The following is a 71502-nucleotide window of genomic DNA, read 5'->3' on the forward strand; positions in this document are numbered from 1 at the left end:
GCTAACAAAAACTAGAGGGGGGGAGGTAATCGGTGGAGGTCAGAGAAGAATTTGGCATTTCAGCCCTTCTTCTATTGCAAACGCTGCTTGTATTGTGCCCCTTGTTAGTTACAGCTTTGGAACTTTTTAGCTTACCTGGTTCTTTTGAAAAGTTGTCTTTCACTATAGAATGGATCTTTAATGACAACACCCGTAGAACGGTGGATAGATGTGAGTAATCACGCTATGAATTAACAGTTGTATATCTTCTTTCATCATGTGTGACTTATCTAACCGCACAAACATAATATGGTTTTGTTTTTTAAGGTAAATCATTATTGTAGGAAGTGAATGGGACCTGACGAGGACAATGTGTATGAAAGGATCCCCACCACAAAGAGATATGGCAGAACTTGTTGGTAGCCCCAGAATTTAGGTGACCAAAGCAGCCAACCTAGGCTATGTAGTGGGTTAAAGGGAAGTCTGGGCTACGTCTCCAGGCTTTGGTGTTCCTGTATGTGTGCTTCCAGTGTTTCCCTTTGATACCTCATCCTCAAAGTTACATTTTGCGAAGAAATAGGCACAGTAGTTATACCAACGTGAATTACAGGGCTTTCACTAAAAGCCAAACGCTAATAAGCAAGCTGTCTTGGTAGCTAAGAGAGTAAGTGTTGGGAGTTCACGACCCAAGGTAGCTGCCTGTTTTTTCTTGTTGATTGGCCAAGAGAGAGAAAATTCTATACTCCACCCCTCATCTTCTTCCCCAGCTAAGATGTCAAGGCCAGCCTGGAATGTCACAATTCTGAAACTCTGAGCCATTTTAACAACTGAATTCCTGGTACAGAGGTGGACTTTGGTGGGTGGGGAAGTCTCTGACTTAATATACGTCTTAAGCAATTTATACCAGGAACTGTAAAATGGTAACAAATGAGTTCTCTGTCTTTATTTATGTATTATTTTGTATGGATAACTAGAAATGGGGGGGGTGATCCCATCTTTTCCCGACACCTGAGAGCTTGGGTCCACGTCTGCCCAAAGCAACCCATCTGGAAGCAGTGGTTTGTGTTTGAGGCTGCAGACCTTGGGTCCACCGAGCTGCCCACGCTGCAGGGTCTCTAGGGCAGAGCTGAGCTGCACCTGTACTGGCCAGCCTCGGCCAAGCCTATATTTGCCTTGTCCCCCTCTCCTGCAGTTTCACAATTTTATTACCCTCTTGCTTGTATTGATAGCCTTGAAAAAAGACAGCTGAGTTCAATTAGCAAACCTGCAGTAAAGTGTGTTCGCCTGGTCAGTATAGGTGCTTATCGGGCCACAAGTGTACTTTATGGAGCTCTGAAGGCCAGAAAGCCTGGGGAAGGCTTTTCTCCTTTTCCTCATTATTACTTTGTTCTTGCTTCAGATTTAACCCTTTCCTTGCCTGCATACTTAGAGCTATCATTCTTCCTAAATGTGAAGTGATACCTTTAAACTTTATAGTCAGCAATTTGAAGGCCACAGAATAAGTAGGGGTGTGTGTGTCTGTAGGGGTGTGTGCGTCTGTGTGTGCGTCTGTGTGTGTGTGTGTGTGTGTGTGTGTGTCTGTGTGTGTGTGTATGTGTGTCTGTCTGTGTGTGTGTCTGTGTGTGTCTATGTGTGTGTCTATGTGTGTGTATCTGTACGTGTGTGTCTGTGTGTGTCTGTATGTGTCTGTATGTATGTGTGTCTGTGTGTGTGTCTATGTGTGTGTTCGTATGTGTGTGTGTGTCTGTGTATGTGTGTGTGTCTGTGTGTGTATGTGTGTGTATCTGTGTGTGTATGTGTGTGTATCTGTGTGTATGTCTGTGTATGTGTGTGTGTCTGTGTGTGTGTGCCTGTGTGTGTGTCTGTGTATGTTTGTGTGTGTGTGTGTGTGTATATCTGTTATGTGTGTGTCTGTGTATGTGTCTGTGTGTGTTTGTGTGTGTCTGTGTATGTGTCTGTATATGTGTGTATGTGTCTGTGTGTCTGTATATGTGTGTATGTGTCTGTGTGTATGTGTCTGTGTGTATATGTCTGTGTGTGTGTGTGTATCTGTGTGTGTATGTGTCTGTGTGTTTCTGTGTGTATGTGTGTGTCTGTGTGTGTGTGGTCTAGAGACACTATTACTGAACTGCAAATTGACGCCCTACCGTAGAAGAAGATGTTAACAACAAATGCTGAGATCTGTGACTTCCTTTTCCCTGCAAGCCTTGGGTGGCTGACCTAATGTCATCTTACTTCCTATGGGCATGTCTTCCATGCATTTCTTAGGAAGTATACATCCCCCATCACATCTGCAGATATGTCTCCTATGCTTCTGTCAGATGTCTCTGAGTTGACCAATGTGGTGGGAAAGACCCCCTGTTAACCTGTGCTAGCCACTACAGTTCAGTTGCTGTCCTGGACTCTGCTTAGATGATACCATCTCTGTCACTCTGCCTAATCTGTTGCTCTTTCCTCTGGGCTCTGCTGAGCACTTTGGGGGCATCCAACATGTCCTGGTTAGGACTGCACACAAGCACACAGGCATGTGTGCACTCATGTGTGGTAACACGCCACACACATACACACACGCACCAGAAACAACAGCATAGTGAGTATCTATGAGACAGAAACAATGCCTGTCTCACATACGGCACACGTGAGTAACAGATGAAGAATAGAACAATGACCACTGGATTTTCCTAAGCTCAGGAGCCTTGTTCTCCCAGGGCTCCACTTCCCTTTATTTCTTGTCCTTTTGACAATGAATGTAGGTGCTCAAGAATTCCGGGACCTGTTAAATGGCTCACCAGGCAAAAAGTCCTTGCTGCTGTGCCAGATCTTCTGTTTCCATCCCAAGGACCAACATGGTGGAAAGAGAGAACCAACTCCCACAGATGTCCCTCTAATCTCCACACTTGTGTGTGTGTGTGTGTGTGTGTGTGTGTGTAAGCAAAGAAGAAACTGATGTTAAACCAACATCTCTGCATCCACTCTGTTGACCACTCTCATCCAGTATGTGGATGACCACTGTAGTCTTCCTCCAAATGCAAAGCAAGCACTTGGATGGATGTTCAGGCCTTCAACACTTGATGGAGAGGTCCATAGATGAAGGAGCCCCAGTGCAGGGGTGAAGTGATATTTGTAAGACATTTTATTTTGAAGACGGATCTCACACAGCCCAGGCTGAGCATCCATCTTACTATATAAGCTGAGGCTGGTCTTGAACTCCTGGTCCTTCTGTGTCTGCTTCCCACATGGGGGAAACTACAAGCATGTGACAGCATGCTGGACTAAAAGGGGTCCTGTAGGGCTTCTGTTTCCACTGTCTCCAATGAGGGGGTTGAATAACCGCTTTTGCCTACCACACTGTTTTAAAGTTACTCTGAGATTTCCAAAAGTTTAAAGGACAAAAGCTAACCAGAGGTGTTCCTACTGAGGTGATGTATTCTGACTGCACTGCACATAGCTGTCTGCTTCACTCCTTACAGATCTCTAAAGCCATGTGATTTGGGCTGGGATGAGCGCTCAGGAGTAAGGTACGCCTTCCATAGGCACACGGGATTCTGTCTCTAGCAATAGCGTCTGTCGCCCCTGCACCCTCCCCTGCCAAAAAACAATTGGATAAAAATGGGTGATTCAAAGAGAATATAAGAAAAATGTTACTAAGATTAGAATAAAAGCCTAAAAGAGAGTGATAGCACATAGGAGACAGGGAGGTGGAAGAGAGAGAGGGAAAAGAGAGAGAGGGGGAGAGAGAGAGAGAGAGAGAGAGAGAGAGAACGAACATATGCTCAGCCAGAATTGTTTATGGTACTTTTTAATATAAAGCATTGGGTATTTTTTTAAAATGTTCCACCCTGTGCTGAGAATCAATCCTAGGCCTCAAACATGCTAAGAAAACACTGTACCCGTGAGCAGCATCCCAATCCTTGTTGTGCGTGTGTGTTAGTGGGTGACTGGGGGAGGAACTGTTTTGAATTTGGAACATTGGTGTCCAGAACTTATGAAGAGAACGTTAAAAAGTCAGAAATGTCTTTAACGATACCTAGTGGTAAAAGTCATGGCAACAGGAACGTGAGATGAAATATGGACTGGTTAATGGGTAACCCTTCACTTCCCTGGCTCCTTGAGCAAACACAGCTTCGGTGGGATGGGTGCTCTTTCGCTCACAGACTTAGTGTTAGGGGTTAAACCTGAGGATGAGGCAGCCCCTTCCCCAGACCCAGAGTGGACTCACAGCAGGTGGCCTTTCACTGTGTCTTCAAACAGAAAGAGAAGGACTCATGTTACTTAAATTGCTATTTTCAAATAAAGAAGGCAAAGAGGGAGACATTTCTGTAAATGTCCTGAAGATCACAGGGTGGCCGACCTTCCTTTCTCAGCTGTTATTTTGCCTGTGTAGCTGACCCATGGTCAGAACAGGTGTGAGAAGCTACAGACTTTTCAGGACAGTAGGCATAATTTCCTTTTCTGTCTAGATAGAAAGAGAGGAAAAAACAAAACAAAACAAAACAAAACAAAACAAAACGAGACCACAGCTTGGGTTGGCTTGAAGACGCTGCAGTCTCAGCCCTAAAGGGGGACAAATGGTGCTGAAACTACAGTTTCCTTATAGAAGGTAAAATTATTTCCAAAAAGGTGAGTGGTTATTTTGGTTATATTATACCTAGGGAAAGGTAACTACATATATATTTTCTGGGAAATATGTTTATTTTCTTTCATATTCTATGTGCAAGTAGACTGGTTGGGAGTTTCCTTTTAAAATGTCAGCATTATCCTGATAAGCCAGGCACAGAACAAAGACTGTATCATTCCGTTCCATAGGAGGTCTCTGGAATAGTCAAGTCCTTAGAAGTAGGAAGTAAAATGAAGTCAGCAGAGACCAGGGTGGGGAGGAACGAAGTCGAGGTGACCATTAAGCAGTTTGAGGCAATGCAAAGTTCTAGGGATGGATAATGACAGGGGTTGTGCAACGATGTGACTATACTCAGTGTCACTGAACTGAACGTCTGAAAATGGTAAAAGTAGTAAGCTTTGTGTTACGTGTATTTTACCACAATAAGAAACAACATTGTAAATACTGTGCAAACACATACCAATTAGAAGATATACCAAAGCAAACTTGCAAAAACTTGATCCAGTGAAACTGCTTAGCTTGATTAAGAACAGACCCCTCCCCTGCCCTTCCTTCTCCTCCCCTCCCCTCCCCTTACCCCCCTTGCCCTCTCTGCTCTATGGAAGACTTTCCATGTTCTGTGTGGTAAATGCATGAACTTTTAAATTTTTCTAGTTAATTGCATCTTTTATGTCTTTTATATTTCATGTATTTCACATTTAATTAACAACTCTAAAGATAATTATCGCCTTGGTGTTAATGATTTATATCTTGGCTCATGAGACTGCAGTGTAACGAAATAGCCACCATGTTAACTTCACCAGTTATTTTGGTTCCTTTGGGTAAACTCTCAGGATTTAAGGATGCATTTGGCAGAAAGGCAAGTTTATCCTTAAATACTTCTAAGATGTGTTACAATATGTGACTTGAAAATCCGCTGTCACCAGAGAGATGTTCTTAAAACATAAAAATACCTGAACCATTGTTTTTTCACAACTTTACTCCCTAACATTTTAAATAAAACTTTAGTTAAGTTTTAAATCTTAGATTGAGTTTATTCTTTTGTCTTACGCTATGTAGATTAAAATGGACACTTCCTGCTTCACTCGGTGACTTTATTTATACAACTTTACATGATTTTAAGAGCATTGGTGACCCCTCTCCCAAGAAGGGGGAAAAAAATCTCACTGTCAATAATTTAATTTTAATGTCTTATTACAAAGCTATTACGTTTTTATTGTTTGCAAACACACACACACTGGTGTGTGATGCCACAGCACAGGTATGGACAGTAGGGGACAACTGGTCCCTTCTGCCACGCGTGCTCTGGGCCGCCAGGCTTGGCTGCAGGTGCCTTTGCCCACTGAGCCATCCTGTCTGCCCTATATTTTTAAATTTCTAACTCAAACATTCTAAATGAAGGCCTATTGGTTGAAAGCTAAACTGAAGATCACCAAACGAGAGAGTGGAGATACTGAGTGACAGGCTCTTGCTTGGAAGTAGGAATCCTCCGCTTATGTGTTTCTGCCTCTTTCCTTTGCAATTTAAAAAAAAAAAAAAGAAAATGGTGTATACATGTTTGTGTGTACCACATGTGTGTTTAAATTCTTCTAAATTTACCTTTTAGTACCTAAGAATGCTTACAAAACTTTAATTCTCAAACCCAGGGGTTTTTTTGTTTGTTTGTTTGTTTGTTTGTTTGTTTAGGTTTTTTGCATACTTTTTAGTTGAAAATTGATTGTTTTCATCCAATATATTCTGGTTCCAGTTCCCCTCCTCCCAGTTCTTCCCAGATCCCCCCCACCGTGTTCCCACCCATCCAAAGCATATGCTTTCCTTCTCTCTGTCATTGAAATCCAAATAGGCATCTAAAAAAAATAATAGAATAAGATAAAATAAAAACTGTTAACATTTTTTTTCTAAGCTCTGCCCCACAGTTACCTGGCAATGACCAGGTATGCCTGATGCATTATAAAGGGGGCTGCTCAACCCCTCTGCTCTCTCTTGTTCTCTTCTTGCTCCCAGCTCTGTCCTCTCCTCCCTTCTCCCCTCTCTCCCCATTCCCTTCCCCATTCTCTCTTTCCATGCTCATGGCCAGCCTCTTCTGCTCCTCTACCTCCTCTCTCTCTCTCTCTCTTTCTCTCTCTCTCTCTCTCTTTCTCTCTCTCTCTCTTTCTCTCTCTCTCTCCCTTCCTCCCTCCCTACCTTTCTCTGTCTCTACTACCCTTTCAACTCCCCTCCCCAATACCTTGAATAAACTATTCTATACTATACCTAGTCTGTGACTGGTCCCTCAGGGGAAAGGGATACCTCAGCATGGGCCTGCGAAGGCACCCCTTTCCCCACACCTGACTACACATCCACCAAACATACTCCCCTCTCTCCTTGTCCTTTTAGAAAACACAACAAAAACAAACAAGCAAAGAGCCAAAGGGGCGGGGTGGGGGGACGACAAAAACACAGGAACTATATATAGATACAGAGACACACACACAGTCAAACACACAGAAATCCTGTAACCAAAACCCGCAATAGACATGCAAAAGACCTGGGAAGAAGAAGCAAGAAATAATGCCCAGACCAAGCTTTATGAGACAAGCATCTTCCACAAGTGCTGTTGTTGTATGTTTTGTGTTGACCATCTGCAGCTGGGCGTGGACGCCTGTCCTAGGGGGTGTTTTGTATACCTAGTAAAACTGCACTAGAGAAAATGAATGTTTCTTTGTGTACTGGTTGGCTATGCATTGGACATAGCTTCTGAGATCGTGTCCACTTCCCCTCTCGGTGCTGTCAAACACTAAGTTCTTGAAGAAGCCAAAATGGAGTTCACTAACTAGAGAGCCCCCCTGAAGAACACTGCTGTGATTAATGTCCCTTTTTATGGTTTATTTTAGCAGTAGCACCATGCCTTCCCCAGATGTTTACAACACCCTGTTTGGGTAGAAAGTTCATGTCTTACAGCATCCTCAGCCTCTGTTTTACAGAGTAGCGAGATAGTCTGGGGACAAAGGTTATGACCTGCTTGTAAAAGGTTCAGAATAAGAGCCCAGTTAGGGTTTCATTGTGGAGCACAGTCACCAGCTTGGTCTTTTTTTTTTTTTTTTTTTTTTTAATTGGGGGCTATTTTATCTTTGGCTCATAGATCATCTGCCTACAGCAGTGTGATAAGCAACTGAGCAAAGACTGAAGATTTCATACAGTAACTGCAATGACTTCATTGTAGCAGGCAGGCAGATAACAGGAGGGAAGGAAAAAAAAAAAACCATTCACAAATTTTTTACAGCTGTGTGTAAAGAAAAGCAAAGGAAGGTAGAAACTCCTGTTCTACAGAGGGCTTCAAGATGAGTTCTGGCTTTGAAGGAAACTGCTTGACTTTTCCTAAAAGGACTGAAACATCTTTCATGTGTACTTAGTGTATCACTTTAAGCTACTTGTTCCCTTATGTCTGTCTGTCTCTCATTTAAAACTAATTCTAAAGCCAGGGGTGGTGCTGCACACCTGTATTCAGCACTTGGAAGCTAAGGCAGGAAGGAATACTGAAAATTTCAAAGCAGCCCTGTCTGGAGTCCATGTCTCAAAAAACAAGCAAATCAACTATCCTCAATTGCAGGTAGATGGGAAAGCAGGAATTGTCTCTGATATTTGCTTTTCTTTCAGTAATATGTCTACAATCTGAAAGATTCCTGCATGAACTTAAAAACAAAGGCATCAAACAAACAAACAAACAAACAATAAAAGAGAACACACTTTCCCACTAAACAACAGGGTTTTCTCTTGTGCTTTACAAACAAACCCCAGGACATGTCAAGCTAAGAAGATGACTGTCAGATTAATGTGTAAGCCTTGAGAAGATAAGGACCTTGGTAGTCCACTTGTCAGGTAGAACTAAGAACAGCTTTGCTCAGCTTTCCCAAGTTATTTTGCAGTGACTGTAAGGGGCCACAACAGGGCTTTCCAAGAAGGAAAAAGGATATTACTTCATGCACTTCAAACTTTCCTAGGTCAAGAAAAGGCCTGATTCCCTTTGTCTTTATGAGAGTAGGTTATATGTATTCTTTCATGAGTATACCTTCAGGAAGAACATTCTTCAGATCATTAACAGAACGAATGGTCTTTGTTTCTATCCATAGTGAGAAGAGGTTTTGGAGCTTTACGATGTTGTCACAAACGCTGGCAATCTCTCGGCTCACTTGGGACTGGTGCATTTTGAAATGACACATATTGTTTTGGGGACGGGGGTTGGGGGTAAGGGTAGGGAGTGGGGAGGGGGGGGAGACATGGCTTCCAGCATGTGACAACCCCCGCCCATATGCCCGGCCTAGCCTATGTGAGCTGAGGAAGGAAGTCATTCATACAAAGTACACCCCACTTCAGGGGCCTCTATAATTAATGGGTTAGGCTTGGCTTGTCATTTCCAAAGAGCTCACCCTCCCCTAAATATCGTCATCACTGGGGAGACAAACATTATTGTATCCACCACAACCTCCTGCTTCAAAACATACTGCAGAGCTTTGCCCCACGACTGTTTAAGAGTCACCAGTCCCCGACACACTACTACCTGAACTGCTGTCCTAGTGTCAGGTGGAAGACTGAATAGATGGCCATGAATGGATATCTGAATTATCAGAAAGGCTGCCCTACTTGCAGCTTGGTGAAACAAAAGGAAGAATATTTTTTTTTTTTAAGGAATGTTTTCTTTGAGTTATCTTCCTGTGAAGCAAATGCTGTCACTTCTTGGGGGGGCCCATGCATATCCTGTATTATATGCACAGAAGACATGCTATTAATCTCGGGGAAACCTGGTGGATGGTTACAATTATTATCTAAACCCCTCTTATATTTTATTCACTGTTGGAACATTTTAAGGGGAAATGTTTATCCTTTGAGTACCCCCACTTGGGCTGGGGGAAGAAGAATGGACTATGTGTCCTTTTGAAAAGCCTTCGGATTACATTATCAGCACGGTTAATGCTTGAAGGACCTTGTGTCTCCTTAACTTGCCAATTTCTATTTGTTGAGTGTTGCAAGAGTTTGCTAATTAAACAGTTCCCAAGGTGTTTTGAGAAGAACTTGAAGACATTTCACCAACTGAACAATTTATTGCTGCAGTTGGAAAAAAAAAAAAGTTAGCGTTTATTAACTTTCCTGTCAGGTTTGTGGAGACTCTTGGTGACAAGTCCTGGCCCTTAACTGGATTTTTAGAGACTAGAATCATCGTTAAGACTTGCTGTTGTTTCAATGTTTCATCTTCAGTTTCAGGAAACCTGAGTGTTAGTAATAAGACCCTTACTGGAGCGTTCAAATAAAAGCTGTTCATGGGAAGGCATTGGGAGCTCATAGGAACATTTCAGTTCACTTAAAAAAAAAAAAAAAGTTGCTTCAGATAGTAGAAATGGATGTATTTAAGGTTAAAAGAGAACACTTTCAACTTAGAAATTCTCGTCTCATAATTCCTTACAGATGAATCTATGAAAGTAGTTTCACTCCACTATTGAAACACAAGCCTCCGTTACCACACAGACCTGGGACTCCTACTCCAGGCCTCGTGTGGGAGTCCACAGCTGTGAATTGGAAAGGCACAACGTAGATGTGGACACGAGATGAGCAAGACCGTACAAATCCATCTCTAAAAGGAGCGTAGTCTCTGGCCTCCCCGATTCTAGCTCCTCTTGTCACTCCTGGGCAAGGAAACTACGCGGCCATCTTTCTTTTGGGGAAGGGGGTAGGAGAATGGTGGTGGAACTCAGGGCCCCATGAATGCCAAGCAAGCGCCCTACCTCCGAGTCCCATCCCCAGCTCCTAACTGGGTATTCCTATGCAAATAGTAATAATATTAATCTAGACTTTGTAGTACTGTAAACCCCACCCCACTCATGCAGCCCACTGCAGTGGGTCTCCACTCCCTTGGACTTCCCTTTCGATAGACCTTGTATCGTAGCCTGTTGATCAGCCCCATACAAGCCGCCTGGAAACTACAACCAGAGACGCTCCTGTGGAGGAAGTGGGTGTGAGCCTGCCTGCCCTTTGTTGTGGTCAGTAAAGGAACTACTTGTGCTTTTTAATTAGAAGGGTGGGACCAGATTCTTCCTAATTGCAATTTGAGCTGTAATACAAAGCATTTACAGAAGACCGATGTTTTAAAAGAAGTGCACGGTCATTCTCTCCCGCATTCAACCCCGAGCCTTCCTTAAATGACTCCTCATTTTATAATTTAGCGGTTTTTTGTCTTTTGGTTTTTGGTTTTTGGGTTTTTTTTTTTTCTTTTTTTTTCTTTTTTTTTTTTTAACTTACCACAGCCTCCTCCAAAACACGATCAACCTCCTCTGCTCTGTCTTTCCAGTTTTTAAGGCTGCAGCACAGCTTCTGTTTGAGAAGGCTCTGGAGGTATGCAAAGGCCGCCTAGGACAATGGATGTGGATACAAAGTGCCCATTCAGAAGAGGCAGAAAGTGTTCATCCAAAATTGCAGACAGCTGCTCGCGCTAAGTAGAATTTATCCTTAGAACTAGACAAGGAAATTTGTATTTCCTGTTTTAATTAGAAGGGACTTTCACAACATAAGAATAAAAAGGCATGGTTTGCCCCAAAGACACGCATCTGCTTCATATAAAAATAAATGCATTATAAGTGTGAGAAATTGCTTGAAGATGCCCATGATATTGGGAATATGCTGTGTATTTACTTTATAGTCATCTGAGGTTTTCTTTTCCAGTAAGGTTAAGAACCTCAAGAATTTTTATGACTGAGTTTGAGGAAAAAGCATGGCCAAACCCTGTTGTTCATGTTGTGTTGGTACAAAAAGCGGAGGATGTCTTTTGCCTCATACACCTGCCAATTATGTTCACGCAAGGACTTTTCTTGTGTCCCTGACAGGAAGCAGTGGAATTAATTCTTCACCACAACTGTTGATTTGGGATACATAGTAAATGAAGAATAATTCAGTAGGCAGGTGTGTGTGTGTCTATGTGTCTGTCTATGTGTCTGTCTGTCTGTCTGTCTGTCTGTCTGACTCTGTGTCTGTGTGTTCAAGCTCCTGAATTCGAAAGGAAATATACAGGCTTCCTGCATGACATTGATTTTTTTTTTCTTTTTAGTAACGTACTTTTCAGATATCAATGCAGAGAATGCCCAAAGGAAACCATATTGAGTCATTTTAAATTATTTGCAATGTCAGAAAATTTCTGGCAGAGCCGTAACTCATCTTTTGAAGTTAACGTGGGCATAGTAACCACTTAGTCCTCTATATAAAACCATCCGTCTCTTTGGCTGGGGATTTTGGAGCTGGCATTGAACCCAATAAAAATCAGTTTCTATTCTTACATCCTTACTATAAGAAAAGAAGCCTTCAGGCTTAAGGAGTGGGTCTGCTTTTTGTTGTACAGATGTAGGAAAGACAAAATTAGGACAGATATAGTCTGAAAGCTATATTCTCCATGCTATGTTCAAAGTGGTCAGAACTTAATGTAAATTATTTACAGTTGCCCTCTCTCTTGATGGTCCCACCTGGGCAGGAGGAAGCTCTTAGTTGTACAGGGTTAGGTTTGGAGCTCTTTGTGGGTCTTCCTCTCTGTGACAACCTCCTTGGGAGTATATACACCCTCTGTCAAGACTTGCCACAAGCTCTCTTCACGCCTTATGTGATTCTCTGAAGAGGCTTTAAAGCTGTTGGAACCTCTCCAAGAGAGTGCAGCACATGACAGAAATGTCTCAGAGCTGAGATTGAGAAGTCCAAGGTCCATGTCAGCATAGTTCTGGTGAGGATTGTATACTACCATGCACTGGATAGATTCTCATGGCAGAAAGAGAGTAAGGAAACTGTTGTCAGTTGTAGGGGTCAACTAGTACCCTCCGGGGTGGTATTCTCATTCCTTCCTAATAAAGTCACATTAGGAAACAGGATTGCAACATGTGAACTGAGGAGAAAAGCAGTTCATCATTGGGTTGGAAGACCTAGTGTGGTTTCAGGAGTGTTTAGCATCAAGTAAGACGTGTACTTGGGAAGAAAATGCCAGAAGGGAGATGGTGTAGAAGGTGGTGCCTCGTTGTCCTGGCATGATTTCAAACATGACTGAGGAGACCCAGGAAAAGAGGGTCCTCCATCATGTTATAAATAACAAGAAGTGCAGGTAGAAAAGACAAGAGTGAGCTGGTCATAGAGGTCTTTGGTCCACAAGGAAAGTGACAGCAAGCCATGATATAGCAAATCTCTGATATCACATGCTTCAAAAGATCTGAGGTTGGTGCTAAAGTTAAGAAATGTAGTCTAATAGCAGTCACAGAAATGAGGAGATCCCCGAACCCCCAAGCGTATTTGGCTTTCACCAAAATAGCCATAAATTTTATCTAGAACATGGATGTGGCTTTACCACCCACATCAGCTTTGTAAACCTCCTGGTTCAGGAATGACCAGTTTCCCAGCCTCACCAGCTTCTCTCGCTGCCTTTGCTTCCGGTTAAATTTGCCTGTATAATGACCTTACAATTACTTCTAATCATGTATTACTATTTCAAATATGATTCCTAGTATAGATTCTGAGCTCCTCTACTTCATTAAAATTCCCTACACAAACCGTGAACCTGAGTCCCAGAAATGTGTAATACAATATAGAACATGCTATGTCTCGTTTGAGTTGAATGTCTTAATGGGGAAATCTAGGCTCAGAGACATTGAGTGATAGGCTCAAAGCTTTCAGCTAATTAGGGGCAGAGGTCTTCATGCATTTCAGAGACTTTGGGAGTTGTTAATGATATCCACCCGGCAATCTGAGCTCTGACCCAACCGTGATCCGGTTCTGCATTAGAGGATAGACTTGGAAGTTAGACCTGTATGAGATGACTCGGAGTGAAGCAGACAGGCTTCAAAGCAATCAGGAGAGATGCTCAGGATAGCTCTGATCTCAGCAATCCCAACACATCTCAGAGATCTGCATAAGCGAAAGTAGCTGAGAACTGAGGAAAAAGCAAGTCTCCATGAATTCCTTATCATCATCAGTTTAAAAAAAAAAAAAGGGTGTCCATTGTTCATTTTTATCTCTTACCATGATATTTACATATGTTGTTTTTATAATATCTGAAAAGTAGATCCTGGTCACTTCAAAACAGAACAGCTCATAGATTGGAGTGTGCATGCGTGTGTGTGTGTGTGTGTGTGTGTGTGTGTGTGTGTGTGTTACATAATATTTTTTTGTTTCCTTAAGATTTAAGTCCTAAAGGTAGTTTTATATTTCTCTGATCTGTAGAAAACTGATCATCTTCGTTTCGTTTCTTTTGGAAAGGGAAAGTGCATAACTCCTTTCTAAGGGTAATCCTGACATAGAAATTCCTATCTAGAGTGTAGTCTTTCCACTGATCTGTATGCTACAGAACGATGTGAGATTTATTCCCAGGGGACCAGGTGTTGCTGCAAGGGGAGCGGATGCCCACCAAGGTTACAGTAATGGCGTGGATGCAAAGCACAGGAGCCGCTTAGCTCTTTCTAAGCGTAAAGTGTCTTTCATGATGAAGTGTCCCGGTTGGAGTAGTTCCAGTATGAAAGAAGTAGAGAGTAGCTTTCAGAACCTTTAGACCAGCCCTGCTCCACGCACACACATTCCCAGCACACACCCACTTTTTGAGTGAGTGGTAAGTTTTTGCTTGCTGAGGCACAGTGGGAGAGCTAATGTGTTCAGAGAATGTTGATTCCTCCGGGGTTTCGGGTTCCTGGGAGGAGGAGGGGTGGCATCAGGGCTAGAAATGAATAATCATTGCTGGGTTTTTGTCTTTAAGAGCCAAAGGAAATGGCAGTCCTGTCCCCTCCCACCACATCATCCCCCAAAACAGCCTAAATGAAGATGGATGGGATCCCTTTCCACAAAGGCCGAAGGGGATGCCCTTCGTCTGCAACAGGAATGGTGGGGTGACTTTGGGTCCCCACAAATGAAGCCCTTTCCGAGTGCCATTTTCCTGGGGTTTCCTGGCTGTGAGTGCTGCTTGGCTCTTTAAAAAAACCCTCTACTGCCAGGTCAGGCGGAGGTCAGTGTAAACTAACTCAACACCTCCTTTCCAGATCATTCTTCAAATGGCAAGAAAACACCAGGGGAAATAATGGATCTGAACTGCCAAAGGTTGCCGCGTACAGGAAACATTCACATTTCTAGCTTTTCATAGCTCAGCTGCAGAGCGGACGATCAGTCGGGGCACCAACTAGTGTGTTGTGCAGTCAGTTTTACATGTAGAGCTCTTCTGGTCTTAATCTGTATGTTGCCTGTAAATGTCTCCTATTCTGCCCCCACCTCAGTGAAGAAACGAGCAGCCACAGGTTCAGTCAAAAGTCTCAATTCTAGTTGCCAGACATGAGGGGAAAGAAACACATTATGATCTATTCCCAAACTATTAGTCAATGCTGAAAATTCCATTTTAGGTTTCCTATATCTGAAGCAAATCATTCATTCACTTAAAACTGAAAAGATGTCGAACAAATAACCCAGAAGGTCAAGGTTACTGTTAGGTGTGCATGAAAGCTGGAAGTTGCTTTTGCAGTATAGAAAATAACTGAATTTAACTGTTTCAGAAGGACCGAAATCCATTCATTCTACAAAGGATAATAATTGCACGACATTACTTTTTTTTTTTTTTTACCTCCAACCCAGCACCTGGGCTTGTCCCACTGTATCAGGAAGTACGTTTTTCATGGATGAAAGAACTCATGGCCCTATCTAAAAATAGCGTTGTCTTTCCACCAGTTCATCTCAGCTGGAGGGGGGGATTAAACGGTAATTGTCTGGGAATCTAAGGGGCACGGATTGAACTGGAGCGGCTTTCCCAGCAAGGCCCAGGTGGTGAGAGTTGAGGAGCACCCTTCAGATAAGACCCTGAAGCAGGCCACTTCTGTGCCTAACGCCTCTTCTGCAAAATGGCCCCTCTTGGTGTCGAGCTGTGGACAGACAAGATGCAGGCCTGTTCACAAGGTGAGCGGGCTACTGCTCAGACCGTTGGTGGAGCTGCTGAGGGAAGTTGTGGCCTGGTAAAACTCTACTGGCCTTTTCTGCCGCGCCTCCAGGCGCACAGCCTTGAAGAGCATTTACCAGTAAAACTGGATATGCTCAGCTGGGAGTGATTCTCCTGCCTGGAACCAGGTGAGAGTAGGCAGTAAGGACAGGGTCAGTGTGCATTGCCTTGGCCACTAGTCGCAGGGGAATTCTGGGTTTCCTGACACTGTAGATACAAGCTGGGACCTCCTCTTTCGTTTGTTCCTGGAGCTGCATGTGCTCCTTAGAGAGACGGACAGATGCGGACAGAATGTGTGTGGGCCAGGGTTCTGAAGGATGCTGAGTTAAGGGGAGCACAGGGGTAGGATCAGAAGAAAAAACAAAAAACAAACAAACCAGAAGTCTTTGGAAGCTCACTTATGCTGTAGGGGTCTCGCCTCAGTCATAGATCACCGTTTGTAGATGGAGTGAGTAGTTGGTTACCTGAGCGGCTGTTTCCTTTGGTAGAAGAGAGATTATCTCTCTGCCCTTCTTAGTTAACATAGTTCTCACGTGGGCTTCCACTGGCAGGAGACTTGCCCAGACCCCTGTAGTACCGAGGGACACCCATCCACACATTCGTTATACTAGCTAAATTATTTGGGGGCTTCCCTTGATGGCTGGGGTGATGGTCTGTGGCTTTGAAGTTTTTTTTTTTTTTTTTTTTAAATCAATGGTCCTCTGTTTGATTCATAAATGTCTTTTGAATAACTATCTGTGTACACCTGCTCCCATGCAAACCAATACACAAGCTCTAGCCCCTAGATTATGGCACGTTCTGAAAGGCCTTCTATAACAACACTCTCCTACAACGCCTATTATTAATAAGCTGAAACAAACAGTGGCTAAGAGCCTTTCACAGGGAAACCATGACCAACAGTTCGCACTTTCTTATGTGTATCGTTCACGCCGCTAAGGCTACTTACTGTAATTATGTACTAAAAGGGCTGCACCTTTGGCACACAAACAGTTTTCAAAAGTATGTTTGAAATTACTGCACCAAAGTTAATACATGACCAGGCTGCCTGTCTAAGAATGTTGTGTAAACATTATAGAAAAGGATCCCTATCTCATCTGTAGTTTAAAAACTGGGTCAGCAAGTCTGGGGATAAAAGAAGATTGCAGCCCCATTGCTTCCCTAGACTGAGCCCGTGACTTCCAAAATCAGGGGGCTGCCCTGTAATCCTAATGGATTGAGTTCCGAAATTCCTTGGATTTGTCCTGCTGAACTAGTCTAGCCTCTCGGGGGCTTAGCTGGATCCCTGCCGATAAATATTATGGTTTATACACAGTAATTCCACCGAGTCCAGCTGTAAATTTAAGTCTATTGTATTAATACAACATTGAAAGGAAGCCTTGCTCTTCCAGGGACGCTGAGCCTGCCTTTCAGACATGTTTAGAAAAATAGAAAGGATTTTCAATTAGCTGGTTGGAGGCCCTTAGAGACAGTACCCTGCCTGGCCACCCATTGTCTGGAGTTTGGGCCTGCTCCTTCCAAATGGGACAAATAAGGAGCTTCCCAGTGTGGTCATTAATGGGCCAGCTTTGGTGGGGGCTTTGTTCTTAACTGGGGGCTTTATCTTATCCCTGCTGGCTAAGCCCCTCCATGTACCCCTCACCTGTCATAACTGTCATACATTTAATTCATCACTCGGGTGGACAGCCTCACTGATCACGCCACAGGATGGGAGGGTGAGGAGAAGAGGGAAGGGCTGTGTCCACTGAGGATGATTAGCTGATTTTAATAAAGATTTTAAGTGAGATTTTAAACAAGTAGGCAGCTTGGTGGGAGAGAATCCTCTGCTTCATGGTTGGAACATAACAGCCAGCATTTCAAAAGACAGCGCCACAAAGAATTTGCTTGAAGAATCCAAACAGAAATGGTAAAGAGAACCACAGGACAGCCCCCTCTGCTCTTCTCCTAGGTTGTATAGAGACTCTTCTTTCTCTTTCAAAAACATTTTGGAACATTTTATTTCGTGTGTGTGTGTGTGTGTGTTTGTGTGCACATGGGCACTCTGTCATGGCACACATGGAGAAGTCAGGACAACTTGCAGAAATAAGCTCTCTTTCACCACATGGGCTGTAGGAGTTAAACTCAAGCCTGATGGCAGGTGCTTTACCCATAAAGTTATCTTCAATATTTGACAGAAATACAGAAAGGAAAAAAAAAAGTAGCATTTTTACCACCTATTTATAATAACTAATTTATATGCTTGTATTAGCCACCTAACTCCTGTGGAAATGTAAACAGGTAGTTTCCAACAAAAAAAATTACTATAGTGATATTGATCAGTCTAAGAATTTTCATCATTATATATCTTCTGCAAAAACTGTATTTTTTTTACATTTAAATTTATTTTCTATGGCTGTTTTGCCTGCGTGTGTGTCTATAGCCCGTGTGTGTGCCTAGCACTCACAGAAGCCAGAGGGCATGAGATCCCTTAGAATTGGTTCTGAGCCACCATGTGGGTACTGGGACTCGAACCTGGTCCTCTGAAGGAATAGCCAGTGATCTTAACTACTAAGCCATCTTTCTAGCTCCCCAACTGGTATTTATTATAAAGCTGTGTTTACAGTGAAGTATTTGAGACAGCTATTGAGTGCAATTCATGTGCTAGGCATTATTCTCAATGCTTCCTATATAGTATAGTTCCCAGTCTCCAAGTCTTGTAGGAGCCGAGCGCTGTCATCTTCATTCTGTTAATGAAGAAGGCAGTAAGTCGCCCAAATCCAGACCATGAGGAATGAGGAGAGTTAAGACCTTAGCCCAGGCAGGATGACCTCAGAGCCATGTCTTCTTGCCATTATTCCCAAACAGTCACATAGAATTGGCTTATCTAACAACTACATTGAGCGATGGTGGGATGATTGACCCAGCAGATGAACTCACCTGCTGTCAAGGCCTGGGGCTCACACCATGGCGGGAGAGGCCTAACTTCCATGGGATCGGCCTCCACTTCAGAGTGTGGCACACACTCACATAAATAACTAAATTTAAAGGGAAGCACCTTTGGAATTTAGTGAAAATATTATGGGCCTTGTCCTTCCAATAGCAAAAAAAATAAATACCTAGACTATGCCCAGGTTTTAATGTGTGTGTGTGTGTGTGTGTGTGTGTGTGTGTGTGTGTGTGTGTGAACATGTGTACCCAGACTCGATTGCTCTCTGCCTTTCTTTCTAGATATGGTATCTCAGTGACTAGGAGCTTTCTGGGCTACACTGGATGCCAGCAAAACTCAGGGATTCTCCTGTCCCTACCTCCCCAGAGCTGGGATTATAATCTGCTTTGTTTTTCTGTTGGTTTTGGGCAAGCCAAGGTCCTCATGCTTGCCCAGTATGCCATCTCTCCAGACTCTTAACATCCCAGTTTTATACTTGGAGCAATTGTGGAAAGAGACGGATTGAGAACGCCCAGCAGTTTGTCCATTCAAGTGATGTCAGGCCTTGTTCCAACAGGAAGCTACTGTCCTTTCCTAGAGCTCGACAGTACCCTGCCCTGTGCAGACACCTGAGAGCAGTCATGGGAGACTCTGAATGACACGTGCCAAGCACGTGGACAGTAAATCCCCTACTTCAGTTCTCTCTTCCAGCATTCTCTGGCAGACAGCCAAGCTAAATATTTCTGCTTGATAAAAAATGCACTGTGCTCTGCTTTGCTCTGGTGGCCTAACTTCAGTGGTAGAATTTTCTTCAGTGAGATGAGTAGGAACTAGAGACCAGGCTTGTAGCACCCATGTGTATATTTTTTACCACAAAACTTTCTTTATGGGCTATAATTAAATGAGCTTATTCAAGAAGGGAGACCAAGTGTTTTGAAAAATACACTGAATGGGAAATTCTTTCTTCCTGGCTACTACTTATTCTTTGATTTGTTTTTTATTGTCTTTTCAGATTTCCTAAATGTCCATCATTCATTATCTATCTGTTGCATTTTTTTAAGTAAAATTTTAAGGCTGTTACAGTTGGTCAACTGAAAGACCTTAACATATGGACAGTGTGTTTATACCAGATGAGGATTATAGTTAATTGAGATGGATGAGTTCTGTCTTCATTAGGACTAATTAGAAGAGGAGAAGGAGCAGCGACATCCAGACAGCCCTTCTAATGGCTTTAGAAGTGTCTTCTTTACATCAAAGGGCTTCCTCGAAGTTGTCTGAAGAAACAAATAAAATCATAGGACTTTTTGCCTTGGTTCTTCTCTGGTAGTTTAGTGTGTGGATTCTCCGTGCTACCTTTACCTCACAACCTTTTCAGGGGCTGAATAATAGCCATGTCATAACCAACATCATAATCTAAGTAGCAAGTTCCCACAAATTTTGATATTTGGACCACTTTTAAATTAGTATAACTATATATAACGTTCTAGCTAAACATGCCTATATCACTATGACTTCTCAAACTTTTTTCCCCATGCATCTATCCCTGTGCATCTGAATTATTTGACCAAAGGCTATGGATCTTCAAGGCTTTTGATATAGGTAGTTAAACTTATTTCTAGAAAAGTTATATCAGGGCTAGAGAAACAGCTTGGCAGTTAAGAACATTGGCTGCTATTACAGAGGAGTCAGCTCCAGTTCCAGGGGATCAGATGCGCTTTTCTGACCTCCACAGGTACCAAGCAAACACACGGTACATATATATACACGTGCAGGCAAAACACTCATATGCATAATATAAATAAATACGTCTTTTAATATTTTAAAGAAAGTTATTAGGAAAAAGCATGGTGTGTAAATTACCTAGGGACTGAGATTTATCCTAAAAATTTAAGTACTAACGTCTTTTGCTGTTTCTTTTTATGTAAGTATTGATGACATTATTAATGGACAACTCTCTAGCTTTTGTTTATTTGAAAAACATAGTAGGCTCTGACTGTATTTGAGGTGCCATGCCATACCCCAAAAGCAGCTTTTGCTACCTTGAAATGTTTATTTTTATAATCATCTTCCACTGTTTCTTTAAAGAATTACAGTTTGTAATGGTATGTTTAAACCATGTATTAAGACTGTGTCTTATAAGCTAGGTGTGGTGGCTCAAGCCTTTGATCCCAGCTTTTGAGAGGTGTATCTGAGAGTTTGAGACAGGCCTGGTATGCGTGTGTGTTTGTGTATGTTTGTGTGTGTGTGTGTGTGTGTGTGTGTGTGTTATGAATAAAGAATTAATGTATAAGGATGATAACACCAATCCACTTTCGATAGAATATAAAATTTGTGTTATCTTGGCAGTGCTGAGGATCCAAACCCATGTCTTATACATCTGAGACAAAGTACTCTTTCAACAAAGCTATAACAAGCCACAGAATGTATAACTTTTAGTCGGTTTTCCAGTACTGGCTATGCATTGGTATGTATCTATCCACATCTTGGCGGTAGTTTCTGTTCTGAGTCACAAATTCATCCACAATTGGAATAGGCATTCGATCTGGGGTCACTGGGGCGGAACTCCTGTGCCCAACTTCATTTTCCTATGTCCTTCATCAATCTCAGAGGCAGACTGTGTCTGCTCCAAGCTGTACACTTAGAAGCTCTTTCTGTTTCAAGGTGTAAGTTACATAAAAGCAGGAGAGAACTGCGCAGGGAAAGGGGAACAAGAATAAAGCAGCTGGGCAGTCATGGTGTACACCGTTAATCCCAGCACCCAGGAGGCAGAGGCAGGCAGATCTCTGTGAGTTTGAGGCCAGCCTCATCTAAAGTGATTTTCAGGATGGCCAGGGCTACACAGAGAAACTGTGTCTTAAAAAAACAAAAAAGAAAAAACAAAAGATAGAGAGGAGAGACAAATATTGCATTTTTTCCTCATTCAGAATCCAGATTATATATATATATATATATATATATATATATATATATATATATGACAGAAAAGCAGAAGAGAGACTAATAGGAGGGAGAGAGGAACCCGGGTAATAAGGAAGTCAGTATGAACAAAATACAATGATGTCTATGTGTCTATGTAGGAAGATGCCATAATGAAATTCATTATCTCGCATGGTAACTAAAATCGAGATGAAAAAGAGTTAACAACCACAACTCCCAAGCACTGGGCGTTGACTTTGCAGAAAGCATTAGGAGAGACAATAGTTTATGTGTATACAACATTTAAAAGGTGGAAATCTGGTTAAGTAAAATGAAGATCGCTGCCTACCCCCTCCCCATTTGTCAGCATGTTCTAATCACAAGATAGAATTAGCTGACCCCACCACCACCACATCACTTGATTTAATTGGTATGAGAGTCAACCTAAATAATAACATTTTAAGGTTTTCCAGGACATTCTGGTATGCACCAGAGTTGGAAGCATCTGTGGAGTGTATTGTAATGTTTTCCAGCCAATGTGTTGCACTTTTGTATGTCTTCGCCTGGGCTTTTGTATCCACATCCCCACCAAGCCACAGACGAGTCTCTTCTTTATTTAGTGTGTGGGAGAAACGGTATTCTTCATAGTGCTTAGCTTTTTCTTTGTGGTTGGGAAAGCAAAGCAAAGAGCAAATTTATCTTCTAAGAGATAGCAACAATGAAATCAACCTGGGGATAATTCTGTGGGGTGGGGAAGGGCAATGGAGAGCATCATTCAGTTCTTCTGCAAGAATTCAGATTGTGAACAAGATTGCTCTGAGAAGCATGGTCTTCCTTGTCACAGCTATACAAGAATGCAGCACACTGATAGGAGTTGCCTCGTCGGAGGCTGAAACATAGCTTGCCTATTATTTGTTATAACAGAAATATAGTCAGGTAAATGATAGATAGATGTAGATAGATAGATAGATAGATAGATAGACAGACAGACAAATAGATTTTATTCCATCTCATAGTTAGTAGTAGCACAGTTAATGTTTTCTTCTCAGACTCATCTGTAATAAAACTCAAGACCGGACAATTGGTCTTGGACTCAGTGCGTGCCTTTGGAAGCCTCAGCACAGATAAGCATGCAGCTCCTGCTGACTGTGGCGGGGAACTGTGTGACAACGTCCTAACCATTTATGTCCTGGGCTCCTAGTAAAGGAGAACAGAAACGTGCTAGGGCAGATTTAGCTCTTCTCTGGAAACAGGATGGTTTCATTCCTCTTCATCCCACACAGACTTCCAGGGGGGCCTTGGAAAGGGACCTTGTGCCAGCAGGCTTAAAGCTTCCCGGAAGCCATGGCCTGTGCTGTGTCCAGATCTGATACTCAAGAAGGAGAAGTAATGAAGTTAGCAAGGAGTAGATGAGAACTGGCTGTGGACTCCAACACAAGGCAGCTGAGCTCCGGGCTTGACATAGGGCTCAACTCCAGGAGAAGGACTGTGTGGCAGGGCACATTGATGGTCTGAACCCCAAGGTAAGAGGATTAAGCTATTTCTCAACATTATAGTAGTGTTAGGGAGCCTCATTTATTAATTTTAGATTATTTTTTAAAATATATTTACTATGTATGGAAATTTTGCCTGCATATATATCTGCACTATATGCATGCCTGCTACCAGAGAAGCCAGCCCAGACCAATGAGGATCTTGGAACTGGAGTTGAAGACAGTTGTGAGCCACAGTGTGGGTGCTGGGAACCCAACTCTGGTGTAAGAGCAGCTAGCATGCTACACCACTGTGCCCTCTCTCCATCCCCAGAGATTTATTGCTTCTTCAATTTAAAAATTCTCTTAAAAAGTGATGAAGCTGTTTTACAGTCTAAACCCTCTGGTTGGCTAAATAATATTAAGGAACTACTTTTTTAAAAAAAATGAAATTGTTAGCCAGGCAGTGGTGGAGCACTGTTTTAATCCCAGCATTCAGGAGGCAGAGGCAGCTTGAGGCCAGCCTGGTCTACAGAGTGAGTTCCAGGTCAGCCAGGGCTATACAGAGAATTCTGTCTCAGAAAAAAAGAAATGAAAATTTTTTTGTATATTCATTATACATAGTACTTACTATGTATTATTTTTCATTTATTGTTTTGCTCAGGAAATATTTTATGATTTAGCAGTTACTTTTAGCTGAGTCTCATGGCTCACACCTGAAATCTCAATACTGGGGACGTCTCTGAGACAAGAAGAACCCCACCCTACCCCCCAATCAAGAGTTCAACTTTTGCTACTTAGCGAGACCCTATCTCAGACACAAGTGAACAACTACAAACCAGCTACGTAATGTTTTTAAGCGTGTTTGAGAGTAGACAGACATGCTTCATAGTTAATTTTGAGCAAGTATGTTGAACTAGAATCAGTTACTATCCAAGACAACTTAGACTCCATGACCAGCTGGTCCCCTGCTGCAGGTCCCACGTTCTTATCTGCAGGACAACACTTGGGAATTTAGATGTGACTTCCGAATTCAGAATTGTTCAAATCCTGAACATGAGGCTCTGTGTAGTTTAAAAATACATTAGGGCCGAGGTGTGGCTCTAGGGTAGAATTGGGAGCTTTAGTCAGGTCCTGAGTTAATCCTCAGTACTTAAAACAATTGATATATATTGATCATTAATTAAATTTTTAAAATGATACATAGTTGTACTTTGGAGTACTCTGTGGCCATTAAGAGAGAAGATGACTCCGGAGAAGTGTTCACAGTAGTGAGAGGAACTAACTGCCAGTCAGAAAACACTGCTGGGCACTAGAGTGGCAACCTACATAGTAGCAGCTGGGAACCAGACTCTGGAGAATCAAGAGTTCAAGTTGGCTAAGTGAGACCCTGTCTCAAAACGCCAGAAACAAACAGAACCATTATTTGTGATACAAGTCCATTTAGAAGTGACACTTAACGGCTAGAATCTACACCAAATTGAGAACAATGACTGGCTTTTTAAAAAGGCCTACTTGGCAGTAAGGGATTATAAACTAACCTGTTTGCCCCTGGGGCTGTGTGAGGCCCTCTGTGGCGACGACGTATGGACAGGACACACAGGGTAATCCCGACGCTTACAGGCTAATGCAGGAAAGCTGCCTCCTGGGGTTTTCAGGAGCCGAACAGCCTACTGTCCACAATAGCTTCCTCCCTCACTCAGGGGTGGAGCTTAACTTTCCTTCAGTTCTCTCAGTTAGCTACCCACCCTGATCCGTTTCAGCTGCCTCCAGACCCCCAGCTTTTATGATCAGAATATATCAATGTATTTCAATTAGAAATTCCTCTGGGCCTGGGGAAGTGGCTCAGCAGGTAAGAGTGCCTCCGGTGAAAGAGTGAGGACCACAAACATTTGATTCCCTGGCACCCTTGTAAGTGCTGTGTGATTTTATCGCATGAGAAGCAGAGACAGGTGATGCCCAGAGAAATCCGCAGCTCTTGTGAGAGACCCAGCTCAATTTTTAAGCTAGGCAACAAGCCAGGAAAACACACAGCACCTGACATCAGTTTCTGCAATCCCGCGCTCTCTCCCTCCGTCCCCCCTCCTCCTCTCCCTCCCCCCCCTCCCTTGGCCCCCTGCTTCCCCTCCCTCTCCCTCTCCCTCCCCCCCCCCCATGCTCTCTAGCTCTCTCACAATCTCTCTCCAGGTTGTAGTTTGATGGTAATGCTCCCGCGGAGCATGCTTAAGACCCTAGAAAAAGTGACCACATTTGAAAGGAAGAAGAGTTTGTTATTAACTCTCAGCTGCTTCATTTCCAAAGAAAATAATTTCCAAACCTCCTCATTCTCCGATACTGAATTACATTTCTAGGAGCAGAGATAATATTTTTGCTGTATTTCTGCTCTGTTTTTAGTAGATGTGTACATTTTGAAAGAAATGCCTTTCTATACCCAGTATTCTGGGTAGAATATGAAGGTAATATTTAGCAACAAAGGCTTCTTGGACAGTCAAAGAAATAAACACAGCCTAACAGTAGCCACAACATGTTCCTGTTCCTGGTTCTGTCACTGGCCCTGGGGTGCTATTGTGATCGCTTCCCTGGGTTTAACATGCGGAACTTTCTTGCCTTCAGATGCTCGGCAGGACCTCCAGAGGGAGGACCCTTGCTCTTAGGTGAATGTAGATGGTTCTGTTTGGGTGGCAATGCAGAGAGCTTCCTCCTTGACACACCACACTCCCATTCCAAAATTTAAGAAAGCTGGCTGGCATAAGACTACCACAGGAATCACTACAAGAAAAGTCAGCGTATAGGCCTTTGTCTCTAAGAGTTTAAAACTCTCAGCGCTAATCCAAACTAGGTACAAAGTAATATTATGTGAGGAAACCCTAACACTGAGCAAAGTATAATTTTAGTCTACTTTATCAAACTGTTTGCACACATAAACAAATAGAACATATGCAAGGTAGTTGCATGACTTACTTCGCTCTCAAACGTCTCTGCCCGTCCAAAACAATTTTGCAAGTCAGAATTAGCAGCCGCCCAGTAAGGGTCGAGGAGTCTGACTGCTTGATTTTCTCTACTTTTACCTAATTGCTAGTGGCTAAGAAGGGCCAAGACCCGGCAGGAAAACTTTCAGAAAGAATTCCAGTGTGGGGGTGTGCTTACAGGTGAGAGGACTGAGCAGACCCAACAAGAATCCTGCCTGCCAGGTCTACTACACCGGGTAGGCCTGGCATGGTGGTACACACTGTTAATCCCAGCACTTTCGAGACAAACACAGGCAGATCTCTGTGAGTTCAAGACCTGGTCTACATATTGAGATCCAGGCTAGTTAGAATTACATGGCAAGGCCCTGTTTTTAATGAAAGAATGTATTTTCAAGTGCTGGGGTCAGAGGTATATCCTTATGTCGATATGGCTTCTGCCCTGAAATACTTCCTAAATTCTCTGACTGTGGACTTTGTGCCCTATATGTTCTGTAGCAGGAATGTCTTCAGAGCCTGTCTCAGTGCTTCGTTTACAGATAGGATCTGAGAACCACTTTTAATCTGTTCAGTAGACATTAATACAGATCTGTAGTAATACAGACATTAATAGAGTACTGAACTGAGTCTTGAGTTGTTGTGACAGCCATGCCTGTTCACAACAGGTAGGCCAGCACAGATGCTCTCATTTTACTAGTAAATATACTGGGAAAACTTGAACAGAACAAAAGTGGCCGGCATGGGGAAGGGGACCAACAGTGTCGTGTTCTGGAGGCACGGTCTGGCCTAGAAGCATGTGTTTGCTTCATGCCCTGTACCATGACTTCAGCCGCCTTTGGAGGCTTACAGTAATATAGATAGTTTAGTGTCTTGCCTTTTTATGGGAACTTCTGAAATTAAAAATGCTTCCAAGAACGTTCGGAATAATATGAAGCAAAATGTACACTTACTGTACATAACAGTTTGAGGTATAAGTTCACGGGGTTTTATTTGTTTCGTTTTGTTTTGTTTTTTAACCACTTTAATTTTTACAGTTTTAGAAAACCTCTATTCTAGAGAATGGAGAACTCTTTCTTCAAGTCCAGCAGCAACTTTTTATACTAGTGCAAACTAACTGTTAATGAAAGTGTGGTCAACAGGGAAATAAATCTTTGGTTTGTTTAACCATATTCTGGAAAGAACATCAAGAAGCAACCGTGTCAGTCACCCGAGGTGATGAAAGCTTGAAGACCATCCAGTTACACAGCAGCCCCAACGAGATTAGTTCTTCTCTTGCAGGGATAAATGCATTTACATTTATCTACTGGTTTTTTAGACTAGTTAATGTGTTACACCAGATAAATCTGCTTCCTGAGTCCATCTTTCAGCTTGTTCTCTCCTCTCTGGTGCTGACAAATGGTTGGAGTTTGACACAGTTTATCAGTTGAGCCCCTGCTGGGGACTGCCTGTCACTTGCTCAGACTGTCACAGAGCCAATGTGAGCTCTCTGCAATATTTTGCCCTTACTCCCTAGAGACAGATTCCAGGTGCTGTGAGTTCCGCCTCCCTTTGCACACATGTCCTCAGCCAGAGGTGAGCTCTTGAAGATTTTTTAGCAGGGTCACTGTAGAAATGAGACACCATTTTTAATTTATATGGAAAGGGTAAAATCAAGCCTGTTTTATGACCAATGAATATATGAAGGACACTGAATGTGTCTTGTTTCGTAAGCACTGAAAAAGATACTTTCTCCAAAGTCATTGCAGCCCTGAGACTCATTCTTTTGGTGCTTGCTGACACAGCAAGCAAAGAAAACAAGCGCCTTATCCCAGCCAGAATGAGGCTTCTTAGATGGACTCTCTCTTCTTGTCTGTCTGTATCATATCAACTACACTGGATAATGGGTTTTATTGTGATCGACTTCACATACGTGTATATACCACATTCTGACCTTATTTCAATTTAACTCCCCACCATTCGAATACAAAGTTGACACAAAGGCCAAGCCTTGAGTGGGTCTGTAGGGTTCTCTGGCATTCCGGATGCTATTGTTGGGCAGAATTCTTTGGAATCCTGGATGAAGCGAGCTTTTTGCTCTGACCAGCTGGTGTTAGTGCGATCAGTGGGACTTCAGCTCTGCGCAGAATCACTGGGGCCACGCACACTTGGGAACAAGCAGTGGGGTACTAGGGGTGCTTCGTGCCACTTGTTGAACCTAAAGCAAAGTGCAGTGTAATCGCCGATTGATCGGCCCATTAGCACACTTAGCTGTTACCTACTAGTGTAGTGACAGGGGCCCTCAGAGTTACTGATTTGAATTCAGCCTCTGCTCTCTTCCTGCCGCCCTTTACTCTCCTCCTTCACATTTCAAGCCACCGGGAAGAGGGACATCGTAGAAGAGGGAGTGGGGTCCAGATGGGAAGAAATGGAAGGCTGGAAGGATCCTTTCGGAAGTAGGTCAGGTACTTGGGAGATTAGACGAGCTTGCTTCATCCCTGAATACAATTAGGGGGAATTAGACCTGCAACAAGTAGCTGGGATTATCAGCTTTAATTGTCTATTGTCAGAACCCAGCTCTCCTCTGGAGGATCCTGGTGGCAGTGTACACTCTAATACCTTTAATGGCCCTCCATCGTGGGCTTAGCTCTCCTAAAAAACAGTGTCTGCTTTTTTTTCAAAGGAGCTCTCCTAAAAAAAAACACCAAGCTGTTACTTTCTCTGTGGTGGATCCCATTCTAAGGTAATGCAGTGCGGCCCCTCAGTCTCCACAGGTGCACCTTAAGGTGAAAGGAAGATGGCTACTGAACATTAATAGGCATCTGGCTTCCCTGGTAGGCCCTTTCAGGGAACAATGGGCTGTAGATGGTGAGTGATAAGTCCAGGCTGATGGCTTCTAAATCTCCTACTCTCTTTGTCAGAGCTGATGGGTCAGAACCCCCTCTCTATCTTTCTGTTAAAAGGGTTATCAGGCTTATACGAAGTCAATAGTAGTGAGGTTTTTTTTCCAGAAGATAAGATGTCTATTAGATGAGGCCTGTTATTGTAATACCATTGTTTTTCTGTTTCCTTTATTACCCTTCAGCCTCTCAGGTGGGAAAGGCAACATTTGAAGGACAAGTCGATTGTCTCCGGACTCCAGGCCTAGACTCCAGGTCTAACATAAAAGATTCTGCCATGGGCTTCCTTCCCGCTGTCTAAGCCTGGTGTTATACTCAGAACCCTTGAGTTTTGGGTTCCACAAGTGGCAGGGTGGTTTTCCTAGGCAGTAGGCATGCCTGCAAGCTGCTGTCTCCCAGGGTCATGGTTGCAGGTGAGATCTAGTTATTATGAGCAAAGCCAGGAGACATGTGCTTTCTAGGCTTCTGCAAAGCTGGTCCACAGGTTACCTGGCAGGGGAGTGGGGTTTTGTCTTAAATCTGGTATTCAGCTCAGGTAAAGACCTACACCCCTCAGAGCAGAATTTCTGAGTGGGTCAGGGGTCAGTGATTCAAGAATACATTATTATTTCTTTGGTTCTCTTTATCTGCTTCTAACTCCCGGAGAATCCGAGTGTACATATGTACTACCGAGCAAACGCCTGCACACACACACACACACACACACACATCTTCTACCATCTTCGATCTTCCCTTAGAAAGGATGAGAAGTCTTCAAAGTATTCATCAGCCTTTTTTTTTTTTTTTTTTTTTTTTTTTTTTTCCCTCCATGGCAGAGCCTCTATCCTAGGCTAACCTGCTTTGTAGCTGAAAATGATCTTCAATTTTTGGTCTTCCTGCCTCAACACCCCCATGTGGAGATTATAGGCATCTGTTACTTTATTTGCTTTATGCAGTGTTAAGAATTAAGCCCAAGGCTTTGTGAACACCACAGTCTTTTTCTTTCCACTGTGAGCCTTTCTCCTTGCTGTGAGGCCTCTCCTTCCACTGAAAGAGAGAGACTGTATATTGGTCCCGTGCTCTCACTGGTGTGGAAGCTATCCTTCCTCCCTCAGACTCTGAGAAGAGAATGTTCAAGGATATGAGGATGCACCTGCCTAATGCCTCTCTCTCCTTAAGTCTCTCTGTCCTGGCTCCTGTTAGTTAAGGCTTATTCCTTTTCCCACCAAATTCAGACTCGATGTCTTCTGGGTTCAGAAATGATGGTTTTTCCCACAGCCTTTTCAGGAGTTAAAATCCCTCTCCCATCTGAATCACCATAATAAAAACATAGTTAAAAAGGCGATCAGATCTTGGAAACCCACAGTGGTTTTTCCCCCACAAATGCCATGATGGTTACTGTTGGCATTATTTGTTAAGTTGGTGAATGTTCAATTGAATGAATAGCTTAAAAATATGTGAATAATTAGATAAAACCAAAACTGTGACAGGACCAAAATATGCTGAGGTGTTGTGACACAGACAGTGCTGGAAGCCCAGACTTCACAGCCGTCTTGAAGGTTTTTACGGGCCTTAGGAGAGTACTTATCTTTGGTTCATTCCTTGAGAGAGAAGAGAGCGAGCAAGCTCTTACTTTAATTTACTTAATCTTTGTTTCCCTTCTTCAGGAAGTCAAAACAGTGACATCATTCTAAGCCATCCTACAGGCTCCTAAGATCACCATTCCAAAGTCTAGGCCCCGACAATGTTTGTCCCAGTTTTAGGGGAGGTAAGCTGTGTGTCACGCAAAGGAAGCTTAGGCTATTTTTAAATTGATTTAACACATCATTGAAACATATCATACACATATCACACCCATGACACACACGCCGCATTGTAACACAGCATGTGTCATACATACATTCTCTCTCCCTCACTCACACACATAACTTGCTCTTCTTGTCCGGCTTTTTTAAAAAAAAAAAAAAAAAAAAAAACGGAAGGCAGCCAGAGAAGCCAAGCCTGGTTGACTTGAGTTGAAAAGGCCGTTAAAGTTTAAAAGCCAAGTGCCCCTCCAGTTCTCAGCCTGGCTTGGAGACATGTGGGAGGGCTTCAAAGCCACAGTGCCCCTCTTTAAGGCTCAGGCTTACAGTTGGTCCCCAAATGTTTACCAGCATGAAGATGCCTAGCTTACAGGAAGTGGGAAATGGGTGTGGGGGGTTGAGGGTGGGTGGGTGAGTAGGGAGTGGGGAAGAGGGTGGGGGGTGATCTATTGATGTGGTTAGCCTGTCATTGACCTTGGTTGCCTATAGCAGGAGTTGAATTAGAAAATGAAAACTTGTTTCATCTTGAGCGTATTTTATCCTTTTTTTTTCTTTCTTACTTTCCTTAGGGGGAAAACAAACTTTTTTTTTTTTTAAACCCCAAGTGGAGTCCAGTCTCCAGATTCGGTGCTCAGGTCCCCTTCATGCCACAATAGCTACAGTAGTCGTTTTGCTCATACGAGCATCAGGCCGCCTACAGAGTGATTCCCGACCCACCCAAAGACGAAAGGGGCGGGGAACCTGGCCTAGGAGCTGAAATTGAACGAAAGTCGGTTTTTGATGATGCATCAAAAGAAAGGGACCGGGCTTTCTGAGAACAGAGCTATTGGCATTGTAATGGGCTACCATTTCACAGATGCTTAAGGAGAGAACTCTGTGGGAGAACAGCTGATGAATAAAGACAACTGCTGAGGTTGGGGTGTCCTAACACTGGAGATAATAAAATGGCTAAAACTGTACCGGGTGGTTGTTTAGAAGAAACATTTTTGGCCACCTCCATTCTTCCTACTGTGCACCAGCGCTAGTGCCTTCCTGTCTCCTAGCTCTAGTCCACACCCACATCCGGGCGCACCGGGCTCCGCCTACAATCCGGCCCTGCTTAGTTGTTCTGCTCTGGACATACCTAAGTACTATGATATGAATGTGACTTTGCTCAATATGACCGAACTTCCTTTCTCTTTGGGTGCCCTTCATTTCAACTTATATTGCTGTCTCTCCTTAACTACCCCAATCATCATCAAAAATTGTCCTAGGGCTGTTTGTTTTGTCTTGTTTTCCCTCATCTCCTTGTAACAAGAAGCAAACACTCCAAGGATGTTATACTCCAATACTGTATCCCGTTTTGTTTTTTTTGTTTTGTTTTGTTTTGTTTTTTGTTTTTTTTTTTTTTTTTGCTTCCTGGTAGTTTCACCTATAGCTTTGTCCAGCACAGCTGGAACACCTGGAACTAATTTTAGGGTTGCCTGGATAAGCCTCACACTGATATTTGATGTTTGCGTCTCCCTAGACTCAAGCCCATTTCACCACCTCGGAAGGTGAGCACAGGCTGATATTAATTAGTGAGTTGATTCACAGGCATCTTCCAGTCATTAAAGTAAACATTTGGCTTAAAATAGCCCTCTTCCCCGCTCGGAATGCCACCCTTTGCTTATTTCTTTACACCACAGTGGTGAAATCACTGACGCTTGCATGGTATCCATGCCTCAAGAGCACAGTTTTTCCTGAAGGGGGGGGGGGAGAGAAAAAAGAAAAAAAAAAAAAAAAGAAAAAAACTGTGTTAACTACTGTGGAGTGGAGACAGCTAGCAGCAGGCCAGCCCTTGGGATGACTATATTGTTTTTCTGTCCATGGTGGTGCTGACTCAGCATCGGTTAATAAACCCTCTGCAGGAGGCTGGATTTCTTTTGTTTAATTATCACTTGGACCTTTCTGAGAACTCTTAAGAATTGTTCATTCAGTTTTATACCCCTGGCACAAGAGCAAGCTAACAGCCTGTTTCCTCTTGGTGCTAGCGCCCCCTCTGGCAGAAAATGTAATAACAGGTGGACCTACAGCCCTCCAGGGAGTGTGTTCTACTCTTGTCCCCTAGTATAAATTTCATTATTCTGAACCACACAGATTGTAGAAGGATTTTCAGATGCACATATCATTTTCTGTGATACAATCTTCTACCTCCCACCTACCCCTCCCCTCAAAAAAAAAATTCTGGGAAAGTTTCTTGAAAGGAAAACAGATAAACAGGCCTGTCTTTATGATTGAGTTGGGCTTTTGTTTCGCTGTGTTTCATTTCTTCCTGTAAACAAATACTCAAATGTCCACTTCACTGTATGACTAAGTTGGTATCATTAGGTTGGGTCTGGGTGTGTGAATGTGGGTGTGGATCTGGATGTGGGTGGGTGTGTATGCCTCGTGTGTTTAGAATACTAGAAAAGATACCACAACGTAAACTTTTGGGAGAGATGATTTTTAAAAATTGCAGGGTGGAGGTTGGGGGGGGGCTGCAATGCGGCAAGCAGGAAAAACGGGAGACTTGAATTTCTGTGATCAAAAAGTCGTGATGGGATGCTGGCTATAAATGGGCCCTCGGCAGTATTGTTTCTGTGAATCGGAGGGTCCCTGCTGAAGGCAAAAGACCATTGAAGGAAGTACCGCATCTGGTTTGTTTTGTAATGAGAAGCAGGAATGCAAGGTCCACGCTCTCAATAATAAACAAACAGGACATTGTATGCCATCATCACAGGATGTCCTTCCTTCTCCAGAAGACAGACTGGGGCTGAAGGAAAAGCCGGCCAGGCTCAGAACGAGCCCCACTAATTACTGCCTCCAACAGCTTTCCACTCAGTGCCATCAGTCCAACAGCCCCCCTTTTAACTGCGAAGCGTTCCTACTCTCCATTGTATGTACAAGCCCAGAAGCCCGGCTGTGGGTTTGGGGCTGAGAGGCAGGGACAACAAAACCAGTATATATGATTATAACTTTTTCCTGTTTCCCTATTTCCAAATGGTTGAAAGGAGGAAGTTAGGTCTGCCCAAAACTGAATGTATTCAGTTAGCAGGAGAAATGAAATCCTACACGTTTACGAGGAGAACCGCCTTAGAATATTTATTTCATTGACAATGACTCCGGGATTACACAGCGACATTGTATTGCATGTGCTGCCCAAAATACTTTAGCTCTTTCCTTCGAAGTATGTCGGATCCTGTAATTGAGACACCGAGTTTAGGTGACTAGGGTTTTCTTTTGAGGAGGAGTCCCCCACCCCGCCCCGTTCTGCGGCGACAGGAAGCTAGCGATCTGGACGACTTAGAATACAATCGCAGTGTGAGTAAACATGGAAGGCAAACGCCTGCAAAGGGAAGTAAGAAGATTCCCAGTCCCTGTTGAAATCCATTTGCAAACAGAGGAAGCTGCCGCGGGTCGCAATCGGTGGGGGGAAGCCCTGAACCCCACGCTGCACGGCTGGGCTGGCCAGGTGCGGCCACGCCCCCATCGCGGCGGCTGGTAGGAGTGAATCAGACTGTCAGTGTTGGTAAAGAAGTCTGCGGCAGGGCAGGGAGGGGGAAGAGTAGTCAGTCGCTCGCTCGCACAGACACTGCTGCCGTGACACTCGGCCCTCCAGTGTCGCGGAGACGCAAGAGCAGCGCGCAGCACCTGTCCGCCCGGAGCGAGCCCGGCCCGCGGCCGTAGAAAAGGAGGGACCGCCGAGGTGCGCGTCAGTACTGCTCAGCCCGGCAGGGACGCGGGAGGATGTGGACTGGGTGGACATGAGCGAGGCTTATCTCAGATGTTGGATCTTCTCTTGGAAAAACGTGTGGGTACGACCTTGGTAAGGAACCAGATTCTGTTTTAAACATGATTTGAAAACTTTTTGATCCCTTTTTCTTTCTTCCTTTCTTTTTTTATTTTACTTTTCTTTCCCTTTCTTTCTTCTTCTTCTTCTTTTTTTTTTTTTTTTTTTAAGAATGAAGCTGCAGTAGAAACCAACGCTTCTGCTTTAGTGCGCGGAGCACTGTCAAACATTTAGAAGACTTTTTTTTTCCCCCGTATGAATCATTAACCCTTTCAGTTCTAGACATAATTGTCAATTCACTGAAATTTCAGTAGTGGCTCTTGTCCGCTTCCCCGCCCGCTGCCAGTAAAGTAATCCCGGGTTGGCTTAGGTTTTCAATTGTATTTAACATCGTTTGTCCAGCATGACCTTACATGTTGGAACTATATAAAAATAAGATAGTTTAAGTTATAACCGGGACAAGGACAAGTAAACATCTTTCCCCTCCTAGGAGTATCATATTTAGGGAAGATGTGCGGAACTGTAAAAACCAGCTGGAGGGACTCCCTCAGTACTGTGTTTACATTTTCACGAGCGCACGTTCTTACATGGATATCCTCATTCCTAGTTTTTATCTGCGGCGTCTACGTGGGAATACGTTGCAGAGGCTGTTTTATCTTTTTTGCTTTTCCTCTTTGGAAAGGACGTTTTCCGAGAGCAGATAAGAGGAGGGTCCTCAAGTCTTCTGTATAACTTTAGTTACAGTAAACTGTGCCACTTCAGTGACTTCTGGGAATTCATGCACTTTCACATTTAAATAGAAAGTGCTATTTGTGGCTGAAGGCTCCTAAAGGAATTCTCTTCAGGGAATTCTATTGACTTTTTTTTTTTTTTATGTTTTGTTTTTAATTTTCCCATCTGGCTCGAGATGCCCACCGATCCCCCCCACCCCCACCCCCAAAAAGCTGCTGGGTGTTTCCCCCTTCACCCAAATTTTCTTTTCCTGTGGTCCATGGGAGCTCGGGAAGGTTGGTGCTCAGGGATACTGGCAGGATGCAACCCCTCTCGGGCTTGTCTGCTGGAGGATGAAAGAGACTGAACGCGCGCGCGGCAGAGGGTGGAGAACCCAGTTGTTTTGAAAGTTGTTTCGCGTAGGGAGCTTGTGGGAAAGTTCAGTTTTCCCCATTTGGAAAAGGCAGGCTGGGTTCCGCTCCTGCCCCACACGCGTTTTCCATTTTTAGCTTCATTCAGACGCAGACAGCGCCCCTGCCTCTTCCTCCCCTTGTTTGTGACACTTCTCTGAGGCAGCTTTTCCACAGCTCTGAGGGTCTGGCGGCCATGACCCCGGGCGTCCCGGGACACAGGACGCAGCAGCGCCCACAACGCATTTTTGCCTTGAGAGGCAAAGCCAAGGATTGTTCAAAGGTAGCTCTTTCTCTCCGGATGAGGTTACCATATACACATACACATTTTTTTTTCAGCCAAGGGTTGCATTTTAAAATCGTGCTTCTTCAAGGCAGTCAGTCTACTTTACACGGCTTTGGACTCTTACTCAACTGTACAAGTACTCGATCCACTTTTCAAGTCTTCAGAGTACTGCGTTAGTCATAGCCTCTAAGAGGGAGGCACAGCAACGCCGGACAATGGGGATTAAAAGCCTTTCCCTTCTCTTCCAGGCTGCCCCCAAGTGTAGCTCCGGCTCCGTGAAGTTTCAAGGATTGGCAGAGACGGCTGGGATCATGAAAATGGATATGGAGGATGCTGATATGACTCTGTGGACAGAGGCCGATTTTGAAGAGAAGTGTACATACATAGTGAACGACCACCCCTGGGATGCCGGCGCCGACGGGGGTACTTCTGTTCAAGCCGAGGCATCGTTACCAAGGAACCTGCTTTTCAAGTATGCCGCCAACAACAGCAAAGAGGTAAGCCGGCTGCCTTCCTGATTCCTTGACTGGCAATCGGGCCAGCTCTCCTACTATCTCTGAGAACCATGAGAATTTATATTCATTGGCAAATAATTGATCGCTCCAGTGGCTGTTTTCATTGCTTTCTCTTCAAGCCAATTCCTATTGATTTCCTCCTCAGCTGTTCTATACTAATTAGTAAACAGTTAGATCTTTTGGCAAGTTGATATGTCTTGAAAACACTGACTTGTGGCACTGGTGGGCAGCCCTGTAAAGGGGCTCAGTGCTTCGCCCACTGGCCCTCTTGGACGACGGCTTTAAAGGAAAGAAACTTTCTTAGAAAAAGAGGTTTTCCCTTTGCTCATGAGATGGCTTTATTCTTTTAACGAGCCAGCTTTAGTAGCTGGGTTTCTAAAATTATTCTCAAAACCTTGACGTGTTTATGAACTGAGGTGATGGCATTAACCAGGAAGAGGGTCACGTAAAAGTGTCCTCTGTCAGGATGACTTCACTAACCACCGTTTACCTGTGGCAGCTCTTTTGCTTTGGCCAGGCTGGCAGGCCCACTTTTTATGGCTTCTGAAGTGGGTACACTCTTTGTATCAAAGGGCCAAGCACCCGAGGAGCACCTGATTTGTGTTTAGCTTTTTATATAATAATCAGAGCTGGCCGTGATGTGTGGCCGGGAAGTGATTGCAAAATTAGTTCTTGCTCTGAGAATCTGGCTGCCTCAGTTGCTCTCCTGATGGACTAAGTTGCTGAGGCTAGCCCTCAGGAGATGTCCCACCATCACCATCGCCCACAGTGCTGTGGTTTCACTGTCTTTGGGGAGCACTGAAAATGGGGGGGGGGGAATCCTGTGATATAAGGGTTCCAGATTTGCTCCTGGGAGTATGCATTATGACTAGCCAGGTCACTTTCCCCCTTTTCTAAGCGACAACATGGGAAAGAATGAGGGAAACACTGTGTCTCTTTCCTGTTTGGGTGTCTGAGTTCAGTGTTTCGGTGGAGGAAGAGACAGAGATCCAAACTTACACAGAGGAATTCTGCCTCGAGTTTCACTAAACCTTCACTCTTCGTTTTATTTCTGATGGGAGACTAGTGTTATGTTTTATGAAAAGCAAATTTTAAATTGTACTTTGTTTATAAATATCACCAAAAAAAAAAAAAAAAGTCACCCCAGAGGTCACCCTTAATTATACCTCTTTCTGAAAACCACGTTCTTCTCAATAGAAAGTCTCTGAGCATGTAACCGGTGGAGTCAATGTGGCGTTTGTTTGGGTATTTGAGGCCTGGCTGTGGCTTTAGAAGGTGTAGTGTATTCTTCCCCATCAGATTTGCCTAAATATTGGTCCTTTCGAAAAGGGCCATTCATGTCCTGTTGCCTCTGTAGCCGACTGGGACAGAAGTAAAGACTCCTGGTTTTGGTCCCCTACAGTGTCCTTCTCAGGTCAGCCCTTTTAAGTTTTTCAATTTTGTTGTTCTGAAAACCATGGCTGAACCGAGTTATGCTATTAGATCATTTAGTTCAAGGTTCAAAGAGATAGTCAACTTCCCCACAGGCTATGGTTACAGCCAGCCTCAGCCTGGGAGCAAAGTTCTCTGACTGCTCCAGGTGTTTCTAGATCATGCTACTCTGGTCCCTCTTGGTGTCACTGTGGCTTTATTTATCTTAACACAGTTCAGACCCATCTTTTCACTAAGCCTGTTTGATTCTTTTTCTTTTCTGCTGAATTCCTTCCCATCTCTGTATGTTAAGCGACCAGAAAGAGACAGACAGGACTTGTGTTTCTGAAGGAGAGTCCTTCATAACCCATAGAAGGTCAGGATTCTTTGATCCTGCTCTAGATTTTACTTAAATACAACGAACAGTTGTGGTGGTACCTCTTCAGTTCTCAATCATGAAAGCAACCAGGAAACAAAATTTAAGTATCACCCTGTCCGAAGCATATACCAAAATGTGTGCCTGTCTTCCTGTCCCTCTGTCTCCTTCTGTTTTGAACTTTGGGACAGGTCCCTCGGGTGGTGAAAGAGGAGGACAGAACTGAGCCATTGAGGGTGTGATAGCTGCAAACCAGTTCCAGGCCAGAAGCACCTAGGATGGATGAAATGTTTACATTACCATTGTTCAGTTAGTTCTGTGAGTTCCAGGAGCCATGAAAACGGGGAAAGGCCTTCCTACGTGTAGTTTTTATCTGGCTGATCTATCTTGCCCATCTTTAAATGTTTTCATTAAAATAGCAAAAGCTGTTACTTTATGTACTATGTGCTGACATCCTGGGGATTTTTTTTTTAAACAAGATCATTTTTCACTATGAATTTGTGCTATGTGTCAGCATCTTCCCACCGCCCCACCCCCCCTCGGTTTAAAAACAAAACATGTGAGCTGTATTTCTGATCTTAACGTTAATTTTTAGCTCTGGCTCAGAATCATTCTGTGCTTTTATTGGGGCCGTTCGATCATTCTTACTTCCTATTTCCAGATCTAAAACCAACTACAAGCATGCTATTCAAAACCTGTAGAACGTTTAACCTGGGGGGTTCTTCTTTTGTGGGGATTTCCCCCTCAGCCTCCTGAAATAATCTCTGAATATTTGACTGTACTAAAAAAAAAAAAAAAAAAAAATCAATTTTGACATTGGAGTTTTAGGAGAAGTATCCAGGACAAATTTCTGCTGTCAGATGAGGTGGCTTAACCTCAGGCACTGTGTGGCTCCTCTGTGACTCTGGTCTGGAGTTGAGTAGTGACAAACATCAGGCAGGATCTAGGGACATGGTGTCCATTCTGATTGAAGTCCATTATTAAATCGAGCCATCTGTACAGAATCTCGGCCTAACATGCAATTCCACCTCCAGACTTTTTTTATTCGGCAGTGTATGCCCGAACACCACTGTATCTCCCTTCATATAAAGATAACAAAGCAGGAGACCTTTCAACAACTCCTGTTAATTCCTTTGAAAGCTTAACTGAAGTACAGACTTGACATCTCGGCCTATAGCCTTATAGTAAAAATACAGGAAAGGAAATCTGATTGTTGGGTGAGATTTTGGGGAAGAGAGAGACAGCAAGTCATTAAAGTAATCTTGATTTGAAGTGGGGAAACTCAGGCCACGTTCGGAACTGAATGCAGCTTCTTTCAAATCCCTGTGCTTTCTACTGGGCTTGCGGATCACATGCTCTCTAAATGGCGGTTTGTTTTTAAAGCAAACAAACATGTCTATGTTGTCCTTATCGTCGGACTTTCATTCCACACTCCCACTTACTCCGCCCTGCACTGTAGGAATCTTTATTTTGTGAAGTTAAAAAGAAGCTCTGCTTTTCGTCTCTGATCTCCAGTTTGTGTCCTATAGCCAGAGCCACTGACAGAGACAGATGTGCCCAGGTGGCAGAGGGGGTCGGCTCAGCACATAAAGCAAGCCGCTAGGGCCTTCTGTGGGAGCAGAAGAAGCCTGGGCAGCCTTAGGAGGCCTCTTTCTCTTACTGATGGGTTTAGAGAAGGCACACGGCAGCCAATGCCCAGGAGTAATTCTTTAGGACCCTGGTCAGTTCCAGTGAAGTTTCCTTCCTCAGTTAGGTGAGCACACTCTAAGTCTTTTTAGCGCTGTGTAACTCAAAGCACAGGCCAAGTTTCTCTGTGCCTTTGCTTGTTCCTAGTATAGGACACTGTACACAATGGTTTAGAAAGATGGGGTTGAGCTAAGATACTTACTCATCTGGACCTGCTTCCTACTTTCCATTAAGAACAACCCTGGCTCTTATCCCCATCCAAAGACACCCCACAATCACCATAACCTAAGAGCTGCAGTTTCTATGTCTTCTTTGACTAGCGAATCAGACATGGATTAGACGTGAAGGTGTTTACGTGAAGGTGTTGTTAGCATGCTGAATTGGAATGGCTATAGGTGGTTTATTTGATGTTCTTTTCTGAGATAGAATCTTGAGATGTCTGTAGTCGGAACACAGGCCACAAGCTGCTGAGATTCAGCATGCTATGATTAGAGGCATGCACCACCACACCTAGTGATAGACGGGCGATTTTGGAGCTGCAGGGTCCCTCTAACCTCAGGATGCTGGATTGGGTGTCTTTGTTTATCTTTCAGTGTAAATTTTCTCGCATTCCTCGGTTCTCTGTGTAGCAGGAATTCTAATTACTAAGGTTCTATTGTATTCATAAAAATCATCTAATATTACATTTTAGTCTGGTTATATTTCCCAGACTGACCTTGGACTCACTAATCTCTTGCCTCTGCCTCCAGAGTGTCTGGGACTTGAAGCCACCCCAAATTTCCTGGCTACTCTTTTTTCTCATTCATGTGACTTGTCTGTTGAGTTGCATTTGTAAGGTTATAGATGATGGCAGGTGCTCCACACACTGACTTCAACACCTACAGGGCCAACTCCATCGCTGTGCCTAAAAGGTACTAGATAGCTTATAACTTCTCTACTTTCTTTTTCTTCCCCCCCCCCACCAAGATTCTAATTAACTTCTTTTCAGCCACAGGACAATGTGTTTTGTTAGCATTAAAATCGATAGGTGAAAACCAAGAGTCTCTTCTGTAGACAGAATGGCAATCTGGAAGGGAAGCTGTGACCTCATTGTACTGCTCCTCGTTGGTAATCAAGCTCTGACTCCTGAGAAACTGTGCACAGGAGGCTATAATTTAAAACAAAGTTGATGAACCAGTCGAGTGCCTTTCTTAAAATTACTGCTTTAAAGTGGATATGTTGAAATTATCAGCTGCTAATTATTGGCTCTCTGACAAATGGCATTATTTGTTTTTCCTGCTTGGCATTTTACTATTATGGAATAAGCATTCACATGTAAATGTCTAATAATTTGTGTATTATAGAAGACAATTCCATGGATTTTTACAGAGTGGGTTCAATAATTTGCCCTAACCAAGCCTGGGATGGGGGAAGTCTAGTCAGGCTTTCTGTGTACATTTTTATCTCCAGACTCTCTGCTCTTAGAAGCTCCTGTTTCCCCAAAGCTAGGCTGTTAGCAAACACCACTAATGATGAGGTGTTCTTGGAAGCATAGACAGATGTGACAGATGTGACGAGGGCAGAGAAGGAGATGAACATCTGCTTTTTTCAGACCTTTGCCACAAATTCATACAGGACCAAAAATAATACCTTTAACTCAATGAGTCTGTTTCAAATTGTGCTGTACATAGAGAATGTTTCCTCTCCCCCTTTCCTGTCTAAAGAGTGCCCCATTAACATGTATTGAATATTAAATTGCTTAAGAAAATGGCATCTGATGGTAAAAAAAAAAAAAAGACACCTGTCATGAGAGTGGCCTGTCCTCACTCTTCCACACTAGACCCAGGTTTAATTTTTGATGAGACTAGATACCACTGCATATCGTAACCCAAGTCTCAGATATCCACTCAATCTGCCTGAGGAGCCGTTGGTTTGCTTCTCTGCAGGTATATAATCATAGCAGAGCCACCAAGAAAAAAGAAAAGTAAAAATAAACCCCATGCCTTACCTTGCCCTTAGTCATGTTAGTGAGGTGTTCCTTACCGTTTTGAACCAGAACCAAAATTAAATTGAGAGAACAAGCCTGGCACTGTGAGAGGTACAGAGTCGCTCGGGGTTCATTTGAATTACTTCCTGGTTTGTGTCAAAGTTTTTTTGGTTTTTTTTTTTTTTTTTTTTTTTTTTTTTTTTTTTTTTTGATACCCTAAAAAGAAAGTTACGACTCAAGGAAGAGTCGCCTTAGTTAGCAGGTTTCTTCAGCAGAGCCCACAGAAGTCAGAATGCGAGGCCTTCGGTCTGAAAAGGTCATTTCCTCAGATCTTAGAAGCCACATCTTTTAGAAGCCACAGTCTCCTCATTACAGATTCCATTTCAAAGAGGGACTTCTGACCGCCATTGAGTAGACCTTAGAGAAGAACAAAGTTACTTGAAAGACCTTTCTTCTAGTAAAGAACCCTTACAAGCTATGAGGGAAAGGGGAGGGAGAAGTCATCTGGAATTTAAAAAAAATATACCAAAAAAAAAAAAAAAAAAAAACCCTTAATGTGTTTGGTTTCTGGTTCCCTCAGCCTCTGTGGAACAGCTAAGGAGCATTATTTTGGTTTCTGAGGTTAAAACTCTTGCATTCCCCTTAAGCACACTGTGTTTATGGTTTGAGGGAGAAGGAGGGAACTAGGGAGCTGAAGGCAATAATCTTGACATCTCTCTCAGCCATTTGATTCTCTTAGAAAGGAACGCTCATCTCCTGATCTTCCACCGTGAGAAGCAGTAAAGCAGAGTCAGAGTCACTGGAAAGCAGTCCCCTGGACTATTTCAGCACTCGGACGACTTTAAAAGCCGACTGTCACAAAGCTTACTTACTGTTAACTGTGGCGGCATCGATGATACCTTGCTGGGTTATCAGTTGACAGTCCAATTCACTGAACTAGCCGGGTCAACATCTCAGAGTCTTCATATTTTTTCCCCCCTTTAGGTTATTGGTGTGGTGAGTAAGGAATACATACCGAAGGGAACACGGTTTGGACCCCTGATCGGCGAAGTTTACACCAATGACACAGTTCCCAAGAATGCCAACAGGAAGTATTTTTGGCGGGTAAGTAAGAAAACATTTTTTTGAGACTTTTCAGTATAGGGGGTAAATGGAGCTTAAAGAACAGGCTCACTTCCTTTTCAACCTGTGATGAGAAACAACAAGGCTCACCCAAAGAAACTCTGGAATTCTGAACAAGGTCAGGAAAACTGGTCAAACGCTCTGCCTGGGAATCTTAGCTGGAGGTGGTTAGCTGTGGACTACCTGTGAGCTCCATATTTACAACTCATTGCATACAGGTCTGTGAGGAAAGGAAACAGTTTGCTGCTTGCTTCAAGGGCAGGCTCATTTGCATTTCTCTTCGAGGAAGTAGTAATGAGTCACCAACCCTTAGATTTCACCCTTTCTTGATTTCTTGCTGAGTTAACTTCATTTGAATGGAAGACTTATCCTAAATGAATTATCTCAAAGAGAAAAGTCACTAAGAGAGGCTAGGTAGCTGGCGGGTTAGTGGAACTGGGAAGAATCACGGAGGTAGTTTTATTTAAATCCGTCTGTACCATAGAACTGGTACATTTGACAATATCAAAGTTGCTAAGCATAAGGAAGAATCTCCAGTGCCTGTAAGATGGTAGACTTTAGAATAGCTATTCCAAAGGTCTGGCCTATGCCATTGGGATGTCAGGGTTAGCAAGGATGCTGAGGTGACCTGGGAGTTGGGATTCATGGGTAAAAAGTGTTCCCCAAGATGTCTCTGGCATGTTCAATTTTCCTCAGTTTAGAAATAAAGAGTTATGTATACAAATCAAATGAGCTGGTTTCCTCACACAGACATGAAATACACATTGCCCAAAGAAATGGTAAAAATACTTTGGTTTAAAAAAATTATCTATTCCTGAGAGAGTCTTTCTTCATCTAGGATGTTTTGTTTCCAAAAACTTCCTTACTACTTATGCAACTGCAGTGGTAGTCTTAAGAAGTATTTGTTCTCTATTTTCTATTTATTTCATACTTACTTGGTGTTAAAATACATTGCTCCAAGATTCTCAGTCTGAGCATGAGCGGTCTCATCTTTATTGATGCTCTCAGATGGGAGCCTTGGCGGTAGATTAACCTGGGCCTCCATTGGTCTGAATGAAGACAGTCTGACATTGTCGTTTTGAAAACAGTCAAGAAGCAGCAAAGGACCCCCCATTACCGTTCCAGCTCTGCTTTATTTAAAGACTTACAAAAATAATTAGATGAAGTAACTAAAAGGCTTCCCTTGGGAGGAATTATTTAAGTCAGTTGTCCACATGCAACGAAGACGGGGAATACATTTTTTTACAGGCTGGAAGATCCTGATTTGTCGACCAGGAATAGGAATATCTGTCTGTTGTGAGGAATGAACGAGTGTCATGCAAATTACACAGTCAAAGAGATAGATGCTCAGGTTGAGAAACCAGTGACATTTCTTGTAACTGTAGTATGAATCAGCTCGTGTTTAGCCTTCTTGATACTAAGACAGAAAGGCAGGCATCAGTGTGTGTTCTACAAAGGCATGATTCTATTTTCTTGGGGTGTGTGTGACTTCTGTGACATCCATGGGTCTTTTTAAAATGAGGATACAGTAAACCATAACCCTGGAAAGCCTAGTGGGATCAACACACTCTCTGCTAGCTGTTTCCGCCCTAGTGTAAGAGCTATGGAACCCCCTGTTCCTGGAAGTTTTCGAGTCAGAGTAAACAAACTTGAAAACCCCTCTTGATAGCTGAATCCAGCCTGTCTTGTTACATTTTCTCTTAACAAGACACACCGCGGAAGCTCTCGCAGGCTGCTTTGATGAAGCCACACGCACCCCACACACACACACATACAATTCACAGGAAGTCACTCTTAAAAGAAACTGATTCTGCTGTTTACTGCCTGTATTAAAGGGACAGAGTTCCTTTTTATTTCTGATAACGCTGGAGAGAAATACAGAAACAGCCAGTGTGTGACTAAGAACAGAGCAAATACCTGCTGCCCCGTGGAGCGAAATCCCCGGGGTGAGCAAGGAGAGTGGTACATCTTGGAGACTGTCTTGTGTGTAAAGCAAGCTCTCAAGGAAGGTGGTGGTTCTTCAAAGAACGGAGCTTTTCTGGAGAGGATAAGGAGTGAGTCTTTTATCCCTTGGTTTCAGTAGGAGTGTATTTCTGCCCTGGTCTTAACTCTGCCTTTAACCAAGCTGTGAGCCATTGCTGAAAGACAGACTCTGAGTTCTTCTCTACAAGAACCATATATATATTTTTTTTTCGTTCTTTTCTTTTTCCAAAAGCCCAAACTGAATGTGTATGCCAGCCTCCTCAAAGCTATGGGCGAATCTCTCTACTCCTTTGTCATGAAAGAGGCACACGGCCGCCTGTGTTTACCAAGAGGGGAAGCTACTCCTTCTCAATAGGCTGTCAAACTTTGGCCTCCGTGCCAGTTATGCCACTTTGTTATGGCAGGTGAAGTTCACCTTTGCCCCACCCAGTGTTTCCACAAAAAGGCAGGGTTCCAAGTATTCATCTGAACAAGTGTTACTGTGGGACTCAGGGTTGGGGGTGGAGGATGTTTGCAGAGTCTAAGCCCCGGGCGGAGGTGTAGGAAACACAAGTACAGAGGCCATAGAAAAAAGGTGAGACTCAGTTTGACGCAGGCCTCTCGGCTGGTGTGCCCAGTGACTCAAAGCACTAGAAGTCAGCAGAGTTGGAACTCTGCTGAGCAGAGTCTGCTATTCGATACTCGCTACTGTAACCAGAGTACCGTCTTTTACGGTAGTTTCATCCACTCCTGGCTGTTCGTTGACTGGGATTATTATTATTGCTATTGTTATTATTATGCTATTCACTACCCACCCCAACATGAAAAGAGCATAAAATTGAAATGGAAAGGTAACTAACACAGTGTACCTGTCTCCGGCCTCATTTCTGCTGACTCAGCATGAGTCCCACCAGCTCAGCAGTGAGGGCTGGGGTCGTGGGTACAGTGTGGCTCACTTGTGTTCACTCTGAGCGGTTCTGGGAAGGAAGCTTCCCCGTGGCTTTGGGCCCGGCTGCCTTTCACACTGCATCTATCTTCTCTTTTGAACAGATCTATTCCAGACAGGAGTTCCACCACTTCATTGATGGCTTTAATGAGGAGAAAAGCAACTGGATGCGCTACGTGAATCCAGCTCACTCTGCCCGGGAGCAAAACCTGGCTGCCTGTCAGAACGGGATGAACATCTATTTCTACACTATTAAGCCTATCCCTGCCAACCAGGAACTTCTTGTGTGGTATTGTCGGGACTTTGCCGAGAGACTTCACTATCCTTATCCTGGAGAGCTCACAGCGATGAATCTCAGTAAGTGGATTACAGAACAAAAAAAAATTAAAAATGCCAGTAATGTCAGTTCTGCCCCTATGAGCTAATAACATGTTGTCTAATTATATGGCTTCATCATCTGTTGGACTAAGTAGGTGGCTTTAGCTAAGACTAGGAAGAGGAAAACATTCTTTAATGTCCCTACTCCTTATTATAAAACTTAGTCATCAAATATATATGTAATATATATATATATATATATATATATATATATATATATATAATGTAGAATAACTAGTACTGAATGTTGCTTTCAGAAAGTTAGGAAGAAACATATCTTCAATTCTAATTTATGCAAACGGTGACTCTGGAGGCATGATGCAGGTTGGTGTGGACATGTTGAACACACCAGATATAGTCCCTTACTGCTGAGTGTATCAGAGCCTCGAGTTTTCACTGAAATCTTGTGAAGATACGTGTAAAGCTATGATCTCATGTGGAAGGCTGTTTCTAGAAAAAAGCTGTCATAATTGTTCAAGTACAAGTGAATGACCCTAAAAGATTTCGTATCTGAGCTTCCTTCCTTATGGTAAAATGAATTAATCTCATCTTCTAATCAGTCTTACGGTAACCGCCTATCACTTTATCTTGACAAATTCTTGCTTCCTTAGGTTTATAAGCTTTTACTTTTTTTTTTTTTTTTTTTAAGTTTGGCTAAAATTACTGTCATGACCTCTACAAACAGTTCCATTATTTCAGTCATTCTCAAGGTAGCTTTAAAAACAATTTAATAATAATAATTTTTTTAAAAAAAAATTCTAACTTTGATTGTAACTCTAGGTGTGTGTTCTGGGTTCCACTGCTGAATTTTACAGCACTTTTTAAAATGACCATCTTTTGGTTAAAACTAAATGTTGAAGGTTTAAAAGTTTTCATTTTGATATTCTCTGAAACGTGAGGAAACATTTCCAGAAAACTATAGAGTTTACCCAGTTTTTACTCTGCAGTCTCATTTACTTTCCCTGGAGATTGAAAATAGTTTATATTTTACCACTGAAACACTGGAAATATTAATTTTAGTATCTTAACTTTAAGACCAATGACAGTGATAACATAGTCTAAGTGTCTAGCTAACCATGTTCATTCTACAATGCTTGTGCTCTCAGGAATATAGAGTTTGTGCCCAGGGCCCTTAACTCAGCAAAGTATCCCATGGGTACCATCCATTCTGGCCAACGGTAGCAAGCCCTTCCTCATGTGTTTGGGTTTGGCTTTGGGTTGTTTATTTGCTTGTTTGTTTGTTTATGGACAGGGTCTCATGCTGCTTTGGTTCAGTTCAAACTTGATAGGTAGTCAAGGAAAGCTGTGTGCCTCTGATAACCCGCCCCCCATCACCTCCCAAATGCTAGGATTATAGGCCCGTGCCCGCCATGCCCGCTCCACGTGTTTACTCCTTGTATTCAGAAGTTTCCTTATGCTGTGAAATGGCATCTTTGCTCTTCAGATACCTCCTTTGGCTGATTCAGGAGTCTTCTGGGGGAAGGTCATGTTAGCACCTCCTTAGTCTGACATTCCTAGGACAGAAAGAGAGTTAACCATTCAGTTGCTCTACAAGGCTCCTGCCCCTGATTGTGAAATATGCTGGCCCAGGTGTGGCCACTGATGACTGACACTCTGATCAGGAAAATTTCCAGCATTTCATCAGGCCAAATAGGCAGATGGAGTGTTCAAGATGGGTTGTGCTGGATTTCCATGCTAAAAAGTACATTAGTGCTCTCTGTCCAGAATCTCCGTAAGGACTTCCACAGTGGGGTGGTGGGCTGAAGAACTCGTGAAGGAATGTAAGTCCCCAGAAATCACAAACTGACTAGAAAGAAAAGGAAGGGAGGAATGTGGAACAGAACTATTAAATTTTGCTCATGGCCCTCCCAACCTTTTTGGTAATTTTTTTTTTCTATCTATCTAACTAACCCATCTAGAAATCAGTTGACCAAATTATAGACTTCTGAATGTTAATCTGCTTTCTCGGTTTCAGTTGAAAACAGACTTTGTTTTGCCTACTGCAGAACTTCTAGGTTCTTTCTTGTAGTCTTGGGGGTGCTTATTATAGATCGAAAATGTGAGTCGGCATAATTAAGCCATTCAGAACCTTCCGAGGCAGCTCACTCGTGAAATGACTCTGTCCGCCTACAGCCATTTAAGATTTAAGAACAAAAACAGATCTTGATTTTCTTTTTCATGTTAACTCAAGCTGCTAAGTGGGAGAGTTAGAAATGATATCAGCTCCTGTGATTAGTCAGCTGCTGAAGGATGAGTTTTTAAAAATGTACCTTCATATACAGTCTATAATTTCCAGCTGTAAAGTATTTTAGAGACACTGACATTTTGCTGCGGATATTCCTTTGGGATAAGCTCTCGGCCTGTTTTTTTTTTTTTTTGTTTTTTTTTTTTGTTTTTTCCTGAAGAAGACAGAGCCACTAAACACTAAATTATGCATGTCACCGAGAAAAGTGAAAAGTTCTGACTTCTTTGTTTCTTGGTTCAGTCTCTAGCTTCACAACAGCTCAGTAACTGAGGTGCTTAGCTAGAAGAGATACGATTAAACTTGTGCTCCTGCACTGGGAAAGAGCTCAATTCTTTATTCAACAGCTTTTGTTTGTTAAGTTTCCACTGTGGAACTACTACAAAAACATTATGAGTCTTTGATGTGATTTGCCACATTAAAAAATGGCACAGAGAGGGCTGCGGTGGAATACACCCTCAATCCCAGCCATTGAGAGGCAGAAGCTGGTGGATCTCTGAATTCTTGGCTAGTCTGGTCTGTAAATCAAGTTCCAGACCAACTGAGGCATAGTAAGTCTTTCCCCAGACCCCGGACAAAAAAAGAGCAGAGTTAGGAAAGCTGCATATACACTCACATGCCGTGTACACACACACACACACACACACACACACACACCACACACGCACGCACACACACACACACACGAAACTTCTTTTCTTTTAACCTGAGGGTGCTTCTAAAATCATTATCTTCTTTTCTAACCTCCAGTAAATCCCTTCCTGTGACTGTGGGATGCCTTGCCTATCAGTCTTCCAGCTTACTTGTCTCTCTCTTCCTCTACCATTTTAGCTTTAAAAAACAAAAGTGACAATTTGAACTTCCTGCCTGCTGGGCCTCACCCGAAGGACTGATATTGGGCTGATAAGGGGATATTTATTTTGGTTGAGAGGCTTGAGAAATTGCTCTCCCTCAGAAAGCTTTCTGTCACTGACCCCATCAACATCTCCCCTGATAGTGTTGTCCACGGTGTTTATTCTGGGGCTCTGGCTACCCAGGAGTAACTGATAACGGGCAAGCAGGAGATAACATCCTGTAAAGCGCTTTCCGACTGGAATCAAATCCCTCCAGCCTGTCAGCCTGGAGAATGGATTTGAAAGCTTTAGTTCTGGGCTTCCACAGAGTTCATCCTCAGACCTATCAGGTAGCAAGCTTGGAGTTCCTTCTCAGTTAAGCCAAAAAGGGCTGTTTTATAAGTGCACAAAGGACACTTTTTTTTTTAAACATTGTCTTAAGTGTCATCCCAGACCTGTCAGATCTTCAGTTTGTAGAGGTCAAGAATCTCCTCAGAGCATGTGCACCCCCAATGCTGATGCTCTCAGCATCGTGGGCAGGAGTGCCTGCTTTAATGAGCGTCCCAGAAACACTCTTAGCCAGAGTGCAGCCTGTGCACTGTATGTGTTTTATCTTTGGCCCAGGAAGGCTGAGCTGAGGCTTTTCCTGTGTATTAGGGCCACATAGTCTAGAACAGGACTCGCCTTTTCTGAGTTTGACCAGGGTATATATGCTGTCTCTGGGAGTAAGTGTTTTCCTCTTAGCTGCCTCTGTTTTCTTTGGTGCTGTAAGTAATTGAACTGGCTTGGGAAGTACCTGTTGTGGTTTGGCAGAGGTGACTGTCACACCTCATGATTCCAGGAGACAGCCCAGATGGTAGTCTGGTTAGACCAGAACCTTGGTGAAATGCTTGCACTGCCCAGCAATGGCTAGAATTGGGCAGCAGCCATGTCCTTCTCTCTTTGGTACAGGTAATTCGGACGGGGCTACGGAGTTCCTATGTAAAGAGAATCAAGTTGAAAATTGATGATGGTTTATTACTTACAACGAGTCTTAATCTTTCATCTAAGTTTGCACGGCATGCTGATTTCCTTTAAGTAAACTGCAAATGACTTATTAACACGTGACAACCCCCCACCCCTGTATTTTTCCACCCCATCTTAGCGAACGCTCTGCCCGTTCCAGTTTGAACAGCACTTTTCTATCCTAGTTCGCACTAATGGAAAGGAGATCAACCAAATGGCGCTGGGGCAATGTGAACATTGCCATTGTTCCCGGGTTTGATGTTGTTCCCACTTTTTCCCCCTTCGGAGGAAATGGATCAGTGCTTCTGAGTGGGTGGCCCAAAGCCCTCTGGAGTGAGAGGCGTTAGGGGCCAGGTGTTTAGCCTTTGTATTTGCCAGCTGCTGTTCAGGGTTTCTCAAGAAGAGAGAATGGTTTTCTGATTTCACTTCAGTTCTCCACCGCCCTGTGAGTAACCGCCCTTTCTTTTTCATTTTAGCACAAACAGAAAGCAACCCAAAGCAATACAGTAGTGAGAAAAATGAGCTTTACCCAAAGAGTGTCCCCAAGAGAGAGTACAGCGTGAAAGAAATCCTAAAACTGGACTCCAATCCCTCCAAAAGGAAGGACATCTACCGTTCTAACATTTCACCCTTCACTTCAGAAAAGGACATAGATGGCTTTCTGAAAAATGGGAGCCCAGACGTGCCCTTCTACCCACGGGTTGTTTATCCCATCCGGGCGCCTCTGCCAGAAGACTTTTTGAAAGCATCCCTGGCCTATGGGATGGAGAGACCCACCTACATAACTCACAGCCCTCTTCCGTCTTCCACAACTCCAAGTCCCCCTGCAAGCAGCAGCCCAGAGCAGAGTCTCAAGAGCTCCAGCCCCCACGGCAGCCCGGGGAATACGATGTCACCCCTGGCACCAGGTCCCCCAGAACACCGGGACTCCTATTCCTACTTGAATGTTTCCTATGGTTCCGAGGGCCTGGGCTCCTACCCTGGCTATGCACCTGCCCCCCACCTCCCACCAGCTTTCATCCCCTCTTACAATGCTCACTACCCCAAGTTTCTATTGCCACCCTATGGCATCAGTTCCAATGGCTTGAGCACCATGAACAACATCAATGGTATCAACAACTTCAGCCTCTTCCCCAGGTTGTATCCTGTCTACAGTAACCTCCTTAGTGGGGGCAACCTGCCTCACCCCATGCTCAATCCAGCTTCCCTACCAAGCTCCCTGCCTACTGATGGAGCCCGGAGGCTGCTCCCACCAGAGCACCCCAGAGAGGTGCTTGTCCCAGCACCCCACAGTGCCTTCTCCCTTACCGGGGCTGCAGCCAGCATGAAGGACGAGAGTAGTCCCCCCAGTGGATCTCCAACGGCGGGAACTGCAGCCACGTCAGAACACGTGGTACAACCCAAAGCTACCTCATCAGTGATGGCAGCCCCCAGCACTGACGGAGCCATGAATCTCATTAAAAACAAACGAAACATGACTGGTTACAAGACCCTTCCTTACCCCCTGAAGAAGCAGAATGGCAAGATTAAGTATGAGTGCAATGTCTGTTCCAAGACGTTTGGTCAGCTCTCCAACCTGAAGGTAGGCCTCCAGACCTATCCTGTGGGTTTCTGTCCACAGACCCGTCCCTGTTTGTCCTCGGCTGCCTGGCTGTGGGTTGTTAAGTGCACTTGAACCATAGGAGACCCAGCTTGAGCCTGAACTGCTAGGCAGGGGTCTGCTGAATAATGAAAATATGGGGCTTATCTCGATGCCTTTCCTAAAACGCTTGCATCTGCAATATACACACCTGGCTCTAGGAGCAGAAACTTAGGGGGTAGGCCTCATCACAACCCCAGAGCTCACCACTGCGGTTTCTTCCCAGGTCCACCTGAGAGTGCACAGTGGAGAACGGCCTTTCAAGTGCCAGACCTGCAACAAGGGTTTTACTCAGCTCGCCCACCTGCAGAAACACTACCTGGTACACACAGGAGAAAAGCCACACGAATGCCAGGTGGGCAGTGTTCGCTGGGTAGAACTTTTGACCTTCATAGAACATACCTGTAGAATTGTCTTCCCGTGTTGTTTCAACAACACAAAAATATTGTATTGTCACAGGCTGCTGGCACTGCGCAGCTCCAGGGTACTCTGTGACTACACACATGCTATTCTGAAGGATGGCTGGGTAGATGACACAGTCAAGTTTCAGTGGGTGGGGAAATGTCCACAGATAAACAGTACCTCAGAGTACTGTGTGCCCAACTCCCCCTGATTGCTTACCACAGCATGAGTGTCATTAAGAGGCTTCTGGTCTCCCGAGGTTGCTGGCTATTAGCCTGTTGTCTTGCCCCTCCCACTGACAACAATTAATCTGGTCTTCCCTGTCTCCTTTCTCTGCCTCTGCTTGTCCTCACACTTTAGGTCTGCCACAAGAGATTTAGCAGCACAAGCAATCTCAAGACCCACCTTCGACTGCATTCTGGAGAAAAACCTTACCAATGTAAAGTGTGCCCTGCCAAGTTTACACAATTTGTGCACCTGAAGCTGCACAAGCGACTGCATACGCGGGAGCGGCCTCACAAGTGTGCCCAGTGCCACAAGAGCTACATCCATCTCTGCAGCCTCAAGGTCCACCTGAAGGGCAACTGCCCCATGGTCCCAGCCGCCGGGCTGCCTCTGGAGGATCTGACCCGAATCAATGAAGAAATCGAGAGGTTTGACATTAGCGACAATGCTGACCGTCTTGAGGACATGGAGGACAATGTTGACGTGACCTCCATGGTAGAGAAGGAGATTCTATCTATGGTCAGAAAAGAGAAAGAAGAAACCGGTCTGAAAGTATCTTTGCAAAGAAACATGGGGAACGGACTCCTCTCCTCAGGGTGCAACCTCTATGAGTCACCCGACCTGTCCCTCATACCCTTGCCTCACAATAACCCACTACCTCTGGTGCCTGTAAAGGTCAAACAAGAAACAGTTGAACCGATGGATCCTTAAGATTTTCAGAAAATAAGTGTTTCAGTTTGCTTCTTAGGGTATGGCTTGGCGAGTCAGGGTGCCTGTAGTGAATTGCTTGTACAATTCCAGATCTGCAAGGCTCAACTGGCCTCGGGTGGTTCCCCGCACCTCTCTGGAATTAAAGAAGGACTCCAATGTTACCAAAATCTCAGGGCATAAATGAGGCAAAGACTCACTATATATACATATATACATATTATATATATATATATATATAATACTTATTTACAGCCATGTCTATATATTTGAACCTGTGTATTTTGAATATTTGTGTGGATATGTTTGCATAGCCTTCCTATTACTAAAACTATTGCCTAGCCATAATTATTTTTTCAATGATAATCCTTCATAATTTATTATACAGTTTATCTTTCAAAAAGCAATAATTAAAGTTTACAATGACTGGAAAGATTCTTTGTAATTGAGTATAAATGTTGTATCCTTGTCTTGTGGCCATTCTTTGTAGATAATTTCTGCACATCTGTTTAAATGCCTGAGACTTAGAAGACAGCCCTGTGATTTCAGGCAACCTTTCTCTCTATGATAATGCTTTAAAATGAGGTTTTGATATTGCCAAAGTCATGTGGTTGGTGTGTTAACTCAGAAGATCACATAATCTGAATGACATTGTATAAGTTGGGGATATGTATACAGAATAGTTTGAGGAGAAGGAAGAAGAAAAGAACTATTTTATGTTTCTGAATGGAGGTTTGGTTTTCTTCCTAGCCACAATTTTGCCAAACAGTGACAGGAAGGCTTTGCCAACCTGCCTCTCCAAAAACATAGGGCCTTCCTATCTCCAATGTCACATGACCATTCTGAGTGGCCTTATGACTTTGGCATCCCTGGGTGTTATCTGAAAATGTGAAGAAGATAAAAAGCCGTGTTCAGAAGATCTGTCTTAAAGCACAGATGTTATTGTGTGTGTGAGGGTTGGGGTTTGAGTCTGGTTGTCATTTTGCTGTTGGCTTGTTTTTGTTTTTGTTTTGTTTTGTTTTGTTTTATGTCAGAATTGCACAAAGCCGGTGCCCTACCAAGAAGGATTTAATGTAGAAAGGCTCAGGCCACACTTAAAATACAAACAAGCCAAGAGAAGAGAAAAATAAAAGTAAAAAAACGGGTATTCTTATCATCTTAGGTTAAGCGGGTAATGGACATTCCTATCCCCAACACATCAATTGTATTTTATCTGTAAAACTCAGCTTTTCTCAGTATTTGTGTTTTTGCATTGTATAATTAACTTAATTGAGGATGAAAGGGCATTGCAAAGGTGTTCAACAATTACCTCATCGAGTGTATCCAGTAGGATTGCAGGAAGTGATATCGTATCTCATGATTTGCTACCCAGCTGAGCGTATGTGCTCCCAAACGGTAGGCTGGGTGGTTCTGTCCTGTATTCTCCTAAGCCCAAAGGTTACCTGTTGGTGTTCAAGGTGTAATAAAGAATGCTGTATATTTATGAATCTATTTATACCACTATACCATGTGTATATATATTTATAACCACTTAAATTGTGAGCCAAGCCATGTAAAAGAACCTATTTTTCCTAAGAGCAAAAAGAATCTCTCTGAAGTTTTGCTTAAAACTCCATGACCTCACTATCACATTGGTGCTTGGGCACCACCCTGCCTATTACCAGAGACCAGAGCACCTCAGTGCAGAGGTAAGGGCCATGTAGCACCTAAGGAGGACTAGAAGCATCACACCATCTAGTCACATGTGATTGTTTTGCTACATGTGTGTCAGTTGGGTCACAGAATAAAAACCATTTTTTCTATTTCTACTCTGTTCTTCCTCTCCCTCCTCCAGAGCCCTGACACATGCTTACTTTCCACTCTGATGCTTACCTTAGAGTTTTGTAGATATCAGCTTACGAGAGGGAAAACTCCAGATCCTCTGGGGAGACCCAAGAGCCTTACTGACCTGTTGCTGTGACTAGCAAGATGGGTTTCTCTTTACCTGCAAGGATCAAAACCAGAGATTGCACACACACTAGCAAGCAAGCTCTCACTGAGCTGCAGCCCCGTCAAGACTGACATCTCTGGATGCATCTGTGTTTGAGAAAATTACTCCTTAATTGTAGGTTAACCAAAGCATGACTTGACATTGACACCAAATACGATTTCTTTCCGGTGAACTTAGGTTATTTTCCTCCTGTGTTTTCTTGTGTTGAGAGGGTTTCTACAAGGACAATTGCTTTTCTTGCCATCTGTCTTCTTCTTAGGCCTCTTACATGAGAGTGTTGAGCCCACAATGAACAGTGGTTTGTTTGTTTGTTTGTTTGTTTTTTCCTCAGAGTTAAAACTGACCAAAGTTATTGGCTTTTTACTTTGCTAGAACAACAAACTATCTTATGTTTACGTACTGGTTTACATTGTTATTTATGTGCAAATTGTCAAAATGTAAATTAAAATATAAATGTTCATGCTTTACCTATGCTTGTCTAGTGTCTTGAAAGACGTCCTTCTGTACAATTACTGTCACAGGGTCAATGAGCCACATTTTGAAGAATTTACAGTTTGTCTCTCCCTGCCCCACCCCCTTTCCCAGCAGTATGACATGGTGCCCAATTTCTTCCCTTTCTGTAGGCTGTCCTAGCAAGCAAGTGAAAATCACTGACCTGGGCTATCTCCTGCTCCCATTCAAGTACTAACCAGGCCACACCCTGCTTAGTTTCCGAGACCAAGTGTGTTCAGGATGTTGTGTAACTCTCAATAGTGAACAGTTTTTCTTTCCTTATGAGTTACAGATACATATTGATAAACCTGAGGTCATAGCTTGTGACTGTGGAAGACTAGGAACCATTCAGAAATGGCATGCGTGAACTCACAGACTGCAGGTGGGCGAGTTCTGGGAAGCTGGGTTCAGAAACATTTCTTGCTGGTGACATTAGTATTGTCCCTGCAGTTTGAAGCTAACCCAGAGTGTGCCACAAGAAATGCCCTATGTTCCACCACCCCCATCCCAAACTTGGGAAGCTCATTTGCAACTTGGGAAGTTGATGTAAATTTCCAAAAACAAGTGTGAAGGCCAGGGTTCATGATGGCATCGCTCTGAGCCTCATGGATTCTATGCTGAGAGTAAGTTTCCTTATTCACGGATGTTCCAGAACCTAACCTGTCTTCAGAGAGATGGTACAAGTCAATTTGATTCCCTTTTGTAGATAAACATAGGAGATGGGTCTTAAAAAGTGACTGCTCTCTGAAGAAGGATCTAGAAACCCCTTTCTAATGCTTTTCATGGCTCCCCTTCCACCATGGCCGACTTCATGAGTCCATGCTAACTGCATGTTGAGAAAATAATACTGCTTACATCTCGGTTCTCAAGACTCCCTTGTGTCTTCTTTTACTTTCAGGGGGTCTCTTCTTAAGCCACTTAAAACACATCTTGTGCCAAGAATTTGAAATGCTGCCAACATCCAACTGGGCAGTTAAGAAAAGCAGAACCGTATTATCCTAACGTGTCAAGTGGCGCTGGCTTAGATGCCTAAATTCTGCAGAACCATTGTGGTAGTAATTTTTTTTAAAGCCTCCATAATATCTAGGGTATGACAATTGCTGACATAAATCATCATTCTTTGGAAGATGAAGTCTTGCTTTCTTTAGAGTTGCCCATCTCAGACACAATTAATTGTGTATAGATTTAGGTGGGACAGTAATACCCACTGGGAGCCCAAGTCCATCTGCCAGAGTCCAGACTGTTAGATTTACACAGTTTTCAGTGGGCAAAGCAAGTCTGAAGAAGTCACCAATTCTTTTTTAAATTTCCTTAACTACATAAAAGCTATGCAGAAATATTCCCTACATCTGACAATATATAGACTGCATCATAGAAGTCCACGAGCACATTGTCTATGCTCTTTCATTGGGGAAAATAATTCATGTCTTTAAGTTGATATAGATGAAGTTATTCTCTCTCTCTCTCTCTCTCTCTCTCTCTCTCTCTCTCTCTCTCTTTCTGTGGGTGTGTGGGTGGATGTATATGCCAGGCACATACTTTTAATCCCAGTACAGGAGGCAGGCAGATCTATTTTAGTTCAGGGCCAGCCTGTTCTCCATAAGAAATTCAGGCAAATCAGGACTATGTAGTGAGAGCCTGTCTCAAAGGGGGGTGGGGGTGGGGGCAGATCAGAGGGAGGAAAGACAAAAAGAGACACATGGAGAATGGAGAAGGCTTTCTAACATAAAACCAGGCCCCCAGGGAGATCTGCCCAGAGAGGAGGGCTGGAGCACAGAGTGGGGGCACTAAAAGAGACTCTCATAAAAAATGGGAGGTTACAGGGCTCTCAATGAACCAGTCCAGACACAGCTCTTTCCTCATAATGTGTTCATCCCATTACCTTCAGCTAGACCATTCTTGGCATGAGCTACCTCTTGAAATCCACTTCGGGCTGTTTGATGATCATCAAGTTTCTGAACCCATGGAGAAACCTCCTACCACACCCCTTTTCAAGACCTCAGAGCCCCCCAAGTCCAAGTGTTCAAAGTAGTGCTGACAGCTTAAATAAGTGAGAAGTGATTTTAATTTCAATACAACCCTAATCCGTGTGATTCAGACGAAAACTGCTGCAAGATTCCAGAAGGTTATTTTTAACCAGATTTATGCAAATCTCCTCCTCTGTGGCCCAGCTTCTCAGAATACTATAAACTTAGCGAACCTTCTCCTAGTTGGCTCCTTCCAGGCCTGCCGAGTGCTGAGTCAGGATTGGCCATGTACACATTTCCCTCTCTCTGTGTTTAAGATAGAAGGTGTTATTCAGCACAAGTGTGACATAGTCATCTTTGAGTTTTTCTCTGCCCTATCGAGAAAGAAAGAGGAAGCGACAGAGAAGCACCATCGGGTAATTTGGTAAGAGATTCAGTATCAGCACATTAACCCTGAATACAAGTTCCCCGTTCGTACAGGTAAAGTATGGAACACCAGCATCTTCTTCAATGGAAACCTTTGTCCCCCAGCTTTAATACACGTAACCCACTAGAGACACCCTGGGACACTCACCCACTGAAGATCAATAACAAGGTCACCTAACTTTCTTCCACGTGTCTTGGGCCCATAGTCTAGGAATATATTCAAGGAAGAAACTGAGTTCAAGTCCCTATTCAGGTGGGACACACTGTGTACCCAGAATAAAGGGCACTAGTCTTAGGTCTGCCATTCAAAAATATCCTCTTAGAGGTAAGTGGCTATAGTTCAGAGAGTAGAGGAGAGAGACCCAGAAATGAGGGGCAAATTAGTGTGGAACCAGTGACTGTATCTTCTTCTGGCAAAAATCATGTTCCTGCTAACTTGTGAGAACTATGCACTGTAATATGTTCACCTGACAGAGACTTACATTTTTTTTTAAGTAGGAATAATGGGTATGCTTAAGCTAAACTCTTGCTAGACTCCAAAACCAGAATCTTAGTGTCTAATTTAATGGGTTTTTTTTTTTTTTTTTTTTTTTTGCTTTTCCTTCTTTGTCTTTTACCCACTTCTTTTGTGTGTTTGTTGTTGCTGCTACTTTTTTGTTTGTTTGTTTTTGTTTAAGCAAAATCATATTTACAAGACAAGTGAAAAAAATTAAATTTGTTGTCACAAAAAGGAGCGAGGTACAGAAACCCTGGCAATTGAGGAAGCCCATGAGAACACAGCAAGGAGACCCCCCTAAGGGGACTGTAAAAGGAAACATTTCAGTTAGCGAGGTCATTGAGGCCTCCATACCACTTTAACAGCTCAAAGTTTTAAAGGGCGGGAATAAGGACAAATTGAGCTGAGAGAAGGGGGGGGGGGGGGAGAGGAGAAAGAGGAGGAGGAGGAGGAGGAAGAGGAGGGAAAGGTTAAAGCCAAGACAGAAACCATGAGTAGATAGATGTGAAAGGGGCTGAAAACGAGTGAAAAGTGAAAAATTCCTTTATGAATAAACCGTTGAAAGACGGTGACTGAAAAAGCAAGCGTGCTTCCAGTTATTTCTGAATCACAAGCTGTAGCAGAGCGGCTGGCCTGAGCAGCCCGACCCCCTAACCTCCACTGCAGCGCTGGGCTCGGCGGGGCCTGTGGGCGGACAGTTTTCTACTTGACTGTTCAGTTTCGTTGTGATTGCCTCCAGCACAGATGATGTGGGCCATTTTACCCACCCTGATCACCAAAAAACATGCCTGGTCATCTCTCCAACCTGCTGACACGACAGGTAAGTGATAGACCAGTAGCATCAAGTGAGACAAACCAAGGAATGAGGGCAGAGACATAAAGAAGGAGCTTATGAGACCTAAACCTGTGGCCTGTCCCTGTCTCGTTGGAAGTGACATGGCTTCATGTCCAGTGTTCCCACAAAGCTGTATGCTCTCAGTGAAGCCACCACAGCCCTGCCTCAAGTCCCGACTGTGCCAGCAGCCACCACATGACCTTTCCCTGAGCACCTTTGGGCTCAGGTGTAGCAAGGAAGGTGCCAATCATAGCAGGCTTCCCTCCTCCACCCCTTTGCATAGTTGGGGAAGTAAGTACAGGGAGCACCAGGAAGTGGACCGGTTCTACCAGTGTGAGTCTGCCCTCCCATGTGCCTGCACGACAAGTGAAGGGAAGTGCTTAACTACCTACCCACCAGCCAGGCCTTGTGTTGTGGAAAATGGCCAGACAACATAGCCGGGTTGCCCCCCACGCTTACATGTCTAAATGTAGTCCATACTCAGTAATGCATACATCAAAAAGGTAGGAAGCAGGCGATAACATATCCAAAGCTTAGTTGTATGAATGTGTTTTCTGTCCAGTGATTGGTGAACATCCTCCCTCCGTGAGCACACCCTTACGACAGGCTGAAGGAGGCAGGTGCCTCTCTAGTGACCTAGGGACTAGGGAAACTAGGCCGAGGGGACATTTGACCCAGATGACCCAAGGAACTACTAACCAGTGCATGTGGCAGGGTAGATAGCTGAAGAATGAGTAGGTTCTTAATGCACCTGTTTCATTATTAATACCCACCTTGTGAATGTAGTTCTGTCCACTGGCCAATGAGAAGGACATTTTCCTAAAACCTCCCCAGGGACCTTGGCACCTTTTGGATTGTAGAGGTCCTTTGTCTTGGCTAGTGGGAAGCTTTAAGGCAATGTGTTTTTCTCCTAGGGGTTTCCCATGAAGGAAATGATGGTGTTGAACTTGGAGTATCTCCAGCCCAGAGATGGAGAGACAGTCAAGGGAGATGCCCAAGACATCTAACAACTTCATGCTAGAACTGGAAACTGACTCTGCTCACTGTGTTTGCAAATTAGACATTGCTCTTGTTGCCAGATGGGTAGAACCCCAAGGAGCTGCTGCTGTGGCTCACACTTTGGGCATGCTTGCCGAGCATGTGCACCTCACAGCACCCAAGTTACTGCCTCTTGCTTCTTCCGAAGCTTAACTCTCTGTTGTTGTTGTTTTGAGTACCGAGCCCAGGTCCTTGTGCGCACTAGGTGAGTGTTCTCTCACTGAGCTGTATCCCAGCCACAGGATCTGCACTCCTAACTAGTCATTAAATCATGTTGGGAAGGAACAGAGAGTCCTGGAGAAGCACGGCCTCCCAGTCTGCTGTTATTGTGAGCCACCATTCACTCACTGTCCCCTGTGAGGTACCACAGGGAGTTTGTGTTTCTACTGCTTTTGCACACAGGCAGGTGTCAGCCTCACATCAACTGCTTCAGAGAAGAAAGTGGGGTAGCAAGTTAACCCATCTTCCCTCAGAGGATGCTTCAGATATCGAGTGGCAGGCATTGCATGGGCATTTGCATGCAATTAGAAGAAAAAAAAGGGGGGGGGGATAAAAGATCCTTCCGCTTTAGATCATGGAACCTGGGATGTTCTCCACAGCAGAGGGAAGACATGTGAATGAATGAATGCATTTCTATTTCAGGTGCACAGACAAGGCCTCTACTGCTCCTGAATTTAAGGTGGTCTATTCTGTCTTAAATAGTCTCCATATGAAGTTAACCAATGTGCCTGGAGGCGGAGATGAAAGTCAAGAAGAAAGGTTGGGTCAACCTTTTGTTCTAAGGTAATGGAATCCCAATAGGGACAAATCTTTTGGGGGGCTGTGTAGAGACTTTTTTACATGGCCACCTGTTACACAGCTTTTGCAACCAACAGAAATCCTACAAGATTTACAGTGGTAGTGCTTCAAACTGGTAGTTTTTGTCTCCTCTGGGTTTGACTTACACGTGGGTCCCAGACTAAAACTTACATTATCTGAAGCAAAGCAGCCCATCTTGGATAGGTTACAGCTGTTTCGGCCCTTCCTCCAACTCGAAGGCAGTAACAAAACATATCAGTGCTCATCTGTGACCCGAAGAATTATGTGCTCTTAAAAACATTGGCTGGAACGAAAGAAAAGGAAGGAAGGAAGGACTGACCCGTCTAAAATGTAGAGGCAAGAATCACCTCATAAATCTAGATCTAAATCCTGATCCACATCCGAGACAAGTGTGAAAGTGGAGGGGCTTGCAAGGAGAGACTTAACCCCGAGCTCTGCTGAGAGCCTTCTGCAAAGCAGCAGGTTCTTCTGGAAGATTTAGAAAAAAAAAAGAGAGAGAGAGAGAGAGAGAGAGAGAGAGAGAGAGAGAGAGAGAGAGAGAGAGAGAGAGAGAGCTGCTCAAGTGCTCGGACTTCCTTCCGCACTTGGTTTTCTCCCTTCTAAGGGCTGTTTGAAAGCTTTTCTGTGCTTCTAACTGTGCAGAAACCACATCACCTCCTCTGTCATCGTCTTTGCTCACCACTGGAGACCCCGGTGGTTAGAGAGGGAAAGTCCCTTTGATGGCACATGTGAGGGGAGAGGGTGTTGAGGACGGGGAGAGGGGAGCAGAGAAGGCCTAGCTAGGCAAGACCTGAGTCCTGAGATCAGCCAAGCATTATCTTTGGAGAGTCCACAATACTTTTCCTCAGCTTGGGATGGGGATAAATCTATCATCAGACAAAGAAAAGAATGCTAACTTCAAGAGCTCTGTGGTTCTGAGAAGCCCAAGCAGTGTCCACAATGACTTCTGGGTAGCCTAAGAATAGTCTATGCTTTACTCTTTGGCATAGGTACGGATGGGTTCCAGAAAGTAACGATGGGTGTGAGTACAGGTACGTCTTTGGTTTTAGCCATTGAGGATAAACTGAAGTGCAGCAACTGTCTGGCTGCCTTTTCTTTTCTCTACTTTTTCTTTGCTTCTTTTGAGACAGAGTCACATGAATCTTGGGCTGTCCTCAAACTTGTTGCAATGTAGCCAAGAGTGATCTTGAACTTTTGATGCTACCCTCAAGTGCTGGGATCTAGGTATCTGGGGCCACAACCAGTTTATGTAGGGCTGGGAATCAAAGCCAAGACTTAGTGCGTATTAGGCAAGCCTTCTACCAACTGTGCTGCATCTGTGAGCCCTCTTCATTGTTATTTTAAGAAAATGTAAAGTTAAACATGTGTAAGTGTCCAGTACAGTGGTGTCAACTGTGTGCCTCTGTTCTGCAATCGATCTTTTAATCTTGCAAAATTGAAATTCTATTCCTCATCTCCCTCCCCCTCAGCTACTGGGGAGTGACATTTCTTGATTCTGTCACTTATCATGGGTACTTTTCTTCGGTTATGTCTATATGCTCGATTTCCATACCAAGGCCTGGTTTGAGTTCACACACCACCTGCCCGGCTGGAGGAGCCCTTCAGATTCTCTCTTTGTGAATAGTCATTATTTGTGGCAGATCACAATCGAAAATCCATGTGCTAAGCACTCTGGTCAGGCTTAGCAGTTTATGGAGATATGATTTGCACCAGCACACCAGTCAGGAATGAAAATAACTATCAACTTCTCAAATGTTTATAAGCCTCTTGGGCTATTGCACATGTAATTTAGAGTTGCCATCTTGTCTCCTTCTTCTTCTCAGTGGAATGGAATGTCCTCTCCTTCATCCTGGTGGCTGTAGGGATGTAGGGAGGAGAATTTGCTAGTCAATCCTTGTTTGAAGTGCTCTTCCCCCTTTGGTAGCAGGTTGTGCGGTAGCACTTCCTCATTTAAAGTCACTACTGAGTAAATCTTCCCTGCAAGTTGTACCTGGAACCAGGGCAGGGGGCAGGTAAATACTCTCACCCAATCAGAGCAATCAACTGAAAATAGACTCGTCCCTCCAGTCTGGCCTGTTCCCACCCCCAGCATGCTTGGCTGGTGGGGATGAAGAGAAGGCCTGACTGCCTTTGAGCAAGGCCACATTCCAGGGGAGTGGTTCCTCCCCGCATTCGCTCCACACTGGGCGTGCTGTGCCTCGTGCCTGCAGTCACCCTTGAAGGGTTGTTGTTACACAACAATCATGAACTCTGGAATGTTTCTGGTCATTTGCAGTGTGACATAGTCACGCTGCCAATGACACTGTCAAGCTTCAAGGCCCAGAATGCAGTTGGCTTGTTTTTCAATAGAACATAGTTCCGCCCAGCACAGAACAAAGCTCAGAGGTTTTTACAATATGCATCTTACTCTGAGACTCATAAGGAGAAACGCTAGGGAAATAAACTACATGAACAGATTACAAGCCACACTCCAAGCATGTCACACACCCTGTAAAGTACACTGAACTAGCTGACCACCGTGCTTACTGATGCGCTTTCTAGAAATTAGCCTAGCAATGTTGGGTATCTTTTTGTCCACTCTTACCTCTGTCTTTCCTTCTTTGGTTTGTTTCCTTTCTGAGATAGTCGAAGAGAGCGAGAGACGAAGGTTCCAAAGAGCATGTGATTCATGAGTCATGCCTGTTTTTCCTTCGTAGTATTCGCTGAAAATGGCACGGTTCCAGTAGAAGAAATAGAAAGTAAAAATGAACCTTAACTACAACTTGTGTGATCAGAGATAGGGATGAAGAGCGTGGTTCAAGTTCACGTCTCTCATCAGAAGTCGCTATCCTCACAGATGCTCAGTAAGATGCATTTACAATGTCCATTTCACTTGCACAGAAAAAGAGGCCCAGAAACAGGTAAAATAACTTAGACATTTTAGGGAAACAACAACAGTGCATATAAAATCGTTTTCTTTATATAACTGAAGATTGGACCGGAGCCTCATACATACTTGACAAGTGCACAATCCCCAGCTCCCTATTCATTGTATCTGTTATTGTTATTATTATTATTATTTATTATTATTATTTTTTGAGACAGGGTCTTGCTAACTGACCTAGGTTGGTCTTGAACTTATAGTCTATCTGTGTGTCAGTAGTCCAATGTGTCACAAGACCTGGCTCAAAAAAACAAAAAATAGGAGCAGGGGGAAGCAGTTGAAACATGGTTTCTTTATGTAGCCTTGGCTGTCCTGGAACTAGACCAGACTGGCCTCGAACTCACAGAGATCTTCCACAGTCTGCTTCCTCAGTGCTGCGCTCAAAGGCATGTGCTACTGTTACCTGGCACAGAAACACTTTTTTTTTTTGTAAGATTTATGTAATTTTAATTTTATGTGCATGAGTGTTTTGCCGGCGTGTATGTATGTGTCCACATGTATGTCTGGCGTCCATGGAGGTCAGAAGAGGGCATCAGATCCTCTGGAACTGAAGTCACAGATGGTTAGAAACTTCCACGTAGGTACTGGGAACCTAACATGGGTTCTTTGCAACAATAGTGAGTCTCTTAACTACTGAGCCATCTTCCCAGCCACTCTAAGAGTAGTCTTCAGTAGCTTGATGTCACACTTACTGTGACTAAAGTCTTTCTATATTATGGCCAACACTTTCTCCATCTGAGAAGTTCAACCTTAGTCAAAGGGGGGAGGGGGAGTAGATCTTTGACATGCGATAAAGTTTACCATACATACTGAAGCCTACTACATTTTATTGAATTACCAGATTAGACAATTTAGGAAGGACCCACAACATAAAATTGACACAGTGTGATGTGTCTGGAGCTCATTTTACCCTGAGAGAAAATATTTAGCAAATTATCCTTATTGCCCCTCAGAGACCTAAATCCTCTCATCAGCTATATAAAGACACGAATCTTCAGGTCTTTTTATTTCATTTTGACTCAAGTTATGGGTTTGGCACCCAATAACAAAAGAGACCACTAGATTTGTTAGTCTGTTCACTAATTTGCTCATCCAAGGAACATTTATTGCCTGCCTGTTATTACACTTTGGGTTTTGGGGCAGGCCAGATGGAAGATTGGGTATGAACAAGGCAAACATCTTGACCTCAAAGAAATTACCTGCTTAGGGGTGGGGGTGGGTGCAGAGAATACTTTGATTCAGGTTGGTGGTATTTTTTAAATAAAGTAGTTACATTAATAATCTGCTAAGGGAGATCAAATTTATTTTAAAAGACTAACAGTGCCTAGCTTTGACTGTATAGCTTTTAATTTTACAGATTTTTAAAAAGTATCATTACATAGGTTCATCTGGAGGGTTCTGTGACTATGAATAATGTACATTCAATGTTTAGGTTCCAGAGATTAGTAGAGACTTTCATATTCTTTTTTTTGTTTGTTTTTGTTTTGTTTTGAGACAGGGTTTCTCTGTGTAGCCTTGGCTGACCTGGAACTCACTCTGTAGACCAGGCTGCCCTCTAACTCAGAAATCCGCCTGCCTCTGCCTCCCAAGTACTGGGATTAAAGGCGTGCGCCACCACTGCCAGGCCGAGACTTTCATATTCTACTTAACAGACTAGCTCAATGGGACAAGACTAGAGTAGCATCAATCATTGGCAGGACTGTCTGTGTCTTCTGATGATACTCTTAGTTGTGGCAGTGGTGACTCAGGTGTGGCTGGTAGGTGCTGTCTCTGTGAGTTTGTGTTTCCAAAAACAAAGCACCGACTTGATTTTGTGTTTTCCAATGTCACATAGAACATCTCTCAGTGAAATGGAGTTAGGCTTACTCTCAGGCCAGCCCAGTCTCAGAAGGATGCCTAAAGTCATTGGAACCGGACATTATTTTACTTCAAAGAAATGAACTCTGAAAAAGAGAGTGGTCAAAAGCTGCAGGGTATCAGGAGATGGAAAGAGTACTCTACCTGGGGACGTCAGAGAACAGATGACCAAGAGACTTGGTTTGCTACTGGTTTGGCCAGCTGGATCACTTGAGCAAAACATGTCACCGCTTCACATCTATAAAATGCCTCAAGTCAACCAGGTGACCTCTGCGTCCATTCCTACAAACCAACAAGTTAAAAGGTTCTTGCTCATCTTAATAAAGATGCACTCAAGCTAAAAAGTACCACTGAAGCACTACCCTGTGGTGCTCTGGTCCAGCCCCTCAACTCTCTGTGGTGTTTTGGTCAAGATAGCAACAGAAAAACAGGGCGGCCTAGCCCTGTAGCTCTTGGCTCAGCATTGAAGGATTTGATGACTCAGCACATGGCTCTCTGCCCTGTGGGTCAGGGCCACGAGTACCCAGGTGGGCCTTGGTATGGGATTGCTGCCAGCACTTTGAGGTGAGGCAGGGACTTGCAATGTGGACTATTTCAGTAGCCACTCAGATTCCAGGGCACGGCACTCAAGCTGAGGAGTGTCAGCCTCCATCCCGGATCAAACTGCAGCCTTGGATAGTCATTCCATTCCTCCGTTGGCCCTTGCGTCTCAGTACTGCGTGGCATCCAGACTTCCTCTTCCCTGTGCTTTGTTTGAGTGTCCTTTTCCTGCCCGAGAATCTGAGGACAAGATGAATGAACTGGGAGAGTGTTCCTGATCCAACTGGACCAGCTTTCCATGTCAATAAAGAGTGAAGAATAAAAGAGGAAAAAAGAATGAAAAAAAAAAAAAAGCTATCAAATCTTTTTCCCCTTCCCTTTCCCTTGAGGGCAAAGGAAACTTACTCCCTCAAAACAAAGAGGGAAGGGTGTGTCAGCATGGAGTCACCTTAGGTGGGGATCTTGGAAATCCGTGAAAGGGAGTCATAGAGACTCATGCAACACTGATGTGTATGTATGAAAATCTTTCTGTTTTTCAGGGGTGCAGGGTTGCGAAACCTAGAGCCCTATCCTTAAGCTATGAGATGTCAACATAATTGTTTTGAGGGCCACCAATCAGACCACACATTTTGCCCTGCCCGATTATAATGAGGGCCCATTAGGTATTGTGATAACAACACCCTCCTTGTTTGTTAACAAAGGAGCATTCCGTCCATGGATCACCCACTGCAGCTGAGGTGGCAGGATTAGAGTTCTCCCACTCCTTCCACTCCTGAGCTGGCACGTGCTCTCGGGGTCACATGGTCACCAGGTGCTTTCTCCTGGTTCTGTCTCCTTCATCCTCTCTTCTTGTCTTATGGGCCAGGTTCCTTACTGAGAGGAAAGAACTACTAGCCAGCCAGGGTCTCAGGTGATCCTGAACTGGAGTGTTTCTGGTCCCTGGGGACACTGTTCTGAGAACTGGAAGCAAAACAAAATAGAATCCAAAAGCTGGGGACATCTGCCTGCCTCCCAAGATGACAGATTTTTCCAGAGTGGTCATTTTCTCTTCTTGCTGGGCTAGCCAATGAGAGTATCACTTTTGATGTGCCTGGCAATATTGGGACAATATTCTCCTTTTAGGAATAAATTTTAAATATTGACTTTATTTTTTACCCACTTGTTCAATTTTATTGGTGTTTACTTTAACTGGCCGGGTCTCTGTGAAACCTGACAGGTCTGTTGACCTTTCAAACACTATCTGCTTCTCTCTAAAGGGTCGTTGGCATGGCTGAGGCATTTAGCTCATTCACCTGATAATATAAGATAGAAACTATGTCCAGGCTGCTGCTTCTTGCTTTAGCAATCATGATGCAACAGTGCCTGTTTCAGGTCTCCTGGCATTTACAGTCTTATCGAAAAGACACATGTCAATAAACTGGCAGCACAAGGCAGAGCCTGATAAGACACTGTCTTCGATGCAAGGGACATTAGTTTCAGTAGCTTGTTACAACTGCATTCTGGAAACTATTCACATGTCAACTAACTAGAAGAGCGGCTAAATAAATAACCATCAGCTACATAGTGGAACATCACACTGCTGTTAGGGAGAATTTTCATACCTTCTCCCTCTGTTAACATGGAATATTTCCACATATGACGACTACAGGGTAAAGAAAATCAACTGTATATCGGCATTCCAACTGTGTGTCCTGCTTCCATTTGTGGCAGGAAAAGCTAACAGGTTATTTGAGATGTGTCACATATACATTCAATATGTTCCTTTGCCAGTGCTGGAGGCTCAAGCTCAGGACCTTGTACAAACTAAGCAAGAGCTCTCTCCATCTGAGCTTCACCCTGAACCCCTGTGTTGATGATCTTTGAGCAGATATGTAAGAATCAGAAGAATGTTAGGGCCCCTGGAGAAGAGAGAAGCAGAAGGTGAGCAATGGGAGATGTTTACACACACACACACCCCTAAAATACTATCTAAAATGTGCTCCAATCTCTGGCTGGATCTCAACACTGGGAACTGGTGGAAGCAAACTGGATGCTTTTTCACAGAGGCCTAAGGAATGGAGGGTTCTCTTCATGAGACCTTGAAATAGTTGTGTGTGTGTGGTGGTGGTGCGTGAACTTTCTGCCTCATCTCCTTTGAGTCGGTTCTAATCTGATGTTTTGGGAATGAACAGCAGGATGGGGGTATGGTGTTGTAATGTTATGCTGCATGGCACGGAAGGTAGATTACTAGTTCAGCTAGCTTGTACAAAGAGAGAGGATCTGGGACACTGGAAAGCAAGTTAACAGTCTTCCTTCCCTATGAACCGTGTTGTCTGTGGCCCTTTAGGCGGCTTCTCTTGCTTAGAGACTGGTGGCCAGCATGCACTGAACAGCCCTGGCTCCTGTCCTAAGAGGAGAACTGTTCCCTGGTCTCTGTCTTCCTTCTGGCTTACTCTAGGACAGTCTAGCAGTTTATAAGACTTGGGCTTTCTTATTGTTGCTGATTGATTGGTTGGTTGGTTGGTTGGTTGATTGGTTTTGTTCATTTGTTTATTTAGTTTCAGTTTTTAGTTTGTTTTTGTTTGGTTGGTTTTCTGGACAAGTTGTGTGTGTGTGTGTGTGTGTGTGTGTGTGTGTGTGTGTGTGTGTGTGTGTGTGTAACTGCCCTGGCTGACCTTGAACTCACAGAGATCTGTCTGCCTCTGCCTCCTGAGTGCTGGGGTTAAAAGGCGTGGGCCACCGCACTCAGATTCGGTTTACTTCTTTTGAGACAGAGTCTCACTGTGCAGTCCTGGCTGGCCTGCAGCTCAATTATGTAGTAAGACTAGGTTAGCCTTAAACTTTCAGTGATTCTCCTGCCTCTGAGTGGACAACAGACATTCTTCACCTGTGCAGCCAGCCAGACTCTTGCTCCGGCCAATGGTGGCACTTCTGGCCTTTCAGGATCTCTGAGGTTGAAGAGGCCCTTGGGGATTTCCCCCACCTCCTTCCTCCCTCTAGTTGTCAGGCCCTGGCAACTGTGACTTGACACATACACATCAGGTTCAGGAGTAAAGCTGGGCTCCACCCTGAGCATCCAGCTCGGAGCCTGGCACACTGTTTACAGTGTACCCACCTCTTCACAACTCCCTGGACTGTTGGCAAGAACACTCACAATGCTTAGACTGCCGTAACCAACTGAAGCCCATGAGGACAGTCCAATACATCAGCCTTAGGACTCCACAGAAGGACAGGTGACTGAAACAGGTTTTCAGGAGTCTCCCGTCCTGCCTGAGAGGAAGTTAGTGATGGCACAAACCTCCCAGCCTGCGGACAGACTGACACCCTTGAAAATACCCAAACCTCCCACCATGGGTCAAGTTCAATACAGAAGCTTCAGCATCCAACACACCTACCCCAGAACATACCTTATATTAATCTTTATCCATGGTAGGCTATATATATATATATATATATATATATATATATATATATATATATGATATATATGTTCCTATAGTCTCACATATGGAAACTATATCCAAGAAAGTCACAATAAGGACAATGGACATCTGTCTCTTTTTATTACAAAGAGAAAAAAACCTCAATAATTGCAATAATTTTTAGATTTTTGCTTTGTTTTGTGTTTTCAAATTAAGTTGGTTTTTTTGTGTTTTGTTGTTTTTAGTTAGTGATGTTGTTTTTCTTTTGAGAGATAGAGTTTCACTTACCCAAGCTAGCCTCAAACTTGCTGTTTAGGTGGAGCTAGCCTTGAACACTTGATGGTCTTGTTCCTTCTTCGCAGGTCCTGAGAGTCCAGGTATGCAACCAGCAAGCCCAGCTCTGAATTAAAATGTGTGTGTGTGTGTGTGTGTGTGTGTGTGTGTGTGTGTGTGTGTGTGTAATGGAGTCCAACGCCCTCATCTTTTTACTCTTCCTATGAACCTGGCCTATGTAACGAAGGCTGCAGATATATTGCCCACTAGTTGGGCTGGCAAAGACCTCTTCCTTCCTGGGCCCTGGCCTTTAGCTTCTTGTGGGAAATATCACTTTTGCAGCTCTGGCAGAGTTTACTTTCTATTTACCCAAATGAATTTTCTTTTCCATAATGACTTCAGAAAATGGACTCTGGACCACTTGGAGTTCAGCAGGACAAGAGTTATCTCAGTCCCGGTGTGAATCATTGCCCTCCCCCTCCCCCCTCCACCCATGTCCACAGACACCTGACTTGACTTAGCCCTGTCTAATTCCTCCTGCTGTTTGCAGTGGAATTTCCATGCATGAGTCAAAATGGGTCATCCAACTGCTTAAGGAACTGAGCTGGTTGTTTGGAGCTGGGTGTTTACAACGAAAACCACCAACCATTTTGTTTTCTCCTGTTTTGACAAGCTGGAAGCTCAGCAGAAGGAAGAGGGACTCCACATCCTCATAGGAGCAAAAGGCCTTCTTTTTGTTTGCCTTTTACTGAGTGCCTATGTCCAGCGCCCCAGGTCTTGGTGAATAAGGTGTGGGCACCTACGAAAGCTAATCCCCCGTTCACTGTCTCTAGCCACATCGAAAGGGTTCTGTAGCTTGTCTTTGGAAATGAGTCAACCAACAGTTGGGGAGAAAAACTGTACCTCTAAATCGCTAATGACACACCTTCAAGGCTTGTCCTTTCGTTTACCAAACCTGGAGTTTAACAACTCGAGACCACACTTCCTTGCCGAGTAAGCCTGTGTTTCACTGAGATCATAAAACTGAAGAAAAGATCAGCAAGCTTGCTGCTCCCTCAAGGAGTTCCTGGCCCCTGCTGCAGCCCACCCGCATTTCCTTCTGCTTCCCTGAACGGCTTTTTGAACACATTAAGGAAGCGTCTCATGGGCTGAGGAAGCAGCTCAGGTGGTAAAGCAATGCTGGTCTTCCAGGCAGAAGGTCCTGAGCATTAGTGTCAAAGCTGACTGTGGTAGCATGTTTCTGAATGTGTAACCTCAGTGCTGGGCAGGCAGAGACGGAGGACCCTTGAGACTTGCTCGTCAGCCAGGCTAGTTGAGTCGAGTGAGGTTTACTGAAAGGAAATCGTGTCTCAAAAAAACA

At 43.8% G+C, this 71502-nt stretch overlaps 1 protein-coding gene and 1 long non-coding RNA gene across 4 annotated transcripts; one reads left to right on the forward strand and one right to left on the reverse strand.

Annotated features, from left to right (window-relative positions):
• Window positions 1-15369: 15369 nt before the first annotated feature.
• Prdm1 (PR/SET domain 1) lies at window positions 15370-53874 on the forward strand. Of its 3 annotated transcripts, none has more exons than XM_034524575.2 (7): window positions 15370-15520; window positions 35919-36167; window positions 42608-42727; window positions 45758-46010; window positions 50588-51693; window positions 51977-52105; window positions 52513-53874. In XM_034524575.2, the coding sequence occupies exons 2-7, from the start codon at window positions 35982-35984 to the stop codon at window positions 53086-53088; spliced, it is 2370 nt and encodes a 789-aa protein (XP_034380466.1). In that variant the 5' UTR covers window positions 15370-15520; window positions 35919-35981; the 3' UTR covers window positions 53089-53874. The 3 variants fall into 3 exon arrangements, with proteins under 3 accessions (XP_034380466.1, XP_034380465.1, XP_076773304.1); XM_034524574.2 differs by lacking the exon at window positions 15370-15520 and adding an exon at window positions 33630-34299; XM_076917189.1 differs by lacking the exon at window positions 15370-15520 and adding an exon at window positions 35373-35667.
• LOC117724649 (uncharacterized) lies at window positions 22355-24884 on the reverse strand. Its single transcript, XR_013105491.1, has 2 exons — window positions 24392-24884; window positions 22355-22750 (listed from the first exon to the last, which is right to left on the reverse strand). It is a non-coding gene; the product is annotated as an uncharacterized LOC117724649 (long non-coding RNA).
• Window positions 53875-71502: the final 17628 nt, after the last annotated feature.

The sequence above is a fragment of the Arvicanthis niloticus genome, chromosome 20 (assembly GCF_011762505.2).
Source record: "Arvicanthis niloticus isolate mArvNil1 chromosome 20, mArvNil1.pat.X, whole genome shotgun sequence".
In the NCBI taxonomy this organism is placed as follows: Eukaryota; Metazoa; Chordata; class Mammalia; order Rodentia; family Muridae; genus Arvicanthis; species Arvicanthis niloticus.

Coding starts and splice junctions, on each gene's coding strand:
- Prdm1 (XM_076917189.1), top strand. CDS start 35,581: ATGACCCCGGGCGTCCCGGGACACAGGACGCAGCAGCGCCCACAACGC. Junction 42,728..45,757: donor ACAGGAAGTATTTTTGGCGG/GTAAGTAAGAAA, acceptor TCTTTTGAACAG/ATCTATTCCAGACAGGAGTT. Junction 46,011..50,587: donor GCTCACAGCGATGAATCTCA/GTAAGTGGATTA, acceptor TTTTCATTTTAG/CACAAACAGAAAGCAACCCA.